The sequence below is a fragment of the Strix aluco genome, chromosome 2 (assembly GCF_031877795.1).
Source record: "Strix aluco isolate bStrAlu1 chromosome 2, bStrAlu1.hap1, whole genome shotgun sequence".
In the NCBI taxonomy this organism is placed as follows: domain Eukaryota; kingdom Metazoa; phylum Chordata; class Aves; order Strigiformes; family Strigidae; genus Strix; species Strix aluco.
The window spans coordinates 69,535,587-69,596,534 of record NC_133932.1 but is presented as its reverse complement, the minus strand read 5'-3'; the positions used below and the strand labels follow the sequence as shown (position 1 = coordinate 69,596,534).

The following is a 60,948-nucleotide window of genomic DNA, read 5'->3' as shown; positions in this document are numbered from 1 at the left end:
AATAGCACATTGGTTTTTACAGTTTTTTTACCTTTTTAACACTAATTCTTAAGAAGCCTACAGGCATTCAACTAGCAGCAAAAAGAATAAATGATTCACTAATACCAAAGTGGATTGAAATGTTGGGAGCAGTAATTGATGTGCACTTTTCTGCTTTGTTTTACTATCCTCAGTCTTCATTATTCAGTCCAGCCTTGATTCTCAGGATGAGCCAGAGAACACAGGATGGGAAAGAAGCTCTTGAAACCAAGCAGCACCTTCTCATCCTTGCAAGACAATATTATAAATTTTAGATCGAGTTCAGTTTGAAAAGTAGTCAGATTATTATTTCCTTTCCCCTACATGTACATACATCTATGTGAAGTAGAAGTTGACTTTAAATATCAGGCTTTTTAAACTGTTTTATATCTGTTTGTTATATCAGCTTCTTTTCCCACCTTATGATCCCCTCTCTGACCATGTATTTGTATAGTAAGCATAGCCTAACAAAAAATGGATGGCAAGAATATAAACACACCAAGCTCTCACTTAAACCAAACAAACCACCCACCTCTTCATCCATAGAACATCTGATCTTTGCACTAGGACAACTGTGTAGATACAGAAGAATTACCACAGGGAATTAGGGAAGCAGCTGTTATGTCCACTCCAAAGTTGAGTGCTATTAAGGAGGAGCGCTGATTTATAAAGGTGGCTAACACTTAAAAAACAATACTAAGTGCAGTCCTTCTAACAAGCACATTAATACCTTCTGCATCCCTCCTCTCCCTCATGTCAGGTATTGTCAGGTTGTTGGTGAAAATCTAGTAAGACATTTGAAGTAATTTAAGTGAGCCTTGTTTTTCAAAACTTATTTTTCTAAAAAAACCCATAGCAAACCAATTTCTTTTCCTCTTCCATTCATCCAGAAGTATCCATCACTGTTACTGTGTTCCCAAGTAAAGACTGCAGCTACCATACCAGATCCATAAAATCTTCTCTTTAATACTACAGTAAACAATCCCCTTGTTTTCTACCCTGCACCTGAGTAGCATTTTCTCAGGTTAGAACATGCATTCAGGGAAAAAGAAAGACACTCTGTTGGGTAAAGGTGAATTTTATTGAAGTGATGGCCACATGAGAAGGCCAAAGACGTATTTCCAACCAAAACACTTATCTATTCAGACTAGCAATTCTGAAGTTACTACAACAAATATATTTTTACCTCTTCATACATTTGGTTTCTCAGCTTGTGGATGGTAACTGCTATTTGCAAGGCTCCTAAAGGAGATATTTTCACAGTACCAGTTATAGCAGAACTAGCAAGTAGTTGACGAATTATTGGTGCACTGGGTGAAGCCAAGGCATAAGCCAAATGAAGCACAGGTAGTTAAGCTGCCCTCAAAGCCACTTAGTACAAACTAAGGAGAGTTTAAGTATTCCTTCACAATTTCAGGATATATTGTCTGTTAGCAAAGCAAAAGGATGGAGGGTGATAGCCAAAGGAAGATTTAAACTTAGAAAATAATCTACCCATGTATACTCTCAGTAATATTTTGGGGAAGGAGGGTCATGAAAGAAAAAAAACTACTCTCCCATGTATCACTTCTAACATGAGTTCTCTTTGGCCATCCCAAACCCCAAATCCAACTGCCCACATCTACACTACAGCCTGACCAGTTCTGGTCTTTGAGTCTTTCAACTGGAGCATGTTTCACCTGCACAGATGAGTCTCCCTCCTGGGTAAAGGGAACATGAAAGGCATATAGTCTGTTTCTAAGTCAGCACAGGCAGTTAAAAATCCAGCCACTCCCATTTTGTTTTTTAATATATACTCCTTAGGCTTGGGCTGAAGGCAGGCTGATAGGAGAGTAAAAATTGGTCCTAAGCTTGTAAACTCTTGGGGCAAGGGCACTGTAAAAAAAACCAAACCAACCAACCAAAAGAACCAGAAAGCAAAGTCAACACAGTGCTCTTCCAAAAAAGAGCACCACAGTATATCAGAAGCAACAGTACTAGTTAAACTTTAAATTGCTTTTTGAAAGCAGATCACAGCTACAATGCTGTACATTACAAATGCAAATATATGACATATAAAAAGTTTTCTATGCTTCCAGTCCACACTCTTCTATGCCATTTACTGCAAGTGTATATTAAACTTTGATATATTTGCTTATAGACACTTTATTGCCACAAAGGTAAGTTCTGCCAATCTTAGCAACAGAACACAGTTTAGTAGCAGTTAATAAAATACTTTTACATTAAGATCTTAATCTTCCATTGTAAAAAAAAAATATAGTAATGCAAGTTGTCCACTACATTCGTTAAGTACAATACTTGAGTTTTACTAAAAACAGTGAGCATGCAACTCAGACTTGAAAGAAGTCAATAAGCAACTGGTATTTAATATGGCCAGTGATATATGTTACTTGCATACATTTATTCACAGCTTACAATGTAAAATAATCTACAGTTCTGAAATATGTGCACTTTAAAAGGAACTTGTCACAGATCTTTAGCGATAGCTGAGCAGACATCGTGCAGAACAGACTACATCAGGTCAGCTGCAAACTGAGTTTGAACTAAGTAAGCAAAGTCATAGCCTTCCACTCATGTGCTTCCATTGTTAAAATCACAGCAGGAGAATGACTTGCACTTATTTTTATGCATATTTCAAATCTCTCCTGTCACTCTCTTTTGGCATTCTTTTGAGTGACATTAACCAAATCCAGCTGTGAATAAGGACTTTGAATTCAACGTCCGAGATCTGGAGCAAATCGTGAATGTTGGAGATGGTAATCATTTCAAAAGCAAATGCAAGAAAGCGTAAACGTAGCCTCGCATTTACCATCTACATTTCCAAGCTACAGACACCTAAAAGACTGGTCCCCACGCTACTACTTATCAGTTCGATGATCTGAAAGTACACAGAGAATGTTTTCACCGGTAGCATGAAGACTCCAGTTAAAACACATATTGGAAGGGGAAAGGGCTTCGTTGATTGTGTACTGAAATATATACATGAAGCAAAAAATTAAACTGAAAGCACACTTACTGAACAGTTTATTCGCAATGTGTGCTGCTTTTCTGCTGTTCTTATGTCCAGATTAATCTCAGCCCTGAATAAGGCAATATTAAAGGAATGAGCATCATTTCCTCAGGGCCTCAACTAAGACAGATAGGAAAGGAAGACTACTATTTAGTATTGACATGTATACGACGGAATGATTCTTTGTAAAACAGTACAGGGAGCATGACGAGTGAAAAGGAGTGAAAAAGATGGAAAGACTCTGGCTGAAAGGTAATCAGGGTTTAAAAACGTGTTCACATTTTAATAACTTACAAATAAATTAGGATGGTGACTGGGAAGGGGAAAGAAGACTGAAGCTAAGGAGAGGTGCTGTGTTGATAATACAAGTAGTAATTCTATGGCAGAGATTTATTTTTCTTGAAGAAAACCAAACATTCTGTTGAATAACCTGGAACAGAAATTATCTTGTCTGTGCAAAAGATTTGTGCAAAGGACGTGTGCTAACACAGAGAAGGGGGGGAAAGGTGTAACATCTTCAATCATTAGAACATTTTAAAAGATGCATCTATCAACACAAGTTCTGTCCTTTTCTCTCGTAAGTTATTGTTAGGAGTCTGACCTACAGACTCAGATTCTTCCTTTAGTGTCCTCAATATGACTAAGTCGGTATGAGTAGTCTTTTCATTTAAGTACAACCATCCCTACAGTAATGAAACATTCCTTCTTGGTCTTAACACAGGCTTCCAACCTCAGGGTAAAAAGCCATAGCTTAAGCCCTTTCTCCCAAAGCTTCAGGTCACTTATGACCTCTGATTCTTGAAGCACTATCCCAAGACTTCCATAGATGCCATTAACCTCTACTAAAGTGCCATGCCCCAGATGTGCCAAGCATTGTATTTCACACAGTTTTAGGCACCCTCTACATTTTGTGGACCGTTGCCTTCATATTTTCAATCCAGCTTTTGCAAAAAAAAAAAAAAAAAAAAAAAGAAAAAATATAACCAAGGCTAAAAATTTAGTCAAGTCAAAGCAGAAAAAGGTATTTCTGTTTCTTAATGGTCTCACATTTTGTAAGCGTCACCAGAAAGGAAATAATTCAATTTTAATTTCTTCAACGTGCAGAGAATAACACTAACCATATAGATTAGCAAGCTGACAAAAATTCATGAAAGAAACTGTAAACAATTTAAAATGCTTTAAGTCTAAAGTCTAGTTATTCCAGTTACTATATTAGATCAAGTTTTTAAATCAATGTCAAAAGAGCCATCACAGGTTTGTCAAATTGTTTCCAAGCAGTCTGCAATTAATTTGTCACTTCTCATTATATTTCTGAGCATCAGCTTTAACATTTACAAGATTAATAGTTCACTGCTCTCAGAGCATAATACAGGACAGTCTTCCAGAGCTACTGAGGGATTCTTTCTTAGAAGAGCCTAAAAAGCTGAAAATAACACACACAAATAAAAACCTGTAGTTCAACGCTACAACACCAACAGATTGTTCTTCTACATGAAGATTTCTCTTTTTTTCAACTGTGGAATGTGTTTAAAGATTCAGTGTTTCTACTGTCTCATCGAAGTCCTGACCAGCTGTGGAGGTACGAAGCCCACCCAGAGGGCCGTGAGGTACTCTCTTCCTCACCTGAAGGAGGAAGAAAAACATACTTCAAACTAAGTTTATTATCTTAGACAATGCATCATTTGGTTACATGACCTTGTCGTGTGTCGTGTCCGTCCCCCCCCCCCCCCCCCCCCCCGAGCCCCACCCTGTTTTTCAAGTGCTGTCCTTGTAAACTTGTTGAGGAGGTAACATTCAATATTCACTCGGGCTGCCATAGTTATATCCATTAATTTTATCACCATGTCCACTTTACTTTGGGTACTTAAGGATGTTTTAAAGAGGCTATTTACCACCCTTCTCCAGAAAAATTCAATCAGTGTTCAGAGTGCCAGAACAACAAGAACAACGTCAAAATGCTATGTCCTTAATTTACATCCCATTTTCCAAATAAAAAGCCTATCATGGAATGCAGTACTTTGCCACTTCCCTTATTCGTGTGATTTTGTTCACAAGTTTTAAGTGATTATATATACACATGGTACTTACTCTTTATATTAATTTAAAAATAAAGTATAGGTCTGTTGCTAATGAAGTACAAGAAGCTACAGGTTGTTATTGAGAAATGACAAACAGTATCTTAAAAAGTGTTTTTAAGGGGACAAACACTCAAGAGTATTCAAAGTGGAGCAAGAACATTATTACACAGTCAGCTCTTGGGATAATTTCTTGCAAAGGCTTAATTCTTTTTCTTTCTTCCCCTAGTTCCTTTATTTCCTAAAAAATATTTTCTTGAAGAGATTTTTAAAGTTAATATATTGAAACTACTATTAGATCTGCAGTACTGCCTTGAGAGGACCACTTAAATTTTTATAACGTCTGCCAAGAAAGTAATTAATTTATATTAATCTCTATTTTAAGGTCTTTTTGACAAAAATCTGTAACTCTACTCAAAACATGAACATATTATGTTTTTGCAACTTATTATCATCTTCCTAAAATATGTACATTTCAGAAGAAGTTATATTTTACCTTAATTTTATTTATATTTTTGGGTATTTGTTCTGTTTTCTGGAAACTGAATAGTAACTTCCCACAACAAAATGGTTTTATTGCTAGCTCACTGGCATTATGCTGCTAAGCTTTGTTTTTCCTCAAAGGTTTACATAAAAGAAAGCACAGAATTTCAGTTGCCTTTATTTCCACTTTTCCTTTTTTTGTGATGATGTTTTGAACACCACTTACCTTGGGCAATTGCAACAAGCTTCCCCTTCTCTTCAGGGCTGAGCTGCAACATGGTGTCTATTACTGGGAGCAGCCTTTCTTTCTCACTTCCTGATTTTAGAAATATGAACTGCAATAGAACATTCTTCAGGTATTCTAGATTAGCCACAGACTTTTCTCTCTCTTGATTTCTTTCCAGTCTTCTTATTTCATTCTTAAGAAGCTGCGGATGGGGAAAAAAATATGCCATATTGTTTGCTTCATATAATGAGCTATTGAACAAAGGTCTTTTGAAGAGCTAAAAAGCAAACTACGCAGCTTACTTCAAAAAGAATAATGTGTGCATAGCAACATATTCTGGACAAAAATGCAACGAAATGGAACATGTGATAATGTCCAGAAATAACTTTTTATGGATGAAAAATAACATTTTTTGATAAAATCTGTGGAGTATTTATAATGATGTATATCACTAACTATTCAGTTTCAGTGATAAAGAGTTGAACAGTTAAATAAGCAACATGGATCAAAGATCTGAAAATATTATCAGTCATTAAGAAACATTTTATAAAAGAAAGTGTAACATGTTTAAAGAATATATTAACTTCAAAATTGTTTTCAAAAAACTCAGGGAGGTACAATCAAATCAAACCAAACTCTGTTAGTACATGTATCTCTAAATATGTATCTTCTTTTAACTTAAAACAGCTAAAAGGGGTTACAGGAAGAGAAACCAGACAATGCTTCCCTTGGGATTTACTGCTTTTATCTAAGTGAAAACAGTAAAGGCACTTTACTAAACATTAAACTTTCAAACTCTCGAGTTGTCTTTTTTTCTGTAGCAGCTTTTACTCCCCTCCCCTGCCCCCACCTGGCCTTGAAACTGTGGGGAAAAAACCCCAAAAAACTGAAGTCAACTCTGGAAGTGCTAATTAGTCCTGTGGAATGAAAGCCCTTCCAAAATTAAGTTTTGCATGACCAGATTTTTATAGACTGGGATTTTCTGAAACGCATTTGGTGTTAAAACATTTGGTCTAATAAATAGACCATAGAAATTAGAACTGTCTCCACATTTCCTGCATGTGTGCTAACCTTTATTTGTTCCATTAGTATTGCATTGGTTGCTTCTGATTCACGAAGTAATTCATTCAAGTGATCAGCACTCTTCGCTGTTGTGTTTAGTTTCTGAACCAGTTCATCCTTGGTGAGTTCTGTTTGCCACTGAGATGGTTCTGCAATTAATTGGAAAAGAAAACTGGTAGAAGGAAAAAGCACTTGCATCTACTTTACACTTATTTATTATTAGGACTTGATTAATGTAGTTTCTTAGAAACAAAATCCACGTAAAGTCAGGCTGCAAAATTAACAGGCATCATTGCTGCTGCATACTTGTTTTGTCATCTATTTTTGTATATATATTAGGAGATTGGCATGTTCTATGTACATCAAAATACATGGTTATAATTTACCCTTGTTTCCTACCCATAGATGGAGATTTTCAACAGTTCTCCACAAAGCATTCAGTAGACTTTTACAACATGATTATATACTAACACGTATTTTTTTTACTTTTTTGGGGACTCTTAGAATATTGTTCAAGCTGGCTTTCATTTTCATAGGAAAAAAACTATGAATAAATTTGTGTTCTAATAAGCCACATTAAGATGAACAGACATTTCATCCTTTCATTAATGAGTTGAATCAGCACTTAATTGTCTCTAGTAGAGAGTAGTCCAGAATACAAAAAGTTCCGTAACTATTCACTGACTTGCTCATCCAGTCTCTTCCCTTTAGAAAGTCACAAATATGACACCTTCAAATCACTAAAACCTGCATCAATGTTTTACTTTTAGTCCTTACTCAAGGACAAAATTACTGAAATTCAGGGTAGTGTAAACTCAGCAGCACTTACAGACACTTGTGTCTTCCACCTAAAAACATGAAAGCAGAACTTCTCAGCTATTTTGAGGGCACAAACTTCTGCAACTTATGTAGGCAAGTGCTTCAAAAAGCCACATGTTCTACCTACCAAGTTTTGCTTCTGGGGAGTTCAGAAGTTGTTCCAAGGATGGTACGTAGGTGCTTGCTGAAGAGACAGACTCTGTGTCTGTTGTTTCCATACCTTCTCCCTCTTCCCTAGCTACAGTGTGCACATCAAGTACAGGAAGGTCAGTGTTTCGCCGTTCTCTCAAGTTCTTCGTTGCTGGATTTGAAACAGTTGGACCTGAAAGATACTTACTGATGTTTGTCATCAGAATTAAATTGGTAGGGCTATTTCATAGGTGTGACTGCCTCAGATAGGAGAGCAGTACATAAAATAGTCTTCAAAAAGCATGGGGAGGAAAGGGGAATAAAAGGGAGAAAGCCAGATACATAACATTTATGATAGAAAATACAGCCTTTCACCCCCAAATGACCATTCCAATGAAAGCCTATTTCTAAAGCCAAACTTGATTGGAAATTTTTATTTCAGTGACTGAAACCTTCATGCAATTCTTCCTGAAGATGTGTGGTAACTATGAGTGTCAAAGGTTTTTAATGCGGAACAGAATTAGCTTTTCTTTCAACCAGTCCTGTGGGAGGTGTAAATTGTTGTGTTTTAATACTGTGTGCATTATCTGCTGCTTCAGTAACATATGGAAAGAGTAACTTCTTAAACTGTTACGGATGCTTGGCAAATGTCCAACTACATCCTAATTAGTAACTTTAGAGATATAAAAATAGCACTTCAGTTTGAACACAGTAAAATCTTAAATTAGAAGAGGGATCAAATACCAAGTATACCAATAGCAGTGTTAAAACAGCTTTCAATACACTTTTCTTTAGCTTTACCCCTCATACTGGAGGCAGGGGTCCAGTATGCTCCAAAATATGAGACAAGCTGATAGGAAGAGCACTGAATATTTATTTACAAAGTAATTTCCCTCCATCTGTCTGACAATGCAGATACTGCAGAAGAGGTAACAGTGATACAGATTCTAGAACAGAACAGAATAGTTGCAGCAGAAAGGGACCTACAATGATCATCTAGTCCAACTCCCTGACCATTTCAGGGCTGAGCAGAAAGTTCAAGCATGTTGTTAAGGGCACTGTCCAAATGCTTTTTAAACACTGACAGGCTTGGGGCATCGATCACCTCTCTAGGAAGCCTGTTCCAGGGTTTGACCACCCCCTCCATAAAGAAATGTTTCCTCATGCCCAATCTGAACCTCCCCTGGTGCAGCTTTGAACCATTCCCATGTGTCCAGACCCTGGATCCCAGGGAGAAGAGCTCAGCACCTCCCTCTCCACTTCCTGTCCTCAGGGAGCTGCAGAGCACAATGAGGTCGCCCCTCAGCCTCCTTTTCTCCAAATTAGACAAACCCAGAGTCCTCAGCCACTCCTCTCCGGACATGTCCTCCAGTCCCTTCACCAGCTTTGTTGCCTTCCTCTGGACACATTCAAGAACTTTAAGATTCTACAGGCACAGCAATGACAAAGACATGCTCCTTACTTGGTATCAGTGGATTGATATGGCATGCTGCAGATTCTCCAGAAAAAGTTTCTGGTGTATTACAGAAGCACACACTATAAGCATTGCTTAGATTCAGACTCAGGTACACAAATTTGTATCTAACCCAAGAAAACCTGGCATTATGACTGAAAGTTACCTCTAGTGCTTGATTCACTCTTCAGTTGGAAGAGCTGAGCTTCTACTCTGGACAGTTGTTGCTGAAGTGTCTCTACTGTCTTCCTGTGCTCTTCTTGCAGGTTTCTGACTTGATCTCTGAAATTGTTCCGGAGAGCTTCATTCTGGGCTGTCAGCTGACTCAAAGTCTGGGCATGCTCTGTTTTCATGACCATGTTCTCAGACTGTATTGTGCAGAGCCTGAAAACACCGTATACACAAACCGTAAGAAACAAATGGCAAAACACTCATTTTTACATTTCAAAATTTTTAGAGTATAAAGTAGTGTTCAATTTTCATGTATATGATTATCTTAGAATGACTGTGCAACTTTTTTCCATTTGAATTCCTCTTCTTACGAGGAAAATCTAAGACTGAAAAAGTTACACTTATTACCTATCATATGAATGCACTGTGTTATATAAACTTGATTTCTATTTTGGAACACAGAATTTAGACATCTTTGGGAAAAAATTGAAGTATTAGAGACACTGTGGTCTAAACATTCTGAAATTCTAAAAGAGCAACATGACTCTTTATAGTGTCATACAGGGCATGTAACTTATACCCCACTTCCTTTAGTATTTATTTATCAACCACTTATGCAGGACTTCTGAAAACCTAAGTTTCTAAGAAGCTAAGTTTAATTTTTTTAAGCTTTAACTTTCAGCACAGAAGAGGGTAGAAGAGTGCAGTTGTTAGCAAGAAAAATGGCAGTAACACATCAATTGTACTGGGTTTGGAGGTACTCCAGAAGCACGACAAAATTGTCACAAGCAATTAAACAAATGCATGTATGGAAAGACTAAGCATAGGACTTGCCCTTATAAGCATACAAACTTAAATATAGCCAGAGTAGCAAAGAGCTTGTCTCTCTGGGTACAAAGGGAACCTACTGTGATATGGGTTGTTTCCAGAAAAATGCAGAAGGACATAATTTAGTTGATTACAATGAATCATCAAGTGGCTATCAGGAATAGATAAAACAGTACAAGGATAGAGACAAGAAGTCAACGGTTCCTAATACTAAGTTCCTAATACTAAGCTGTAATTTCTAACGAATATTTCATGTGAACTTCTTTGTACCCTAAATAGAGAAGACAAGGAAAGACTCTTTTTGAAGAGCTCAAGTATTAGGAAGTCATGTGATTTTTCAAGAAATGATATAGATTAAACAGATTCCTTTCTCTTTGAAAGAAATAGCAAATTAAGATTGTGGCAAGCATAGACTTAAACCCCAGAACTTTCTGTAAGAAAGGCACTTGGTGGACACAGGACTGGATATTTCGTCAGTGAAATAATTCGTTCTGCACTTAACTACCTTATTTTTCTAATAGGAAACATCCATAAAATTTAGTTGAGCAGTCCAACACAAATGTAGTGCTGAGCACTGGACTAAAATAGTCAACGTGCTTAAAAAAAAGTTAATTTTTAAATCTGATAGTTAGCAGGTAGGAAGCATGCAGAAACCTCCAATTCCCTGATCAGCTACTACTTCATTTTCGTTGCTGAAACTTCTGAAGGCTTATGAAAAATAGCAAACGATCATTTTGAAAATTCCTTTAACTTTCTCAACAATCATGCCCTTTTGTTGGGAAGTACAGTTATAGGCCACTACATGCCCAGTCCTTAAAATTCACACAAAATAAAATATCAGTATCTATTCATCAGCAGACCATACTTTTCACGGAGTTCTGCCTCTTTTGCAACAGTCTCTTGCAGCATCTTATTGTGTCTTTCCAGCAGGGTGTCGTGTTCAGACTGCAATGCTTGGAGTTCAGACGCATTCATCTGTGAATTATGCTGAGCATCTTGCAGCTTAACTTTAAGTTGATCTATTGCTATTTCCAACTGTTCTCTACAAGGGGAAAAAAAGAAATAAACAATGTATATTTAAAAGATTTATATTATTTAAGAATCTATATTATATCCACAATATTTTGGATAGCTGATCCAAATTGCTTATTTATTAATTAAAACAATACAGCACCATGACCAAAATAATCTTTGTATCTACTGCAGTCACATTCTATTAGAAAAGTTCTGATCCTGTTTCAATACAAGTACAAATAGGTTTAATCACATCCCATCTGAACTGCTGGGAATGTAACTATTGGGGTAGAAAGTGTTACTGATACCACTTTCTACTTCAAGCTGGTTTGAAGGAACAAGACAGAAGAATAGTATGTGGGATGCAGATGGAAGAAACAATTTCTTCTTAAAAGTGGTGGAGGTTTTTTTTGTTTGTTTAATAAATGCACATCAGTTCAATGAGACCAACACAGGAGACAAATGGTTGGAGCAGATTTCGAGCAAAGGACTAGAAAGCAACATCGATCAATAAACTGTTGGTCAGAAATGAATCAAAATCAAATACACCAGCATCAGACATTCTCCTTTTATGCTTTCTGTATTTATATATGCAGAAATCTCCATTATCTCATGAACTGTAACTGTATATCTCATTAATCCTTAGTTGATACTGTAAATCATTTCTTTGAAAACTATTTATCTGTTTATTGCTTGATTACTTGTCCACTTTGTTTCCAAAGTGACCCTCTTTCATAAGAGCCTAATAACACCAGAACTTCTTAAAATTCTGCAAAAACGGAAAGACAAAGAAATGCAACCCTTGCAGTTTGCTTGCTTCAAAAGAGGTTTTTAAACAAAAAACCCCTAAGAAACCATAAACCAAAAGTCCTCTATCAGAGCACAAGTCTCCCTCTGGTGGATCTGCAGCCGCAACTGCATGTACTGTTTTAAGATCTGGGTCAGAAATGAATCTTGACATCTCACCCATAAATGCCCAGTCTGTCACCAAGGGCAGCTATCAATAACTTATAAAAATAACTTACAGAAACTGATCTACTTTTGCAGTGGGTTCAGACATTTTCTGAAGTGAATCTGAATTTACCTGGTTTATGACTATACGCAAATGATTTTCAGGGAACTTTTGGCAGTGTAACTTTTTTTTTTCCAAGTCTTTCCTCATAACAGCTGGTAAGTCAACAGTATTTTGTAGATCTGCTGGAACTGATGACTGAATTGGCAGCCAGAGCTTTACCTACACTAAACCATTCCTTCCTGAAAAAGTTCGAAGTGAGCTCAGCCGAACAGTTACTGATCTGCTCTTTTCTTCTTAGTTGGAAATGGCACTTTGCTACAACACTTTATGTCAGAGATGACATGTCAAGTCTACACAGAGTATGCTGGCTAATTTCTTCTTATGAGAATCATAAGAATCTTCCTAACACCTTACTCCTCCCTCTGACTGTAACAATGGGTAATCTACACCAATAAAAAAATGTGAAAAGAAACAAATCAAAGTGAAACTGACATAGTACCACTATGGTACAAATTGATGATCTTTCTCCCGTTCAGATAGGCAGAACCACAGTTAGATTACAGAACAGATAAAGTTTACAGAAATAAAAAGCTTTTTTTAAGAGAAACGCCACAACAAAGGAACTGGGGAAGCAAACTGTCTCCCTTCTGATATTTTACTTATTGAAGCAAAGAGTTACAGTCGAAGTCCCCTGTTGGTCAGTGATTAGCACAGGCAAGCTCAGTAACTTGAGTTATCAGTATTTTTCTGTATGCATATAAAAATTTTAGCTTTACCTTTCTTGTTTGGCTCCCTCAGATTCTGTCTGAGAAGCAGATTTATTCTTTTGCTGTTTTAGAACATTATGAACACGGACTTTGTAGCTCTCGAATTCAGATGTAACAGATGCTTGTTCAGCCTATCACATAGAAAAGAAACCCTTAATAAGTTATGCTATTAACTATTGCTCCCTTATTTCCTCTAAAATGAAATTCATCTTACATTGGGGAAAAAAAAAAAAGAACCACTTGTTGCATTTTCTTCTTTGAAATGGATAATTAAGATACTGACTACCATAACAGATCATGTTTCTTTAGACTTTAATTGAATATCATAAAACGTGAAACTTAAAGAGACATATTGATTTTCAACATACCAGTATTACAGAAAAGAAAGAATACTTGCAAATTCAAAAATTGCATTCAACGGAGGTTCACAAATGGGGTTCTATGAAACAGCTTTAAATGAAGGTAAAGGTGAAGGAAAAAAAGGATAGCTCTGTTTTCCTTTTATACTATTCAGGCAACAAAAATCTAATATGCCTTAAAGTTATCCATAATTTTGAAGAGTTAAGTCAGTCTTGTAATGTTAATACACAGCACAAGACATAATATTCTGGTTGATTGTAAGGGTGTTTGGTCTGTCTTCTCTTCTAAATTCAGCTGATACACAAGTTTCTGTGGACATACAGAAAATTACCTCACAACTTAGTAGCTTCATCCTTGACTGTACACTATACAGCAAGAATTATTCCCATCCTTCACGTTGTATATTCCTCTAAGAAAACACAGATACAGGTTTTCATTCTTGGATCTTAGGAGAAGCTCATGGATTCATTAGCCATCCTTGAGATGACTAAAAAGCTCTCATCTCCAAGAGAAGGATTTTGGAAAGTTTCTCTTCAGCTGAACTGGTGAGTGAAATTCCACAGTGCTGACCCCGATTAGCCACTGCCCTAGCTTTTCTGGAATCTGTGAGATTTGTGGGCATTTTTTTAAATTAATCCTTCTCTTTTCTTCCTGTCAAACTATGTGAGCTAGAATATTCCTAAATCCTCAGGTACATGGGCTTAAATGTCAGCATGACTTTTGCCTTCTACCCTACTATCTGCTTTGGTGTCCACCTTTCCTTTAGGCAGATTTTTTCTTTGTTAACAGCCTTGTAATAATATCTATTTTCTAGATGTAGGGCACCTAAAGAGGAAGGCTAATCTTCCAACAGCTTCAAGCCATGCCATCATGAAGATCCCTTACTGGTTCCCTTACCCCCTTACTGGTTTCACAACATCAAGGAGCTAGGCACCATAGATAGGTACAGCAAGTCCCCACTTATGAAGAATGCATTTGTAAAACCACGATCCATCCATATCTACCAGTGCAACTCAGGCAAGCCTCCTGTAGCAGCAGCCACAAAGTGCAGCCATTTCAGTTCACATTTTTTAAAATGTATAAGTTTTTTTGAGAGGCTGTATTCAACTGTTAATTAACTGCAGGATGAACACCTATCATACAAAAGGGACCATAGTGTGGAGCAGTAATCTCCATAAAGATAGCTTGAACATAACAATCCTACTACATTCTGAATCTGTCTGTCTCCAATGCAAACAGTAGATTCCAGGAACATCTAATACAGTGTCATAGGGACAAAAAAACCATAAATAATTAAAAAAAAATAAAACCCGCATCAATAGCGTCAGTTTCACATGTAGCTCAGCTGCCAATTAAGAAGCTGCTCATATAGCAGCATATTAAAAGGTGTTTGCAAATACATTTTTCACAGTTTTGTTGGTTTTGGTTTTTTTTTTTTGTTTTGTTTTTTTTTTTAATTTTTTTTTGCTTGGTTGGTTTTTTTTAAAGTGGTATCTATGTTAACTGGTTTTATATGGAGCAAACTATATTCCTTTTTTGTTTGTTCTTCTCCTCTTTTCTTTAAAGAATTGTCTTTTTCCCGCAGCGTATACTTGCTGATCATCTTAAATAAACTCTGCCTCCTCACTACCACGACAAAGGTTCTCCCTACTGGAAATGTAAGAGTTCCACCACAAGTGATACACGACAACCAGGACAGTGTGGCTTGTCCTCCATACCACCACTCAAATACATTAAGCACTGGGGTAATTCCCAATTCCTGACAGACAAAAAGAGTGTAAGACCTGCAAATACTTTTAGAGAAGCAGAGAGAGTGCAGTAAATATCCCTTCTAAAATCACTGACATTAATTCTTCCACTAGAGTACCTGGGCTGCTCTGCACTCTTCTTGCAAGGTTGCAATTTTCTGCTGGTAAGAACTCAACGTACGCTGGTGTTGCTCTGAAGAAGTTCGCAGGTGTTCCTGAACTTTATGCTTTTCTGATGTTAGTACAGCCACTTGAATCTGAAAAAGTCAGTTGAAAACTTCACTATGACAAAATTTTTTTCTTTCCTCTCCAAGGGGATACTTCCCTCTCCACAGAGAACACAGGATTCTACTACAGTAATTCCTATACAGAACTGGTGCATATAAAATTAAGATCCAATAAAAATAGAAAAAAAAAAATAGACACAGGTTACCATGTACTTAATTAAAAAAAACATATGACGCTGTTTAAAGACAGAATTAAAAATACAATTACAGTGGTGGGGTGACAGTGTTTAAGAAAGCCAACTCCTCTCCCTTCCTTTCCCTGCTACCTTTTGTTACATTCAACTCCTATTCTGCCCAACCAACAAAATTTATACAGATGGACAACACTTAAGATTTTTGCTGACACCGTTGCATTCTTTTGTTTTTAAACTGAGTAACTCCCATTTTTAAAGCAATTATTTTAAAACATATCCCAGTTACAAGCTTCAAACTACAGAGTCTTCTCTTTTTGTGGAAAGGGAAAGGAAAGAGGAACAAGAAAGGGTAAATCCGTTTAAAGAATGTTACAGGGGAAATACTTGGTGAAAGCAGCAAACAGACAAAACTCATTTAAGAAAAAGAACCAGTAACCTACTAGTAGTAAAAATAACACCTTTTCATTCTTCAGCCTATATTCCATCTGCCCAGTCCAAATCACACCCTTATTACTTAAATAAGAAACCTTGTACTAACAAAGAAGTGAAGTTTCTTGCCTTATAGGCTTCCACTTGTTGTTGACTGGCTTCCAGTTCCCCTTTTAATGATGCCTGCAACATTAGGTGGTCATTTTCCTGCATGATAAAATTATCTGGTTATTAAAAAAACCCAAACCTCAGCAACTTAATAATTCAGCTACCAGCCCATTTTTTAAAAGTTACTTTAAAAATGGAATATACAGTCATTAACATCTGGACTTACAGCTTGTTTTGAATCAGCCAGTTCTTTTTTGGTTTTCACCAGAAGTTGTTTTATCTTGGCATTTCTTTCCTCATCCTGTTGCATAGTTGATTGAAGTGACTCTAATGCAGAAAACAGCAGTTATATGCAAAGGAAACTGCCCCTCCTATATTTCCTTAAAACTATCAGAAAATATTTAGGCAAAAATCATAAAGAGCTGCAAACAAGTAGCTTACAGTAAGCTTAGTAACCTATTTCTAAGTATCACAAAGATCTTCAAATAAATGAAATTGTTTTAAGACTTACACTTAAGGATAGGAAGAAATGAAATTTTTTAACCACATGCTAACTAGCAGTAAAGTTTTTATGAGTGTGGTATGTCAGAATGAAAACCCCTGTCAGTCACCGACTTTCAGAACTTATGGTGAACTTAATCAGGTAAGAAATTTATCAGGCAGGCAATTTGGCTTTTATTTGCTGAATACTAAAGTGACTGATAACCTAGTAAAGTTTCCTTTATAGAAAAGTAATTTTGACTACGTAACTGTTCAGTATTCCCTGGAAACCTTATTCTCACTCACTGACTTGAAAACTTGTTTCTGATTTATAATTTTTACCATTACTAACTATACCATAGTGACTCTTGCTGTTTATAGTTTACTCACTTATTTCTTCCTGGAGGGTCTCTTGCTTCTGTTTCTGAATCCCCGTCTCTTGCTCAAGATCTTCTATTCTGCTGTCTTTATCAGTAATCTTCTGATTAAGTTCTTTTACTAGCCTTTCATAATCGGCTATTTCCATATCCATCAGTGTACTCTTTTGAGCGTCCTGCAAGTTACATACAATGAAGTTACAGCTTACAATCTGCCTTGGCTGCTACGAATATAATTTTAAAAAATTGTATTAAAAAACTATATTGCCCATCTAACAGAAACCTTATAACTATCCATATCCACAAGCAATACCCATCCATCAGGTTTCCATATCCTTAGTAAATAATCTGTTTTCAAACAAGAACCAGAAGCTTTGAAAATCCTGTGGCTGCTTTCAACAGTTTTACCAATAGGCATTTTGTGGATACTAGTTTCTATCATCTTCAGTCGTTACAACAAGGGCAGCTTCTGAATAGTGCACCATACAAGTAGTCCAGACATCTGAATTCTATTCCTATTTCTACTGATGACAGACCACATAACCCAAGCTAAAACAAACAAACAAAACAAACCCAAAAGTACACACCAGTTTTCCAAACACAAAACCAGGGGTAAAAACCCTTATGTCTTCCCTTTTGCAAACCCTGGGTTTTAAAATCCTCAGCACGGAGGGAGGCATTCAACACAACAAGATGGGCCAAAAATTTTTAGTAGTCCACTAAGCACTAACATGAACAGCAACTCTACCTTTCTGGCCAGCTCTAGTTCTTGCATAGTTTTCTGCAGATGTTTCTTTTCCTTCTGAAGTTGCATCTGAAGCTCCTCCATTTCTCGAAGAGCACCAGTATGCTCCTGAAATTTAAATATTTCTCAATTATGCAATCCAATTTCAAAATAGATGTCAGCATCTATTTACACTTACACACACACACTTAGGTGATACAAAGATAACTGAATCCTTTTTTACGAAACCACCAGGAACCAAAGAAAAATGCAGAAGATTATGAAGTGTTTTTCACATTCTGTAACAATCCCCAATCTACTCTAAGTGACAGCCTTGCAAAGTTCTTTCCATGAACAGACCAAGCCTTCAAAACGACTGAGTCAAGTAACAAGAAGAGAAAGTATGGAACTTGTTCTATAAAAAACACAGTTTACAAAGGTCCAACAGAAGTCACATCCAGTGAAAGTAATGCTTCAGTCCATTCACCATCTCTACAGAGCACTACCTTTGTTTTCTGTTCTTTCAGAAGCTTTTCGGCTTCTAGTTCTTTGTCAGCCTTTGCCTTGGCTCTTTGCATCTCCAGTATCTGAGCTTCCAGCAGCTTAGCATTACATTGAAGTGTTTCAACACGAGCCAGGAGGTCTTCATTAGCAGAGTGTAACTGATCATGCTGAAATGATCACAGTGGAAAGATTAAAATGAAAGCTGAATTTGCACGTGACTTTGACAGACAAGATATTGTCTGTATTTAAAAAAAAAACAAACACCAATTTCTATCCAACTCCCTTACAAACAGCACTCCTACAGATGAGTCTTGTCCATCTTAATGAATCTTTTAAAACAGATTAAGAAATAGGCTAAAGTCATTAGCACAGTTTGATTATTCTGTTTAGAGTTCATTTGCCCAGCTTTCTGTAAGATGAAGTAACAAGAAATCTGAAAAAAATACCGACATTTATGCTTTTTGCAACAATCACCTTCCTCCCACAATAATACGCAACATTCAAGTACTTATCGCCCCGCTTCAAATACAGCTGCTGCATTTATAAATAAATAATCATACTACTAATTCCTAAAAAAGATTTAACTGCAGCACCACCAAGACTTCAATGAGATCATACCAGTACATAGTAAAAATTCCTCCTGTATCGGGACTATCTTTGCAATGATTTTATGATTTAATTTTGACATCTTCAGTGTTTTATCTCAGTCTCTACTATGCAGATTAAGAATGAAGTACAAGTGAGAGAAGCTGCCAATTACCTGAACAGTGGTTTTATTTACCAAATACTTCATAACAAACTCGAAAAATTAAACACCTGCATAATCAGCAGAATATATGCTACTATTTGTCATTTCTTCCTAAGCTATTCACTACTAGCTTCCGTTTATAAGGAAATAGTGGCCTAGGTGGATCCTCAGTGTAATTATGTATGGGGTTTGGGAATTTAAATCCTAAGTCCCAAACCCACTGCAGTTCGCTTTGCAAAAATGTGTCTCACAGCTGCTTAATTACCATCTTAGGCTCTTCTGCATGCCACTATAGTATTCTAAAGTCTCCTCCTTTGTGAAAGATGCAAAAAACCATAATTAGCATGTTTAAACACTCAGTTAAATAATAAAACCACATTTTGTCTAAGAAACCAAAGAAAAAAATTTAACAGTTAAAGGTTACTGTAATTCATGAGAAGTGCAGGTGTGAAATCAGAGAAATAGTGCAAGTTTGATCCTTTGTTTTTACATCTGGTAGGTGCAGCAGAGTTCCATGTCCAAACCAAGCCAGAGGTGATCACCTGCTCTTTTCTGTGAGTTGACCTGGGGTAAATGAAACCCTTTCTATTGAAAAAGCCAGACATTCTAGATGTATTTACCTTATCTGGGCTATGACAAAGGTATCAGTATGTTGAAAAAAAACCCCAAACCCCTGAATTTCAAGTCACTATCCAAAATGCACTTAGGTTACGAAACTATATATAGTAACAATCGCATGAATAAAACTTACACTTAATAGGTAAAGTTTTTTTTACTGTAATTATCAATAGATCAGACACACATACAGAACTGACCTGCTGGGATGACACCTGTAGCTGTCTGGTGAGGTCATCTATCTGACGTTCAAGATTATTTGCTCTGCCTTTTTCAGAATCCAGCTGTTCTCCTTGTTTATCGTATTCCATCAAAAGATTCTTAACACATACAAACACAAACCATCATTTTTACAATATACATTGCATAAGCACATTCTATACCTCAGGTGCTTACTCATCTTCCTAATAATTCAGCATATGAGTTGTCTTACTGCAACATCAGAAATATCAGAATTAAATTAAAGCTATTGTTCCATTACAGGCTCTGGGAGAAACCCTTTTCAGTTGCTGAAATTCTAGAATAATTCACGTTGGAAGAGACCTCTTGAGGTCTACATTCAACCTTCTGCTTAAAGCAGGGTCAGCAGTGAGATAGGACCAGGTTGCTCAGAGCTTTGTCCAGTCAGGTCTTCCCAAGGACCTGCCTCCAAGGATGGAGATGACACTACACCTCTGGGCAACCTGTTCTAAAGCTCTAACATCCTTAGTAGGGTAAAAATGTTTATCCATATATCTCATTTTAATTTAGGACTACTGCCTCTCATCTTGCCATTAATAACCTGACTCTACTTCCTTGATAATACCTTTGTAGGTACTGAAGGCTGCTATTAGGTCCCTTTGAAGTCTTCTCCAGGCTGAGCAATTTCTCAGCCTTGTACATCGCTTATTCCAGTTCCTTGACCATCCTGGTCACCCTCCACTGAAATCACTTCAGGTTATCAATGTCTTCTCTCATATGTGGGCGGAGAAGGAGCGACAAGACTGGTTGCAATACTCTCAATGATGTTATAGAATTGTTTAGGTTGGAAAAGCCCTTTAAAACCATTGAGTGCAACCGTGAATCTAATACTGGCAACACCACTAAACCATGTCCCTAAGTGCCACATCGACACATCTTTTAGATACCTCCAGGGATGGTGACTCCACCACTTCCATAGGCAGCCTGTTCCAATGCTTGACAACCCTTTTAGTGAAGAAATATTTCCTAATATCCAATCTAAACCTCCCCTGGTGCAACTTGAGGCCTCTTCCTCTTGTCCTATCGCTTGTTACTTGGAAGAAGAGACCAACACCCACCTCGCTACAACCTCCTTTACAGTAGTTTCTGAGAGCAATAATGCCTCCCCTGAGCCTCCTTTTCTCCAGGCTAAACAACCCCAGTTCCCTCAGCTGCTCCTCAGAGGTCTTGTGCTCTAGACCCTTCACCTTCATGGGAATGCTGAGCAAAGAGAGACAATAACTTCCCTTGACCTACTAGCTGTACTCTTGTTCTTGGAGCCCAGGATGCTGCGGCCACCTTTGGTACCAGAACACACTTTTCTCATTCTCAGTATACTGCCTACCAAAACCCTGAAATTCTTTTCAGCAGCCACACAGTCCCCAGTTTGTATCGAGGAGTTCCTCTCTCCCACACAAAGAACTTTGCATCCGTCTTTGTAGAACTCCGAAAGGTTTCTGTCAGCCCATTCCTCACACCAGTCTAGGTCTCTTTGAATGGAAGCCCTACCTTCAAATCTATTGACTGTTCCCAATTAGGAATAATCTGAGAACTTGATCAATGTGAACTCCATCACCTTCTTCAGGTCACTGTTAAACACACCCCTTTGGTACATCATTTGTTAGTGGCATCTAGTATAAGCTATTAATTGCTACTCTCTGAGCCAAACCATGCAACTATTTTTTTTATTTTCTAAGCATTCATTCAGTTGTTTATCCATTTAGATCATAATATCCTAGCACGGATACAAGACTACCGTGAGAGAGCATCAAAAGCTTTTCTAATGTCAAGATAAGTGACATCCACTGTTCTCTCATCCACAACTCCAACTGTTTTATCATGGCAGACAATCAGATTAATCAGACACAATTCACTCTTGGAGAATCAAAGCTGACTGTCCCCAGTCACCTGCTTCTGCTTCATGTGTCCAGAGACATGCTCTGAGAAGACTCAGTCCCAGGGAATTTGTCAGTTTATATCTTTATCACTTAAGGACTTTCTAAACGATCCCCAGTTTAATGTACTTTGAAGATTTCATAAGAATTTATGTTTTGCCTCAGCAACACATTCGTTGATACGTATGATGTTAGATTTAAAGGGTTTAAAAATACCATCCAGTAGAAAGGAAGTGCCTTATTTTCTTCTGACAGTAGCCATGCAGTTCTATTACTATAACCTTACGTTCCATGATTTGGGTACTCAACTGCACTGATATAATTTCTTTTGCCAAACATACTTGTGCAATTAAGTAGCAATGTATATTCAGGCTAGGCTTCAAAAGCAAAGTATTTTCTGACAAAGAATTGTCTTTTGTAAATATAGTACTATTCTTACCTTATAGCTTTCAGCTCCTTGAATGACATCTTTCATTGAAGCAGACAACTGATCTTTTTCTGATCGAACCAACTCCAATTCTTCCCTCAGAGTCTGCATCTTATTATAAAGAAGTATGTGTCATTAAAACAGAACCCCACATACAGAATGTTCTTCATACTAAGCAGCAGTCAGAGTACCTCTTTTCGGCTGGCATCTAATTCTTTCTTTGCTTTCACAGCAACAACCTTGATTTTATTTAGCTTCTCTCCTTTTTCTGCAGATTCTTTTTCCAGCCTTCCTAAAACAAATAAATAAGAAAGTGAAAAATATGCCTCACCTCTCCCCCAAGAAACAAAACGAAATGAAATTCAATTACAGCACAAATACCAGCATGACTTTGAAACAAAACAAAATATAGATCGGGGGAGATGTTCAAATGTTTTATTCAGTTAAGCATTTAAATTTAATTTGAATGCTAGGACATCCAGCTGCACAGAGAGCTTAGGGACAATCTTCCCATTTCAGAGGCTTCCATCACAATTAACATTAAAAGCCGTATTCCTGTCTACTTCTACATACAGTTGTAACAACTCGGAAACATTTTCCTTCTAAAGCGGTAGGATAACTGCAATGAGGCAACAGTAGTTTTGGCAAACTGTTGCTTTCCTCTGCTCTTGGCAGCCTTAGGGATTCTTACTGACACAATTATTTTCCATATTTAAAAAAGCAAGGATGAAATCCACTACACTGTCTATAGCCAAATGTACACAGGAAGAAAAAACCTTAAGAAATATCAAATGATAACTAACTTAAGATTGCTAACAATATTTTAAATCCCTAATGGAAGGAATATTGTAGAAAGTTGCATTGATAACTACTTCCCCACCTTCCCTGGCTTGTAGGAAATACGGGACAGTTTTTCTTTCTCTGCATAACTAACAATCCAAAAACCCCAATCTGTTTACATAAAAGAGAATGGCAAGAAAGATACCAATTTTTTCTTGAAGCTCTGCTGCCGAAGACTGCTGATCAGTTTTCTCAGACAGTGTCTCCATTAAATTCTGTATTATAAACAAAGATATAAGTATTACAAAAATTTCTTTTGTGATATCTGTTCTTCCCCTAACAAGCTACCAGAAGTTTCAGCTACAGCTGGACTGTGTTTACATTCTTACTACCAAGAAAGTCTTTATGTGCAATTTCATATCAGCTTTGTAACTGAAAAGCATACTTATGTTGAAAGAAAAACACTTCAACCTTTTAACAGCTGCTTTCCATCCTGTCCAAGGACAAAAAATGGGAGACGATTAATTCTGCAGCTGTTAGTTTTACATAATCATCAATTCCCAAGACCTTAAGTTAGGAGTAGCTAATGCAGATCAAGCAGTTTTGTTTGAGATAGAGATCACAAAGTTAGATGTGAAAGATTATGAGGTCAGTTAGTCTATCTAGTTAAATGATCACTTTGAGGGGTATTGATAGGAAGAGAGGTTCAAGTACCAAGAAACTTTTGTCAAAATAGCACTGTGACTGGTTTCATTTGGTTCTTTTTTTTACCCTGGGGGGAGGGAGGGGTTTCTGAGGTGCTAGGAAACTCAGAAACATGTGCTTTCTAGAAGGGAAACTCACTTTGAGGCCAAGGAAAAAAAAAAAAAAAAAAAAGAGAGAATTGAAAGTATTTTTTGAACCTTAATTCTGAAGACTTTAGAGGTTTAGTCTGTATACTTCAATAACAAAATATAACCTTTAGAGAACTCAGTTCGTCTTTCACATTTCTAAGTTCAGTTTCCTTTTGTTCCAGAATGAAATTTAAGTTGTCTTGTTTTTCTGATCCTTTTTGCTGTTCTTGTATTTGACTTTCACAAAAAGCAAGTTTTTGAGTGATCTCTTCAATATTAGCTAAAAGATCTTGATTTTCAATCCTTGTTTTTTCACTGGCATTCTTCAGCTCCTGGATATCATGTTGAAGTGCTTCTTTTTCAGACAACACTCCTTCCAGTTCTTCTCTCAAGAGATCCTTTTCTTTTTCAAAATCCTTAATCAGGGATCTATGTTCTGTATATTGAGCTGCATTTTCTTCTTCTAGTCTCTCAACTTCCCGCTGCAAACGAAGAACATTCTCCTCGTTCTGTAGAGCAAGGCACAGCTCTTCCTTCATTCTTGCCAAGTATTCATCTGCAATTTGTAACAAGTTAAGAGAATCATATTGCTCATTTGAATCTGAAACGCTGGACCCCACTTGCTCAAGTAAGTGGTACAGCTGAGTTCTTACAAGGGATCTGTGTGCTTGCTCACTTTCAAGTAATGTTGATACATGGTCTTTTTCTGCAGTCATCATTTTTAGTTTCTTTTCTAAGTTTTCAGACTGCTCTTTCAACACTAACCAACCATCTTTTTCAGATGTAATCTTTTCCAGCTCTTCACTTAATTCGCATTTTTCCTGAATGATTTTCTTATTTTCCTCACGAAGAGTATATGCTTCAGATGAAAGGTTCTCTCTTTCATGCACCAGAGATTCAATCTGGTTTTCCAGTTGCTCTAGCATTTGAGCATTTTCACTCTTTCTAGTTAAAGCTTCATTCAGTCTCTCTGTTAATTCCTCCACCTTCTTCTTCAGGTCGCTACTGTACTGGTTAGCAACACCTACTTCTTGCTGAAGTTCCTGAACTTTGCCTTGTTCTTGCTTACATCTTTCCTGAAGACTTTCTCTCTCTTCACCCAAGCATTTTACTTCATTTAAAATATCCCTGTTTTGATCAGTAAGAGCAATGATTTTCTCTTCCAGTTCTTTCATAGCAGTCTCTTTTTGGTTGATGGTGCTTGTTATTATGTTATTCTCCTCCTGAAGACTAACCATTTTATATTTAAGTTCTTCTATCTCTAGGTGACTGGATGACAATTTTTCTGTTTCTTCCTGGAGGCGATTCACAGTTTCAAGAAGAACATCCTTTTCATTGAAAGCAGCTCGGAGTTTCTGCTGCAGTTCACTGACATCAGAAGCTTGCTGTTGTCTCATTGATTCAAACTCCTGGCTGATCTTTCCAGCAGATTCCCCTAGCTCAGCCTGTAGAGTTTCCATTGTTTCTCTCAGGCTGTTGTAATTGGACACTGCTTCTTCTTTCTCCTGAGTTAGCTTTTCAAGTTGTTCTCCAAGTTCCTGCATTTCAAAAACTAATGCCATCTTTTCTTTTTCAGAACCAGATAATAAAGTTTCATTTAGTTCAGAAATTTCTCTCTTATGTTGCTCTTTCAGAGTTTGAGTCTCTAACTCATGCTCTTTTACAGCAGTTTCACAGTGCTGTCTTGCTGCTTGAAGTTCCAATTTTAGCTTTTCAATTACACAACAGTAATCTTCTTTAGTAAGCTGCAATTCATTTATCTTAAAGTCCAAGTCTTCCCGCTCATGAAAGTACTCATCCTTTATGCGATGAATTTCCTCCTCCAGTTTTAGTTTAACATTACTCATGTAAGTTAACTCATCTTTTAATATACTATGTTGGGACTGGAGCTCTTCTAAACTATGCTCCAGGTGCCTAACCTTTTCTTCCACTTTTGCTTCTATACAAGGTTCTTCTTGTGCATCTACAACATCTATCTTTTTTTCTACATTTTTATTTAAGACTTCTCTCAGCTGCTCCAAGTCATATTCACGCTGGTCAGTACAAGCACACATTTCATCCTTTGCATTTTTCTCTTCTACTAATCTCCTCTCTGCCAAATTGTGCTGTAACTGATTTATCTGATTTTGCTTTTCTTCATTTTCTTTAGATGATATTTCAATATGATGCATCAACTCTGACACCTCTTCCTGATGGGCAATTTTTAATTTTTTAAGCTCTTCATTCAGATTTTTTATTTCATTATGGTAACACTGAGAGTTGCTTTTAATAGTTTCTTGCAGATTTGTCACTTCTCTGTTTTTGTCTTCATTCATAGTTTCCAACTGCTTGCTCAGACACAAAATTTGCTCCTCATAAGTAGATTTAATTCTCTGGACATCATCTTGTAATCTTTTAACTTCTTTTTGACTATCACTATGACATTCAATCTGTTCCACCAGCCCCATTTGTTTCTTCACTTGTTCCTCTAATTCCATTTTCAGCTTTGTTAAGTCCTCATTGTGTTTGCATTGTGCGTTTGCTAATTCACTCTTCAGAGCTTTTATTTCTTTCAGAGAGTCAATACTTGATTGCTCCAGTTGCTTCTGCAATTCTTCTGTCTTAGCCACTGCAGCCTAAACAAACATGCAAGTTATTATATACCAGTAATCTAGCACACAGAATTTCCAAATAAACTGTTTACAATAATGACTTAGAAAATTTAGGAGTCCTTAGTTTTAAAAACTACAGTAATTTTTAAATATCTAACTATATTAGGACAAGTCAATTTATAAGACACCACAGAGAGTACAAAACGATTTGCAGAATGAGAAAGGAAAACTAAGTCTTAAATCATGTTTACCAGCATAATGTCACAAAACGGTCGTGATAAACTTCAGCTTTAGCAACTATGCTGATAATGCATTAAAGACCAAATTACTTTTAGTGCATCAAATTCAAGTATCTGGAATATAACAACGTTCATCAATTGCAAGCGATCCACTCTTCACTTTATTATTAATTTTTTTAATTTATATTACTGACATAATATAGATGCCTTGGCTGACAGGCTCCTTCCTGTGAATATCTGAATGTAAACCTCCTATTTCCCACAGAAAGACAGAGCTGATTGATTGAAGCCATCACGTATGTAGGCTACTAATGCACAGACTGAATCACTTCAGAACAGTTATGGATCTAGTTGGTGCATATAAGAATTTTATATTTATTGTCAGTCCTATAAAAACTATAAATTAGGGGGTACAGAGAAATATGCTTTAACATATGAAGTCTTTAGATTTTTTTTTTTAAAGTAAAACAGAACACAGGCAAGTGAAGATGAAAAAATGGAAGTGAAATACACAACAAAAAACCCTAGAAAACAAAGATAAAACATAATTCTGAAATAGTTTAGTAACGTTCCATTGCGCATATCAGTACCTCTGCTTCTTGCTTTCTTTGAGTATTTTCTTTTTTCAGAGCTATGCACTGCTGCTGACTTTCAGCTTTTTCCAGAAGTACAACATCCAGTCTTTCTGTGAGAGCCTGATTTTAAGGGAAAAAGATCACCGGAAAAAGGGTTTCCTAACAATGGAAGTGTGAACAATTTTTGTAAACCATAAGTACTCACATATTGGTCATGACTTTTTTTGTCAATTAAACACATCAGTCTGATTTGAACAGTTACTTTCAGCCCGAATATGGCAGAGGTGGAATATGCAGACTAAAACAATGACGATGAGTAATAGATCCTGTTCAGAATCGTATTTCCAATCAGTTAATTTTTTATCATAGGTTAGGGAGGAGCTCCCCTTCCATAGAAAAGAAATTTCCATCCAAATTATTAAAAACAATTTTCCAATTGATAAATTCCTCCTCACTACCAATTTTAACTTTCATGCTGTCTATGACCCTTACTTTGAGAAAGACAGATATTCTCGCCACTTAAAAAAAAAATCCAGTTACTTTCCTGAAAGCATTTCTTGTGACATGCAACTTTAATTACGCATTTCTGATCTCATCAAATGACTGTCTCGGAAGTTTTCTAAATGGCTGAGGTCTTTCTGCAGTGGTCACTCTAAAATAAACAAAAGCCTCTCTAACCAGCTGTGCAAGGAAAAGGTCTTGCTGAGAGAATAGTACTATTCCGTGCTATTCCTCACAGAACTGATAGTGTTTTCTTTCTCCACTTCTGAGTGGAGTAAGGATGTAAGGGGAGTAGGAAAAAAGGTTTTAGGAAGTGTCCTGAATTCCTGGAAATTTATTACATTCAATTTGAATAACAGTTTTAAAGCTATTTACTATTTACCAAATTATTTCTGTAGATTTATTTCAGCTAACATTACATAATATATTAGAAACCCATTACATATTCCTACCTGAATAATATCATCAGCTCCTCCAGTAGCGGCTTTAGATCTGAGTTCTTCAATCTCTTTCTCTAGCTCTTAAAGAATATAGAAATTTCACAGCATGAATTGATGCTTCATCACAGTAGAAAATTACTAGTAAATCCAGTAACTAGCAACACTCCTATTCGAATCAGAGATGTCTTTTACTTCATCATTTTTTGTTTGTTACTGAGTGATAGAAAGGGCTAATGGAAAAAGAACAAACATTCAGTACTACTTCTCCAGTCCTGACATTTAGCATGGTTTCCTGAGGAAGCAAAGCTTCCTTGTTTGGGTAGAGGGACAACAGATAGAGATTTTTTTTTTTATGATTGTCTTCCCTTCTGGTTAATGATCAATTTAAGACAGAGAAAAGATACTCAGTTCCTACTGGTTCTCTAAAAATAGGCAGCAGGTAGGAGAACAAGATCTTATGAATAACCCCACTGAGGAAAAGCCTAGTATAGCCCATCCCCATCCTTATCGTTTCGCTGGGCAGCTACCAGCAGTCAGCATAACTGTAACTCCAAACGAGAAGAAGTGACAAGAGTCCAAGCAGTGGGCCACTGGAGGAAAAGGGACAGCAGAGAGGAGAGGGACAGCACATGAGAGCACAGATTTACACAGGATACTTTTGGGTAGTTAACATAAAATTTTGTTTGGTATATTTTATGTCTTGTTAAAGAAGCAAATAATCAAATATAAAGTAGCTAAGTATTTTAAAGAGGCCATTGTACTCTACAACACCAGTAATTATGCAAAAAAAAAAAAAAAAAAAAAAAAAAAATATCTATCAGAGCCATTCCCCCTCTCATCTGCTTCCTGAAAAGCAACAGGTATCCCTGCAAGCAATATGGGGAACAGACGATGACAAGTCCCACTTCAACTCTTGCACAAGCTACATTGTTCCATCATGTCATACTGCCAGACCAAAATTAATTTAATACCTGACAAAAGCAATGCTTCTTCCCTTCCTTGCTGTAAGGACTTTAGTCCTTATCCTCCCACAAAAAAAAACCCGGTGAAACTGTAGATAAAAAAAAAATCTAGGATATTTGCCCAGAATTTAAATTTAAATCTAGCAAAAATATGCAGTGATATCAGGAAAGGTCTGATAGTACCAAGCATTAAGGCAGAAATTGTTCTCTTTCCAGTAAGGTACCTGTACATCTTGACTTCACTTTCTGTATAAGCATTACTTGCTTTTTTGCAAACTTGATGAGATCTTCTCTGGGCAATGTGTCCAGCTGTAAAAAAGGACGTATTAGAGAAACTAACTTCCTCTAACCCAGGGAAAACAGGGTAGTTTAGCATCCGACTTCTAAGAAGTTAAGTTTTAGGGCATGAAACTGTCTTATCACACATTTTCAAGAACAGTAGCAGTTCAAGTTACTGCTGTTCTGCTATCCAAATCTGTTATTTCAAGCGCAATAACAGAAACTACTCCTAATTCTGCACTTTTCTGAAATCATCCTAGAGCACACAACTGGGCAGCATCAGTTAGACAGGAAAACTCAGTTGGGAAGGGTTACAATTCAGTAATATAATTTGAACAATGTTTTGAAAATAGCACTGCTGACCTAACATTGGCACTTTTTAAATTTACTTCCAACATATGCAAAGAAGTCTGTTGTACATCGTGAAACAGACTATTAATCAAAAATGGATGGTACTAATATTTTATCAAATTATAACAAGTGAACATATCAATGAGATTTTTTTCCCCCAGTGTTTCCCAAAACACCTTAGCCTAGTGTTTATAAATCAATTTTCCAAGAAGTCTAGAAGACAGGAAACTGTTTAAAAATATCTTTGTGTCTTCCTATTAGTCACAGCTTGCACGCTAAGCTTACATAACCTTTTCAACTACTGCTACCCAAATAAATCAGATTTGTGAGGACTGATTACCTTTGATTTGCCTGATCCTGGTGTGACAGAAGACGCCACCATCTCTTGCCCAGCATCTTGAACCTACAACAAAACAAAGCACAATCTGTGGATGAACTTCTTGCTGTAAGACTACCAAAGGAACTAACTGAAAGTCTCCAAACGCTGAGAATAACTGAATATAGTGACAGCTCAAGAAAAAAAATAAAAATACATTTGTAGGACTAGTCAGAAGGATAATGGAAAAAAATTTGAGAGATCTATTGTGATTGGTACAATACAATTGCAGAATAGAAAACTCCAGATTTCCAAACAAGTATGATCTGATTCCATTACTGAATTGACATCTAGAGTTGATACGCTACTAAAAAATCATTTTATTTACAAGAAATCACAAAGACATGACTCACTATCTTGTGCTTAAAAGACTCATTAAAAGAAAGGCATGAACAAAAAAAATATAGGAGTAGCAGTTAAATAAAACTTTGGGAACTTTTGAACCACATATACTCCTCAACTTTTTTTTCTTGCTTTCTTAAACACATCACTAAAATTGTTGGCATAACAAATATATTTGAAAAGACTTTGCAAAGCCAGGGCTCTTTTGAACAAAATATAACCCTCCCTCCCCCCCCACGCTTTTTTTTTTTTTTTTCTTTCTTTCCCCCAAACACACTGGTTCACACTAGAAGTGCTGGCCTGACAAACATACTTGAAAAAGCTCTGCAAATTCTGGGCTCCCTATTCCTAACATACACGCATAATTCCTTCTACTGTAAACTTCCACAGATCTAATCTGGGAGACCCTATGTTACTTTACAGTGGTTTATATGAGATACGCTTACTTATACTCGGGAACATGAAGAAACATACATATAACTAAGATGGGGCAAAGGAAAATGGAACAGACACTTCCAATATATTAACGGTAGCATTTCCAAGCTTTAACTTTTACGCTGCTTTTTCCTTCATACTATCATATGTCTGTGTGTGTGTGTATAAAAGTGGAGGAATAGATATATAAATATTTGTAGTCTTATATATCTATGTGTTTGTGCATGTGTATGTATATACACATACCTTCACTTTTATTTTGCTAGTCTCTTTATTCTGACAAAAAAACCCTTACAACAGAAACTAAGGAAAAAACAATTGGGATCTAAACACTACTAGAACAGAGAATCACTAATAATTTGGAGGAAACAGCTGATACAGGTAATACAAAAGGCCATCATTAGAAATATGAGTTCAAGTACAGAACAAGGACAAAGGCAGATACAGTTATCTTTGTATCACATGGGCTAGAGTTTGGTTCTGAGATGGTAAAAGCAAACTTATTAGAAAGTAACGTGCGTGTTAAACATAAATACAGCATTTTTTTAAAAAAGCTATAAAGTTTCACATTTTCTTGGTACACAAAACTTTGTCAACTTTTACATTCTTAATATTTCAGCACTGCAATTAGCAAAACACTGTCACTACAAGCAATATGCTTACACAGTATAATTAAGTACAACAAATTGTATGTAATGTTTAGAAAATGATAGCACACGTCTCTCCATACTACAGTAAGGTCAGATGAAACTACACATTACTTTTACTTTCCTTTAAGCCAATACACAGAGAAGCAGAACCATGTATCACGTAATACAACACATCCAGCTTTGCTGTTCTGGTAACAGAAACCAGAAGCAGCTTGTGTAGAGGGCTTCACCCATTTGAATTAGAAGAACAACCAGGAAGATGAGTTACTAAAAACCCCTAAACTTGTCATTGATCAGGTGCATCCAGGCTGTGAGCCAGCAAACAGTAAGCACACTTCGAAGCACAACACTGAATCCTGCAAGGATTCTCAAGCTTCTATTCCACCATTCTGAAACCAGTGTATGCTTTCAAATACATAATTATTTTCTAATTTAAAGCCTACTTTATCTACACTAAGGTGTTTCCAAGCCAGTTTAGCATGTTTTATACATTTCAATTGCTATCTATGCCTTACTTTTGCAATAGCTAAACACTCTCTGAGAAAGCCTAACCAATGTGTAAATGCAGTATATTAAACTTTGATGTGAGCTGTGGCAGCAATGACCATTACAAAGAACGATTTTCTGAGCAGTGGGCAAAAAGACGTCACCCATCCTAATCGTACCAAGTCACATCAAAACACATTTTGAGCTGTGATTGCTTCAGCAAACAGAGGCATATTTAGAATGTGCACAGCTCTGAAACTACCAGGAGAGTTAATTTCATGTATGAATTTTGAACTCTTCGGTGTTGCCTTTGAATTTGCCTTGGTGGTTATGAAAGCTGCACTAGATACATACACTTCAGTGGTTTTATTTGCTTGTGTTGGTAGGTGTTTCACAGTTGGCATACCTGATAACACATCAGGTCATCCCAGTAGGAAAGGAATGCTTGTTCGCCCGGGGGTCCTTTGCAAGAGTAACCACTCTACACATCCCTGTATGTCACCTGAGTGTCTCCCCCCTGAGTCAGCCCCGGCTGATCTCCCCCAGCCCGTGCAAACACGATGACACCCCCACCTTCCGGCAGACACCAACCTCCGGAGCCCGCACCGGCGCTTTCACGCGGCCGCAGGGCAGGACCAGAGCACCCACTCCCACCCCCGGGGGCCGGTGGGGAAGAGGCGAAGGGGCGCGCAACGGCCCGAGGATACCCCGCTCGCCACGCTGGCCTCCGGCCGGGCAGCAGCCGGCGGCGGGCCCTGAGGCGAGCGGCGCCGCCCGCCCGGCGCGACCGCCCCGCTCGTTGACAGCCGCCTGCCAACGGCCGCCGGCGGCGCGCGGACGGGGCCCCGCACGCGGGGGAGGCGGCGCGCGGCCCGCGCGCACCTCCCCCCGCCGCGCGTGCTGCAGCCCAAGGTCACGCGCCCCCCCCCCCCCCCCGCCGCCGCCGCCGCCGCCGCCGCCGCCGCCGCCAACGGACGCCCCCCCGCCGCGGGCTCCGCGTCCCCTCCTCCCCGGCCCCGCCGTTACCTCCATGGCGGGGCCGGCTGGCCGCAGGGGCGGGGAGATCACGGCACCACAGCCGCTGTCAGCGCCGCTACATCCTCCCCGAGCCACTTCCGCCTCCGTCATCCCCCCTCCCGCACGCCGGTAACGCAACACCGCCCCTCCCCCGAGCCGGCTGAGGGTTCGGCAACGTCCGTCACCTGAGCCCCGCCCCCGGAGCCCGGCCCCGCCCCTGGCACGCGGCGCCGGGGGTTGGCCGGCGGAGCTGCGCGGGCGAGGGGGAGCGGGGCGGGCTGTGGGGACCGGGCGGGCTGTGGGATGGTCCTGCTCGACAAACGCCGCCCGAGGCGGCAAAACCGACCTGAACGGTGGCTTCAGGCAAGAGGTGCGGGTCGCGCTGCCTGCCGCACGCTCTAAGAAAAACGGCCCCGGGGAAGGGGTACGGTTACGGCAGGACTGCACCCCAGCATTTCCCCTTCCTGAAGGGCTGAGGGGTACTCACTGCTGCGAGGGCACCTTAGGGTGAGGGGAGCCTGTTACTAGGCGAGTCTGTATGAGGTGAACTGTGCTCGGGTACTTGAGGATTTAGGATCCTCTTTTTAATAACCCAATGGAAGCACAGAATGATTAAGTTATTTATCAAATGTCGGGTATGAAGGACTGTACCAGAGCAAATAGCAGAAGCCAAGTATTATGGCTTGTAGTTCTGTTTTTTTAATTAAGAGCCATCTTTATGGCCAGTTGGGTGGGTGCTTGAGGGGAGCAATACCTACTTTAAAGTGCACATTTTTTTTATTTCAGTCATGCATGCACTTTGATGGTGCCTGAATTATTTTTGACATTTTGTGATAATTGATTTTTAATGAGAAGTTGCCTGGGAGAAACAATTTAGGCATATTATTCTATTTACAGTTCACTGGATAAATATTGAATATCACTGAATTAATTATGGTGTCACGAGAGATTATCTATTATTTTAATAAAAAGTCAAGTTAGACAAAATGCTGCTCCTGGAAGAATAATTTGCATTTTTCCAAGTCCGCTTATTGTCATTCTTCTTTTAAAATTCAAATGACAAATAGTGACAGAAGGCAGAAAGGTTCTTCACATATACCTCAGAAATTCTTTCCTTGTCTTTCCCCCCTCCCAGTGCATTCACTGTTATATATATTGTATATTGTAATGCATGCAGGTACACAACTGCAGCAGGAGCATATGGTTCCATGCTCTGACAGAGGTTGCTGGCAAGGAACAGATCTCCCTAACCAAACCGCAAGAAGCTCTTTTTCCATTACTTCTATTCTTACACTTTTTAGAAGCCCTGCAGGGTAGATAAACAGATTAAATCTTTCTTTCCCCACCCACTTTGGGGGACTCTGAACTGGGTACCTACCCCTGCACTCCCGTGGTCTAACATGGGGGTTTCACACTGCTTCAAGAAGAGCCTTTCTAGATACAGTCCTTCCAGAACCATCCTGTGGCAAAAGCTTCTGACCCTAAACTATGCCACAGTGCACTGCTTTGTCCTTCCAGGTCAGCCTCCGACTGAAGTTGGATGTTTGGGGAGAACACTGTAGGAAAGCTTACTTTCTCTTCTGGAAAACCCCGGGGAAAACAATGTTTCCTGTGAATTTTTTCCTTCTGTCTATCCTCAGAAAATACAGGTTATGATCCGACTCTTGGATCATCTCATGATTTAGCCCTGAGGAAATTGATTTTGGAGATCGTCCAAGGCAGACACACAAAGGGTTTTCAGATGTGTTTGTACTGAAGACAATGAACTACCAGCTCACTCGTCGTAGGCTTTCTGAAACTGATTCTGGCTAGAGAGCACTCAGCCCCCTCACAGAGCTCCCTGCTCCTGTATTTGACAGAGACGGGCCAGTTCTCCCCACCCCCCTCCATTTTATGCAACAGAATTTGGGTATATTTTACAGTTGAGATTGTCTTGGCAGTCTTTCATTCTGGTCCTGAATTGCAACAGCAATTGCAAAGCATCCTGGTTAGGGAATGGTAGAAGAGTTAAAGAAGTTTCTAGAATAACTAGAAGAAAACAGACTGAGGATTTTGACTGTTGATTGTTTCAGTTTGTTACAATAAAGTACAAGTTGCTCTATATTTTGTGGGGAAAATAGTCTTACATGATTTTCTTAAATAGTTTGTGAATTGTATGTCTTACCTATGCAGAAGGAGCCAGTAAATTGATATATATTGCATGCAGCTAATTTGAGACAAGTGAGAAAAACAAGAATAATTTATGCGCTCCATATATTCTATGATTTTATTATCTTTGTAAAAGATAATTAGTTCATCTTTTTAAATAGCGTTGTTTATGTAAAACAAGATTGCCAAGACTATGAGTTGTGTGGGGGCAGAGCATAACAAACTTTAAATCCTGCTTTTGTTGGGAAGCCAAGTCCCACAGGGCTGTGATTAGCCCTTACATCAAGGCAGGGTACAAATGCTTGTTCACTGTCATTGGAATTATTAGACCTGCAAGAATTTTCTGAAGAGCACAGAATGAGAAAATTACTGTAATTTTGCAACTGAAGAATGTGTTTCCAGCATACAAGAACTGATGCTTTAAATACTTGACGCTGCAGAATCTGCCTTTCCGACAGGTTCTGAAGATCACAAACTCTTTTGCTTGTGAGCCATGCCAGGGTCGTCAGCATTCTTGCTTTGAGATACTTTTATGGCTTTTCTACATGCCACATTAGTATAAAGGAAGGCAGGGTATGAATTTACAGTATGTTAACTATTCTTCTTTGGAAACTTATTCTCCCTGCCCCATGCAAATGAACCGTAAAGTCTTTGGCTGACCATGGCCATTTTGTTGTGTTGGGTTCAGGTTCAGTAGGTTCCCACTGGAGTGGAATGGTAGAGGCTAAAGGTACAGTGAAAAACTTAAGAAAGTGTAAAAGGGGAGGCTAATCTGAATGTTTATATGAGTAATAAGATGCAAGGGCAGTATTGTCATTTGTATTTATCTCAATACTACTTTGTGTGTGAAGGATTTGCTTAAGTATTAAGAAATTGTATACATAGTCCTTAATTCTGGTCTTAAATTGCAATAGGAAACTGAGAGGTAAGAAGTTTGATGTTCTATTAGTCGTCTGCAAAGCCCACCAAGCCTGTTGAAAGATTAACGTGAAACTGAAACAAGGAAACTAACATTTTGTTTGAGCACTTAGGGTTGGGTCTGGCTGTAAAAGACTGTTCCATTGTTAACAGAACATGAAAGCCCTTTTAAACTTCACGCAGAGATAGTAGCAAATGTAGATCAGTGACGGTTATTGGTACAATAACAAGTTACTGTGAATCAAGAGGCCCAATTTGAACAATTTAAAAAAAATAGTTACCTTCATTTTTAGGTGTCTAAACTAAGACTCTGCCTGTATCTATATTGCCTGCACCAGAGCAGGACCCTGCGTGCCTTGCTTTTGACATAAACCCTCTGTCTCCATGGTCATGGTAGATGCCCATAATTCAACTGTGAGCCTTCACACAGTCTTAAAGGCAGTCTGTGCTCATGCTGCTGGTAAATAACAACTGCCCTCGCAGCAGGCTGTGCTGAAGCCCTTCTGCAAAATAATCTGTGAGTAATTTGCCTCTTCAACATTAACCATGGGACACTGCTGCATGACAACATTCCTGGTCCACCTACACAGTGCCTAAGCCTGTGCTTGGTCTGGAGGGCAGGCAGAGCCTTGTTATCCTGCCTAAGCCCGTGGCTTTAGGTCTGGGAGCACAGTTTGGTTGCATCCTGTGAATATGAAGGGCTTAACTTTTTCTCTCTCAGTGTGCCTCTAGGCTCACCTACAGCTTACACTGAGACAGGGCTTGCACCACTCATCGAGGACATGAGGGAAATGGAAGCTTCAGTCCAGGCTTAAAATATAATGGTAACACACCTCTGGAAAATTCCAGAATTAATAATTAACCTTGTTGTAAAGATAAGTCTCTTTGTGGCCATGTTGGCATAAATCATTATAAAAAAAATATGATGTGTATATTACAGGATAGTATATCCATATCCTATATGGATAGGACAAATTAAATAGAAACTACTTCCTGTCTGAAGTCTGTTTCCTAACTGGAGAAACAGTGACTTTCAATCCGAGCATGAAGCAGATCATCAACACTAAAATTAGTGGAAAGAAAAGCAGTGTCCCTCCTTCTTTGAATGCTAGCTAAGAAGACAGAACAGCTCCCTTCTCTGTTTCTTTCTTTAATTTTTTGAAGCTTGGTGCTTCTTCCATTCTGTTTCATAAATGGTTGCATTCCCTGTGTGAAAGTAAAATGGCTCCCCTCGTTGCTATCGACAGTCAAGCTAAAGGATGATCGTGACTACCCTAGAATTAATACAGCAGTTCCCATTGAAAAGTCTGTATTGAAGCAGGAATCTTCAGTCATTTCTGTGGGAGGATTTGTTTTGGTAGTTGTTAATGCAGTGCTACAAAACCGAACCATGTGAATGGTTAGCGTGTATTAATCAACACTGATTTTCAAACATTTGTTAGAGATGAACAGCAAAGTTTCTCAGCTATCAAAACTGCAGGTACACTTTCTTATAAAAGAAGAGACAAGCAGCATTGAAGAAGTTGCTGTGGGACTGCATTAGCTAAACTGATGCAAGTCCTTTTTAAACTGACATAGAAGAAGTTGCTCCTGTGTAAGAAGCTTAGTAAAATCATGCATCTAGGTAACTGTATGAAAATAAAGCATAGGTGTATATTCAGGGCATATGTGTAATAGAGCTTTGTACGGAGCTCTGTCACCATAGTAAACGGAGTCACTTGTTTGCACCAGAAGCTTGACAATAGTTTAAATTTTTTGGAAATAATTTAGCTGAACATGTACAATCTCCTTCCGCAGCTGTTCAAGATCTTACGTAAAAATAGATTAACCCTCTTACCAACTTATGTCAAATGTATACAAACACATCATTTAGAGCTCTTCTGTACATAACAACAACCTAAAGATACGTAAGTTAAAGGCACTCTAGATGTAGGCACCCTCCAGTCATCTACCCAGAGCATACGCACATCTCTACTGACATACTGTCATAATAGACACCAAAGCACGGTAGTCCCAGGCCCACTGGGGCATGCATACAGCCTGTTAACCCCTTTCCCAAACGTTCCTGGTAACTACAGATCCAGTCTTTTTCAGTGGTAACAATTCAGTGTTCATAGTTTTACACTGGTATAATAATTTTGCAAATTATAACTGAATCCACAGGCTGATCTCTCTCAGCTGTGGTGACTTGAGAGGGCATAAAACGCAGAAACATCCCACATTTCTATCCCCCTGCCAGCCATATTTTGTCATAAAAGTTAACATATCTGTCTTTGAATATATATAAGGATAATATCAATAGATTAAGAAAAGCCAGTTTTTATGTAATCACACATCCAGTGTTTGCTTCCCCCATTTTTTTTCTAGGACTGCACTGGTGACCTCTGTTACTTTTTATCTGTTTTTCAGAGCAGCTGAATTGCAGCTGGGTGAAGATTTACCTATGGAAGTGAGAGCAAAGGTGACTTTCCCAATGTGATATGAGGACCCTTATTATATGGTGCCTCTATCCTTGCAGTGGCTGTGCAACTCCCTTTTTGACCAGGCTTCAGCCACTGTCAGCATTTTACACTTCTGATGGATTCAGAGATTTCAAAGGAGGAACAAACAGGTCATCTGTGCAACCTTTTGTACAGCACCGCTCAGAAAATGTCACCAAGCTACTGAGATAAGCATGTTTTCCATTTACTGATGGCTCTTATGACACTGAGGATTAGATTGACAAACTGAGCTGACTCATGTTGTTTCGTGGAGCAATCCAAGAGGATGGAAATATGTCAGAGAGCAGGCAACGCCTTTTCCTCATACTGGCAATGGTAAGATAGCAAATCAAGTTAATCATAAACAAAACTCAAGCGAGTAGCAGAAAGCTCTCCAGGCTGATATTTAACCCTGATGTGATGAACAGCAGCACCTCTGCCAGATGATTTTTTTTCTCAGAGAGTCAATTTACTGAGGCATCCTTTATTTGTGGGCAGGAATCTCTGTTGACTTAAAGCCCTTCAATTGCATATGTTTGCACTAAGGTAGCAAATGCATGTTTCTGTTTTTGGTGTTTCCTGCATTTTGGGGGGAATCTTGGTGGGCCAGGAACTGACAGTATAGCTTCTACTTTTAACAGGAAGCTTTTCATTTGTTTTCAAGCTTGATGCAAGATATTGCTGCCCTTTAGAGAATTGCATTCATTTTAGACATTTGGATTAAATCGGTAGCCTGAAATGGACGGTGCATATTGACAGCTGCTCCTATTACTAAATCCTTGGAACTCTTCACAGGACAAAGAGAAAATACCCCCAGCAAACATTTTCTGTGTTAAAGTAGACTAAAGTAGATTAAAAGACTAAGAAAGTATTTTCCTCCAGCTGCTGTCATCTATGTTGTTTTCCCTCTGACATTCAGAGTACAAACCCAGTTAAGCAAGAACTCTTTGGGGCCTTTTTTGTGTGCCAAGCTCAATGGTGGCACTTTAAAACTAAAAGTGGATTGGTAACAGTTGTCTATAATTAAATGGGCTATGAATCGCTTTAGTTAATTTCCCACAATCTCAAAACATGGCTATAGTGCTGGTACTAATGCTAAAGCAGAACTGGTCTTTATTTGATAATATCAACCAGGCCCTATTGCAACTAAGAGCCCTCAGTGGGATGTTTGTATGTTCAGTTAACAAGAGAAGAGTGAAGAAAAGAAGGAGATAATAACGTGATGTGTCTGATGAACACTCTTACAATAGAGGAGAAGAGGGAGATGGTGTATGTAGCACTGACTCTTGACCTGGTTCATACCCACTTTCAGAATTCTCCAAATATTAACAGAAGATTATGCTATCCATTTCAAAAGTCAACAGTGAGAAAATCTTCTTGTCTTGATGCAGTAGGGACTACTGCCTCCACAGATGAGTTGTAGCTGAATGCTTCTGTGTAGCCCTTAAGTTTTATCAAAGGCAGTAATGGGTGTTCGGTGTTTTTGGAAATGTAGCTTTCATCTCAATGGCATTTATGATGTCCAGCTTGGAACAAGAGAAAAAGAAAATTATTCTACTTTGTGCACTTCTGTTGCTTTGTTTATACTTGACCACCTTTAAGTTTGTTTATTGTTATTTACTGATTAATGTTCATACAATATGTGAGTAACAGATAATGCCCACACCTGTTGCACTCTTTTAACACCTTTTTTCCTACTGGTTCCTAATTTCTGTTAGAGGTTGGTTTGAAAATGCCAACAATATCAACTGCGGTTTTACAAAGACAAAAACTCAAAGCATGCTGAAATATTTTTGTTAATGCTGAAAGTTACTGTGGGAGGGATGAATGAGATGTATCCAGTGGGATTATTTTCTTCAGGGAGACCAACCTAAACTTCCACATAATTTGGGCACTTTCACAATAATGAAAAATCAGTGGTGTGTTAAAGAGAGATGTTGAAATCTTAGAGACACAGGCATTTTGTGAAGGAAAAGCAAAATATGTAAAATGGAAAAGGCTGAAGATCATAGAGAATAATTCCCATTGTTAATAATCACAATTCTGTGCGAAAAACAAGAGAGGTATCAGCCATTTTCTTCTTATAATCTTCATCAAATTTCTTATTCTGTGCCACAGTGAAATAATTCTTCCAGTCCCCGACAACCCCTAGAAACAGCAAAGCAAAAAAAGAAAAAAGATCAATTACCAGGATTTCCTGAAGCCCATTAACCATGACTCACTAGATACTTACACCTCAAGGCTTATTTCAAAACAGAATGACAACCAGGAAGACAGAGTTGATTCCAGTTACAAAGCTCAGTACCTTTTCTCATGAATGGGGAAACGGAGTGATCCATTATTCCCTGAAACTCCTTAGTGTAGTTTGTCATGGGATTTTCTTTCATTATCTCAAATGAAGTGTTATGGAGTATCTTGTTTAGAACTTCCTGACTCATGTCCTTCTCCAGGAACTTCAGGATCTTCTGAATTTCTTGCTTTGGATTCTGCAGAGAGAGTAACATGGGATAAGGTACAGAGCCAGGAAAAGCAAAGAAATCATCGTGTTAAAGTTGCAGTTGTTGTCAGGGTGAGACAATCAGGTTAACTGAAGATTTACTGATACAGTTGGCATTATAATAGAAAACTGTTGATTGTAGGTAGTATCTACTGGACTTCCAGATTTCAGAGCTCTATAAACATACATTCAGCCTTTTACCTCCTTCATATCTTCATAGAAGAGGTAGAGAATACGGTGCTTATCTTTTGCCTTCCACCATCCTTTTACATGATCATACCAGGAACCCCAGAGCACTGAAAAAGGAGTAACATCATCAGCAGCTATAAATGCTCAAACTGCCTTTAGGTATCTGTGACACTCATGTTTCCCTCATAACCAGTGCCTGGGCATTTCCCAGCTGGTTTTGAATCACTGTGGCCATGACTGCTGTCCTCTGTGCTTATCACAGAATTTGTGCTTTTAATCCCTCAAGTGTATGGATGCTCAGAGTGGGATTCACGTGTAACTTTAGAGGGCAACAAATGTGGATGCTTACCTCTGAATGAAAAATCCAGGCTGCCTCTATGGTTGATGGAGAGAAACAGACATTTCCAGAATGATTAATCTGATCAGCTGGACAAGACTGGTCTTAATCAGCCCTGCTTTGAGCAGGGTGTTGGACCAGATGGACACCAAAGGTCCCTTCCAACTTGCATTATTGTGTGATTCTATCTGGTTTAAATATTTGGTATACTATCAGAAGTGCCTGTTTCTCTCCAACAAGTATCCAGATGACTAGTTTGGACAGAGGTAGCTATGTTCTTGATGTCTGCACGGGGACAGATGGCTCCCAAGCTGAGCTGGTCAAACACAAGACACAAGATCTCCTTTAGACATGAGACTCTTATGCTGATCCAAACAGTGGTGTTTCTAGGCCTACATGGTGGCAAAAATATTATGGACATATGAAAGCTTTACTGACCAAAATTGCAGATTGTCATCCAACTGAGCAGGTTTTCTTTCTTGAATATGAGAACCTTTTTTAGAAAGGGAAGAATCAGCTTCTGGCATTGCCTGTCTTTAGCTAGATAACTGGCTTTGTTCACATGCCTGACTTTTATACAGATGAGTTTAGGTAAAAAGATTCCTTTAACACAAATTCACACTGCACATTTCTACACAAAATTAAACCTTGGTTTCTTGTATATCAGGCTGGAGTAAAACCAATTAAACCACTGTTCCTTACCAGCTGGCTTCCAAGCAGGCTTCATTTAACCTCAGAGAGAAGAGGTAAAGCCTGAAAATTGTCACATATGTTTCTGAATGATAATAGAATAAAGAGCAGCTTTTTTTGTCTTTTTTTTTTTTTTTTTTTTTTTTCCAAAATGGGAATGTAAAGTGACTCCTTTAGGTACTAATAAAAACCCATGAATGAAGATAATTTACTACTGCAACACTTTCAGTAGATATCCTTCTGTGGAGTGTCAGCACTGGAATTCAAACCATAACTGAAATAAATAATATTATGTATTTTTTAAATGAACACAATCTCTTTGCAGTTCATCACCTTTTCCAGTCATGAATTTCTCCATGAACTCCTCCCAGGTTCCTGGGTCAGGCAGTCCTTTATTCATTCTGTGGAAATGGTAGTATGACACCAGGTTGTCTTTTGCATTTCTCGCCACATAGATTATCTTTATTGATATGAAAACAGAGAGAAAAATTAACTTACACATGGTTATATAGATATTGATCACCTCCTGGAGTTTTCTCTTGGAGCCTGATGACAGAGGCTTAAGAGAATTTGCTTTGAAGCTGCCGTTTTCTGAAATCCAACTCGGGTAACTTAGTCATGACTTCTTTAGTTTCACACAGGCTTTGCACATTAAAGGGAAAATATCTGGGGAGACCTTTAGGCTTCATAAAGATTCTGGAAACCATATTCAGTCCTGGTTTATGTCACTTTCTTTGCAGGTGAAGTATAATTGAGTCCTACCTCCTCAGACTTACCTTACAGTTTTGTTCCCAGAAGGAGGGAGGCACCAGCTGCACGGGGAGATGAGTTTTTATTGTTCGTGGAGAAGGCATAGCTTCAGCTAACTCCAGGCCTGTGGGATGTTTCATTATGAGATGTGACTTGTTCTCTAAATTGCACTAGCACTTCTTTACTATTCTCATATGTGGGATTTTGACCATGACTTTTCAGCAGTTCACCTTGCAACGATCATTCGTCTCCAGAGCAATTACGTAGCAGTGTAACATATACAACATTGCATAAGCATCTTTGGTGTTTCTAGAGAAATTTTTACCTATGTATTCAAGGAGGAAAGGGGGAACACTAATTCATATCTTGCTTTCTAGGGCCCACATCTAACCCCTGCATTCCAAGGGATAATGATGAATACTAATTTATATTTACCCAACCAAAGTTTTTCCTTCGCAATATTTAGTGATCTCCTTTCACTTTGCAGGTAAGAAATTTTTGGTTCTTTCTAGGATATGAGAAGAATAGACTGGATGACTAGACTTTCTGTATAGCATGTAAAAAGAAACTAGGAGAAAGATGGACAGTAGATTTTGAGTAGCTATGGATATATGGGAATATTTGGGAATATCTGGTGATACATGGAGATGTGTTATCGACCCCTCCCTTTTTAAACATCTATCATGACCTCTATCATTCTTTTTTCCCTATCATTGTCTATCATCCTCTGTCACCGTTTATCATTTTTTGGTCTCTCTCTCTGTCAACAGTCTAGCTTAGAAGAGAAAAAGTAGCACTTCTGCTGCAGTTAGTCCAGCTCTTTAGCTTCCAATGTGAAGAGAGTCTGGCTTAAAGATTTATGTGGAGTGGGAGCCCTTGCTGGGGGAAGACTTGTAGGAAACTGTCTTTGCAAAACAGCCAGGCCTGCTGGTTATCTGAATGCCCCATAGCTCGTTTAGATGACTAGACCCTAGAATTTAACAGCAGTTACTCAAAACAGTAGCAAGACCACTGAAAACATCATCCACCTTTTGGGAATACATCCATGACATAGGTTTCTCTTCCATACAGCCCCTAATCAGAGAGTGGGATTCAGTTGCTCCCATGTTGCCATTTCACGCATATCTGCTGGTTTAGGTACTGAGGAGTATCACACGCAGCTTTCAGATGCCACTCCAAAACAGCATGGTCTTCAGTAGTCCCCGAGTTACATCTGCCAACCTTGCATCAGCTTGAGCAGCACTAGATGTCTATGTTAAAGCAATTGAACTGATCCCTAATACCCAACATGGCGCATAGCTCAAAGCAAGTGGGACCTTTCCCAGGAAACCTGTGGCATCCACCCTGGATGCTTGTTTTGTTTCATTTTGTCTAAAATACAAACATATTTATATAATATTCACCTGAGTAATTCAAGTCTGAAGATCCTTGGATAGACCACTCAAGGAAAGGATGACGTCTGTAAGTAGTGGCGCGTCTACATTTCTCAGCATCTCCATTTTGTTGAATCATATCCACTATCTCCTGTGTCCATGTGGTACCTGAAAATGTCAGTGTTTAGAGGTTTCCCTCAGGGATAGCCAAGAGTTTCTTCTGCTAAGGAACTGAAAGCCGGAAGGGTGGACTCCCTATTAACAGAGGAAGGAACAGCACAGAAGATGATGGACAAAGTGGAAAGAGAGGATAATGGAGGAAAAATGCATAATTTAGAATACAAAGGTAATTCCCAAAGCACAGTTTCAGGGATTCCATTTTAGACAGGCTTCTTCTTGCCAACAGAAACAGTCTCCACCCCCATGCCAGTAATGGAAAACGCTCTGGGATAATCTCACTATTATTTGGAGATTGTATCATTTGTAGAGAGTAATGAAATACCCCTTCCCAATTTTCATGCTTCACAAAAATTCAGGGATTTCAACATTTGTTTCCATCCTGAATTTGAATGAAAAAATGAAATACCTGAACTTTGAGTGAGTAAAAATTTAGTACAGTTTGAAAAAAAGTTGCAGTATTTTCAATGTTCCCATTTGAAATGCTTTAATGAAGGTCAGTACATTTCATCTGCCTGAGCTGCTGCAACATCTTGTAAAAGTTACAGTATTGTATCTCTCATGTGCCTCTTTCCCCTTATAACCATGATCACTGGGTTAACCACATCACCTTCGAGGTACTGTGGCAGGCCGGCTAGAGAACAAGATAAGGGATAACTCGGAAAGCAATGTGGGCAGGAAACTCAACCCTTCTTAAGATGCTTGAATGGTGCAGCTCTGACAGATACAACAATTTCAACTGGACTCCTAACTTTATTTCTTTTCAGTTGACTGAGAGGATTTAATCCAGGCTGGATAAAATAACATGTTTTCACTTTCAGTATACAGGAAATAAATTAAAAGATTCCAGGTTTTACAAAAATAATGTGGTTTTTTTTTTTTGTAATACTGTTTTTTTTTTTCCCCACTGAAAAAAACCCTTTAAAAATCTTGCTAATTCAAGTAATTATTTTTTTATGATCATCAAATGTTCCCGAATCTGTTCCTGAATCCCCTAAACACTAAATATTTTTATTCATCCAGGATTAATATTGATGCTTGTTATTCATTGTTTTTCTGTGTAATAAGTATAAAGGTTGTCTGATCAAGAGGAGAAATAGTAATGAACTAAGTGGCCAATCACTGAATAAAATACCAGATGGCTAATATTAATGGTAGATCTTTTATTGGCTGAAATTATTAAGTGAATTTGGTTATTTCCTTAAAATAATTAACCCATTTCCAGAAATCAGTACTGGTTTACACACCAAGTCATTCCCCAAATACACAGTACATAGTTGTTCAGTCAGTTTCTATTATTTCTTAGTAATGATGACTTTTTACTAGGCTTTGTTAAATCATTACCTATTGGTGGAAAACCTCTGTTGTTGCCATTAATATATAAGTATATAATCTAAATCAAAGGAATTAGACTTTGACCATCTAAACTTCAATAATAATAGATGGCTGTTACTTCTGCCAAAGAAGTCAGAAGTTACTAGTCACAGCTGGCAGAGCTTCACGTCTTTAAAATATGTCTGGTTTGGGATTAAACAGATATTGGTCACAATGAAAAAACATAATTTTTGATTCCAACAAGAAACATTATCCCAAACTTTTCTATTCTGTTTCCTACCCACACCAACCTGCTTTTGCATACGTTGCGATGAGCAGATCATCGGGTCTGGCTTTGAATTTCCACACTTGGTCCCACGTGCTGCGTATTGATTCTGTGAAGGGAATGCCTTCCACTTCAACTATCTCAGCTCGGGGCACTGTCTCTTTCAGACTCAAATCTCCCATTTTATCCAGGGCCATTGCACTGTATGAAGAAAGAAAGGCTTCAAATTAACATGGTTGCTCCAAAAAAGAATCTAAATTTACTCATCCACTCTTGAGGTCTCTTTTATTAACTGAATTCCATGTCCTCTGATTTCTTTGGCTATGATTTGGCCTGTCTGGATCCATATATAGGCTCCTTAAAGCTGGATCTAATTTTCAGAAATGCTTGATATATTGCTGGTGGTGGTTCTCAGCATCTCTAAAAATCACTTTGTTTACTCAGATACAAAAAGAGAAAAAAAGACATTATTCCCATCTTTAAACATTTTATCAATCATATTTATGTAAAATTCTGACTATAAATATGTGGCTTTTGAAAGGCAAGAACAAAGTAATCAGAGGTGTGATTCAAAAGACGGCAGAGCATAACAGCTCTCACTGAAGTCAGCGTACAGGACCCAACCCTTCCTCCTTAATGAAAATAAACAGAAACAGCTGCTAACACCCTTTGGGCCTCATACTTACAAAAATATTTGCAGACCTCTTCTGTGTTTCGTTCCTGGAGCTTTTCACTCTTAGAGCTCTTTCCTGTATATTGAAATTTGTTGGAGATAAATAACCTGAACTAGATAGATCATTAACTAAAATTTGTTAGACTTTAATTATTTAAATCGATCTAGTTACATCTACTGCTTATTGTACAGTTTTACAGTAACTAGTTATTAATTTCTGGATTTCTCTCAAGGAGGCCTCTTCTTAGTCATAACCTTCAGAGCTCCAGAATCTGGTCAGAGGAAAGTCCTGCTTAAAGGGAGGCTACAGAAATCATCTCAATTAAAAATATCAGCCAGAAAAGAGAAAAGACATTTCAATTCCAACAGCAAAATTTACTTTCGTTTCCTTGTTTACTCTCACCTGATTTTACACAGATTCAGTTGAGCAGAGCAAGAGGTTGGTGGCTGGACAGTCACCCAAGAAATTTAAAAAAAGAAGGAAAAAGAAACTTGCCAGAACGTCTGCTTGAACGTCTTCAATTCTTGGCTGTATTGGTGACTGTGCACCCACTTAGATCTTCAGGCAGAAGTAGAATGAAAGCTTGGGTGGAGTTTATATTCCTCCTGTGATTGTGAGGAGAGCAAAGGAGGAGATACAGCAGCAGCCAACAGCTGAACAGTTTTTCTGGCTTGGTTTATGAATTCATTTTTAATCCTGTGAAGGAAAAATACTTTGAATTCTCATCTAGTGAAAAGTGTTCCTGCCCATGGTAGGAGGAGTTGGAACTAGATGATATTTAAGGTCCCTTCCAACACAAACCATTCTGTGATCTATCATCTAAAATGTGATTCTTTACTGGCAACAACATTAAATGTCGATCAGTTGTCAACAGTCTTGGAATAATTTATTTTCTTACTAATATTTAATGTAAATTGCAAAATAGTTCATTATTTGTTAATACCCAAGATCAACAGAACTGAATGAATTAAAAGTTACGTGGTTGCTTTTTCATCATGTACTGCACCATGCTCATTTAATAGATGTCTAAGGGTCTGTTTCATTGCTGGGGCCAGCCGTTTATGTTTTATAGCACTTTCTAGACAGGTTCACATCTTAACTAGCCTGGCATTAAAAGGTTAGGGATCACTGTGTGGAGGTAATGTTTCTTGATAAGATTTAAGTCCCTATCTGTTTTTAAATCTATATGAGATACTGGGAGAGATATTGACATACCCTGGACTAGACACAAACAGCATAGTAACATTGGCTGCTAAAAGTATGCCAATGACACCTTTATATTTGGTTCCCAGCTGTTGCAGTCATGCTGCAATGTTTGGTTGCATCAGGAAAAGCTGTTCTTGGGCAAAATGTAGGTCACTCCAGCTGAACTCAAGCAAGTTTGAATAGATTGTGTTCATAAAGGAAAATTATTTTGAGACAGCACTGCTATCAGGCATTACCTCTGTCTTCTGAAGGCATGCAAGCACTGTGAGTACTCAAGGTCCTTTTTGGTCATCCTTTGGATGGTCTGGCAATGTTTGTATCTAAAAAGGCTTTCTGTTACTTTGATTTTTTGAAGACATTTCATACATACTAATCAAATGAGGATGTGGCCATCGTTGCAGTAATTCTACCCTTGTATGGAAGGCTAGTCAACATGGCCAGTAGTGTCTAGAGTGATTCAGCTGACCAAACATTAGCTGACTTGCTTTGCAGAATCCATGAACTGTACGGATTAGCTCTTCATTGACTGTGTGAGGAGTGTAGTGATCTAGGTTGCAAAGAGTCACTTATATTTTAAGGCACAGGTGGGAATTGCAGATATTCTGCTCTGGAGGTGGGGAGTGAGGTGAGAGTGAGCTGGTGCAGGGCTCTTCTGGGTATCAGTAAGAAAGGCCTGACAACAAACGACTTAAAGATAACTGCTTTAATAAGACAGAATAATAAGAAGAATATAGTTAGTGAGTAAATTTTATGTCCCTTCAGATGCTGAGAACCTTGCATTTGTGCAGCATCAGATAGAGCCCAGGTGGGTTTTTCCCAGGGCATGCTGATCAGGTCCTGTCCACAGAAAGAAGCTCCTCCTTTTTGGTTGTTCAAGCTATAAAATAGTTTTCTCATAAGAAAACAACTCTGTTCATGAAGGACATTCACAGAAGAACTTCTTGTTGCCCTTTTAGACAAAGGCAAGGCCAGGCAGGAGACATGATTACTGGTTCCAAGTGGGAGCTGCCTGCAGGCTCCTGTTACAGGCTGAGTTTATCCTGCAGTGAAGGGATCTGTGCAGCACAAAACAGGCTGCGTGTGCTCAGGTTAGCTGTGATGTGAATTGCCGACTCCTTGTTGTGCAGTGGTCTCTGGGTCAGGATCACCACCTTCCACCTCTTGATCCACATACAGGAAGAGACTTTTCTCACACAACTCACAGCACAGAGGTAGTGAGTCCCTGCTGCGGGGCTGTGAGAGTCAGTGAATTTGTTCAGCGTTCCTTGTACGATTTCAGCAAAAGTTTCTAAAGAATTGGGAAAAAAACCCCAAGAAACTGAGAGGACTGCTCGATTGGCTTTAAGCCAACCACTTGATCTTTTTCTGGCTCTGATACCACGTTTTTCTTCTGAAAGGCTGGCAACGCCAGAACTAACAAACAACAGAGACAAGAAAAGAATATTCTATTAAGATATAATAATTATGTTTCTGGGTTTTTTGAATGTGACCATAACTTTCAAGTTTTGTCATGGGAGGATTTTCCATTTTCCTCTCTGTGTTAAGCCGGTGCTGATTCTCTGTCCTTCTTACACCTGCACCTGGCAGTTCATTTGCTGCTTTGAAATGGTATTCACACCCCTTTCAGTTACATAACCATCCTGATAATGCAGTAATCCCCAAAGCACATCAGCTGGTGTGTCTGAACAAAGAAAAACCCAAGAGCTGCTTATCGAGTGGTTCTCTTTTATTGCAGTTGTGAATCTGAGTAGCCTGTGAACATTACACTGTGCCAGATAGCTGGAGTGAGGTCAAAAAATGCTGCCTGCAGCTTTAAAACTGCTTTCGAAGTAGGCAATGGGTAGTGGATTTCTCCTGTTGTGAAATACGGAGTTAGAGGTGAACTGGTCAGCCCAGGGACTGGGCTGGAATCATGGTTTATTGGGCCACTGCAAAAAAAGACCAGGCACTCTCTGCAAAGTTTCCTCCAGGTTTCCACTGACCTTTTCTTGAGTGCAAACTGCTGGCAGGTGTTTCTTGATGTAACATACACTGGGTTTATTTTATTTTATTTTATTTTATTTTATTTTATTTTATTTTATACTGTATTTTATATTTTATTTTAGCTTGGCTGAAAACATCTAGATCTTTACCTGGAATGGAAAGCTACAGGCCACTCAACAGAGATAATAATGGGAAGAGACTGCTGGGTGCTCACAGCATGGAGACAAGTGACTGTGAATCAGGAATATGTTTATCTATCCTTGGAAGTATCCTTGCTGTATAGCACTGTGTCTTGGGGTTGTTAGTGTTGGGTTTCATAGTCACTAAGCTTAGAGAAATCTGCATCAAATAGCAAAGAAATTACAAAGGGAGAGTAGAGGTACCTTTATCTTACTTTTGTCCTCATCTCACATTCTTAAATCTACACATGTTAAGCCAACAAATTTTCATTTATCACAGTGTGATAATTGTCCATGAGTCTCTCATTTAGTTCTAGCTAAAATTCTCTTTTCAACACACAGCAGTTTGTAACAGCGACAGAGAGGTTCAGGAATACTATTGCACAAGGTAACCCAGTTGCTGAGGTGTCTGCTCAGAGTGCTGACTGCTGGCTTGGGCTGGACTGGACTGCCTCCTCTTCTGGTCTGTGTCAGGATACAGCTTCCCTTTGGCACAGTGTCAACAGAGTTGTTTTGAGGATAATGGCATGTTTGCACTATTTACTTAGTTTTATTCAGGCATAGATTTATTACCATTTCTTCAAATTTTTCCTTGGTGTGGACTGAAAAACAGAAGTGTATGTCCTGGGGACCCTTGGGTATTTGACGGATTCAGGATCCCATTAATACATGCTGCTGCTATGCTTCAGGGCTATCCATACCCACACCATGCTGTTCTTGACATTAATGTGACTAGTTATATGAGCAGAGATATTCAAATGTTACTGACTAGAACATCTGAAGGGAGTTAAGCAAAGCTAAACAGCACTACAGTGGAGTCAAAACTAGAAGAAAGCAGATGAATAGAGTCATAGTTTTCTTCTGTTAGCCCTCCAGAGTCTGGAGTCGGGTCTATATTGGTTTTTGCTGTTCTTCAGGTGAGATCTCCTTTAAAATATCTTCTTTTACTCCTATTAAATTTAGGAGTTTTATGTTGTCTAGCTTGAAAAAAAAAAGCTATTATCTAAGAAATATAATATGTTTTCAATTACTATCTGAAGCTTTTTTTTTCTTAAATCATTAGTGGAGCATTTCTTATTGAAGATAATTCCACAGCGAGATCTGTTTTATTAACTAATGGAAAGTTCTAACATTGCTATATTAGCTCTTTTTACTCTCTGTGCAATGAGTGTTTCAGGGATTGTTTGTATACAGAGAAAGAACATTTGAAAGAATGTGGGTAACTCAAAAACTCACTGAATGAATTACATCAGATTTTAAAAACAACTGACAGAAATGTGCCTTGGATAAGGACTGTGTCTCAGGCTAGTGGACATGAATAATACTCAAACAATTTCAAGGCAGAGGAGGCATTTTTTGTTCTAATTTTTACGTTGGATTTGAATATTTTTGCATTTAAAATTTAATCAAGAATCACAGTAGGACCTTCAAATCATGTTAGAAGAAGTGTGTTTTCTTGTTATTTGTACAGGATCAGACAAAGTGGGAGGAAGGCTACAAATCCTACATCAGTATCAAGGACCTTAATATGGTTTTAAGTCTGCTTTTCATCAGATTTTGCCTATATTTAGCAGTCTATATGATCTAGGGTACTATATCTTATAAATCAAAATCTATATTAAAATCTATAGCTGATACATTTGAGTTAAAGAATTTTTTTCCTTGTTAGTGTTTGTATTACATTTCTCTAAAACTCTAGTCTCCCTCTGCTGGACAAAACACAATCTTTATTCCAAAAGATATTAAAATCTTTTAAATTTAACATTACATTTGAAAGCTACTGAAATCCTTAGATACTAACCTGTATTCCTCATTCAGAAAAATGCATTCTCTGGAGAAACAAAAGAGCACTCTGGACTGGCCAAGGCTTCACTTTCAGGTTTCTTGAATTTTAAAGCTGATTGTCTGCATTTGTCTCTTGATGACTGAATTAAACTGACCTGGCTATCAGTCGGTGAGCAACCTTAGGCAATGAAAGCTTTTGATATTGTGGGATGCATCTAGAGTTAATCACAAATATGTCCTATCATAGACGCCTGGCTTTCACAGCCCATATGTTGTCAAGAACAATCCTGTAGGTATCTGTAAAATAGGAACAGTACTAATGTGATGTACTTGTGATGGTTATTTAATGAATCTCTGGGTTGCAGCCAGATACAGTTGAGATAATCATCACATATATTTATGTAATAGCCAAAAAAATACTAAGGGAAATGTTAAATGTAAACATGGATTGAAAAGTCCTAAGGCAACCCATTTAAGCACAGTACCTAAGTGCAGTCCTTATCAGTAAAGCACTTATGTTCCATTACCATCACACTCTAGAAATTGCTTTGCTTTAAGTATCCTCTCTGCAGCAGTTTCCTGCTAGAGGAAGTGTTGGAGCCCACAGTTTGTATAACTCTGACCATCTCTGCATGTGTTCGTGTCACAATCATATTAATATACAAACTTGTTATTGTGAGTGTGCATAGTCAGGTGATAAAGTTTAATTGGACTCCTGCAGCTTTTTCCAAACACTTTCCTAAGAAAACATGCATATGAAATGCTGCAGTGTCACCCTGTCAGTGGCACTACATGCTTTTGGCATTGTTTCTGGAAATCGCTTTGTAGAAATAAAAGGTCAGGTATTCACTCCGCAGAATAACACGTTCCCGCTTGTAAATGAGATTTGGTTTAGAGCCACAGGGGGAAAACAGAAACTTGTAATAAACAGTCACAGAGCTTGGTGCCCTTTATATATATGAAATGATGGAATTTACTTACAAACATTACTTAACACGTTACTACATGATTCACAGTTGGCTGCAGACTCCACTTTACTAGCAATCTCAGTGTGGACAATGTTAATGCAGGCAGCATTGCTCGATATAGGTGGAATAGAAGCTGTTGATGTTCTCAGGCTTAAACATGGGTGTAGCGAAAGTCTACTGCTAGTTTTAGGTGCCTGACACAGCTGCATCCTTGTTTCTTCCCAAAGGAAGCCCCAGGATTTGTGCTGAATGCTATGGGGGACTGGTGCACCAAGACCCCAGTTCATGATGTGATAAGCAACCAGAGGTGAAGACAGATGTGGCCCAAAAGTAAATGTACCTCAAGAGCCTATGGATCACGGGCGAAGGGTATGTGTCCAAGCTTCGAGGCAGCAGACATGCATGGCTTGATGAGCAAGTGCTAACTGAACACTTATGGTCCTTTTTCTTGAAGCAGTGCTAAGTGGAAAAGTATTTTATTTTCTCCATGCTTTTCTGTCAACCTGTCCTGCAACTGCCAAATTATAGTAGGAAAGAAATGCTTTTTAAAATATGCACTCCAAAAAATAATGTAAGTTGTCCACAGCTCTCTGTTGATTCCTTTGTATCAACAGATGACTGTTGTTCTTAAAGCTGGATTCTAGTTCTCCTAAACAGAATAAGTTGTCATGTATTGCATTTATGGATCCAAATACAAACTTTGTGCTGCAGTAATAGCAGAGGTTCTTTTAGCAACTGTCTTGATGAACTGATGTGAAAATACTTCCATTCTAGCAAAACATCTACTTTGTAGTACAGCTTCTTGTGAACATCTACTTGCATTAAGTGAAGTTATTCAACAGGCTATTTGTGTGATCACTTTATTGAGCGTTTTTTATGGATGTAAGCAAACCTTCATTGAAGGGAACTTTGTGAACTGACATAATTTCATATCTGCCTTCTTTCAACTGGCATTTCTTTCTGAGGCCTCAGTTTGACCATTTATTGAGTGTTTCTACCACGGCAGCAGAACAAAACATCCTGCAAGCCAGGGAGAATGCATTTGCTCTTAAACTCCTGTATACACCTATATATATCTTCTATACTCCTTTACACAGGATGTGATTGAGACAAAATAGCGTCACTGCTTTGGATTCACTACTGTCATATGGATCCCCTGGGGCTACTGGCAACTGCAGCCTCCCCCTGAGGCTATAGGAAATTAGGAAGCTAGATCAGAGCAAAACACAATCATACTTGTGCAATTATTTTTACAATTATTTCCTGAGAAAAAACATGCACTTTTTCATTACAGCTGAAGATTGGAGATTGAAAATTTAATTCTTGGCTCTACTGGTAGTATAGCAGGATGCTCAAGTACTACCCTGTACTACTTCAGGCACTAAAACATCTTGACCTTTCATCTGGAACAATTAAATGGAGTTTTGCTTAAGTGGCACATCTGCTGTTCAAGCTGGGACTTTGTTCCATGAAGACTGACATTCCCAGTTCAGAAGACATTTGCTTATCCAACCAAATTATAACTCCAGTTTCCTTTATACAAACATCTGTTTGGAGACAGGAAAATCTCTCTGGATGTGAAGCTTCAGAAAGCAGCTTCAGAAATTTTCATGCAATGTTGAACTTGTGATCATTAGCCAAATTCTTCTCTGAAATTCTGCAAGCCCAACAATATTCTTCAGCCTAGTGCTGCTTGGTTCTGGGAAATCTGGGAAATCACTATTTCATAACTTAAAGAAAGGAATCTAGATACTACAAACAAGCAAAATTCAAACATATATGCTATAATTTTTTTCAGTACAATAGGTCTGTGTGTCACGATTCTTATTAAGTAGCAGAAAGAACATAGTATGTGAAATACCTGAGCAATAAGAAACTCCTACTAATGAGGCTTATAAAAATTTCTCTCTTGACAGTGGCTGTCTTTATGCATAGTTGTAAAAACACCTTACTCAGTTAAACACAGTGCAGTGAGGGAAACCAAAGCTGTAAAAATTATTAGTAGGTTTTCTTGTGAGTATAAAAATTAAATTATTACCACCAACATTTTAACAGGAACATTCATTAACAGCATAAAATCTGATATTTTCAGAAGTAAAGGAGTCTATGTGTTTCACTTGTCTGTCTGCTCTGATACAGGAAGCCAGCTTTAATTTACAGTGGTGGATCCTTAATGGTAGACATTTTTAAGGTATTTTATGTATTTATTTTGAAAAGTCTGTTCACATATTAAATCACAAAGACATTTTGAGTGCTTGAAAATTCCCAGAGCTTCCATTGAAACAGATTGAAATCTGCACCCCTTCCCAGCCCTATAATAAAAGAGCACTTTAACAGCTGGACGAGTACCAGGATGAGGTTACCTGGTGTTAGCAACAGCTGGTGTCCAGATGCCTCACTGTCCTACCGAGCTTGCCTGTTGTGATTTTAGTGGAACTGATGCAGGTGGGAATATTTAAGTGGGAAGTTTGTCCTCTCCCTTTTAAAATATTCTTTTAGGTTTTTTCATCTTATTGATAAAAATCTACCCAGAGTTTAGTGGATGTGTTTCTCTGCTCATTTGGGCACTCTTTTGGGGACTATGCCATTCACATCAACAGAATGGCACCAGTATATAACCAGGAGGAGAGGAGTCGATCTAGGATTCATAAAGTCTGTTGATGTTGCCAAGTATTTTTCTTCCCATAGGTCAACAGATCTGTTAACCTGTTTCCTTCAGGCCACTGGCATAAAAACAAATAGCAGTGTTCACATTTTCTGAAGAATTAACACCATTCTGAAACAAATGACCCATGTTTCAGTGTTACACAACCAGCTGGGGACTATGCTATTCCTTGTGGCAGCTTTAAATGGGAAGATGCTTCCATGCTTTAAGACATAACTTTTGGGCTTAAAATGTCTGTTACCTTTCCCGCAAGATGCAATGGCAACAAAAGCAAATACTGAGGTGTTGAAGGCTGAATTTATACAGCCTGTGGGTCCATTTCTTCTGTTCTTGTGTAACTTTTGTATAGTGGAAAGATAATTAGAAAAACCTTTTCTGAAAAGCCATTTTGTCAAGTCTGACAACCTGTCTTCTCACATCAGGGTACTACAGATGGGAGACACCTATCAGGGACTAATATGGTTGAGTATCACACAGTTAAAGTTTGTATTAAATGACTGAGATGTGTTGGGCAGAACTTTCTCCATATTTTAGTAACAACTGGTTGCTTTACCAGATGTAATGTCTCCCTTTGTGTGTGTAAAACTGCATATGCATGGTACCAGCAGTCTTAGATGCAGCTGAATTGCCTTGGTGGATGTCTACCTCTCTTCATTGACATCTGGGGCAGCTAAAGAAGATAGACTCCTAATTTAGGTGCTTTTTCAAGCCTACCAAAATGCATTCAGAAGTGTACATTTTAAGTAATCCCACCCACAAGTCCATATATGAGGAATAGTGACCTATATATGAAGAAGCTTATGTATATATAGAAACAAAGAAAATTCTTTAGTCTAAATCTTTGTTGTCCAACCAAATGTTGAATAGAAGATTTGAAAAAACCCTGCATGAATAGCCTCATTTCTAAAGTGCATGGCTAATCCTGCTTCCATAAAAATGTACGGTAATGTATCTATTAATTTAATGGGAGAAGAGATAGATTGTGATGGTGGAGTATTCAATTATTGTAATACAAATGTATTTTAATGTATAAGGCTTAAAAGAAATCTCAGAAGCATCTGAAAATTCTATAGTAAACAGATACTTTTTCCACTCTACTTAACAGTATATCTCATAGAGGACAATCCTCTTGTCCAGAGACTGTAAAGGAGGCACATGACATTGTGGTTCTCTGTGCACTTTGTGTCATACTTTCTGTTCTGGTAGCTCCAGCCTTGTTCCTTGGGATGCTGAGGTACACGATTGTACCTGTCACCTGCAAGCCAGAAGGACAGGATGTTGCTGTCAGTTTTTCCCAACAAGAAAAATAGAGTTTAAAGTCAAAACAGATACGAAGCGAGAACACTATAGGAATAAAAAAATGACCACTCAGGTGTTTGTGCTTTGACCTTAATTGTATGAATGACAAAAGTATGACAGCATGGTTTCTAAGTTATGAGAAATTTCTTACCTTTTAAGAAAGTTCATTCTTTACTCTTCTAATTGTCTTGAAAAGTCACTACTAACTGTTAAATCTCAGTTAAAATCTTTTTGTGTACCTTCAGCACAAAATTAAGAAAATTATGGTCACTTATTCTTTTATCATTTCTGATAGGTATCTTTCCTTAGGTTACTTATGTCTGACCTAAATCTCTTCTGTTGAATTTGGTGGGAGTTCATAAACCCTTTGCAGCTTTCCAAATGGTGAAAAGTTCAGCAAAATATTAATAATCCAAATTCATGGGATTTTTCTTTTTCAACAGGAATGATGTAACACAGAAGGATTCCTAATGGAATTAAAGAATAGAAGATTGCAAATCAAAAGCAATGTCCTTACAACAACCATGGCTGAATTTGAAGGACTGGGTAATTATGACCATTAATATAATACGTTTCATTTTGCATGTTGAGAAAAATGCCTTCTGTCACAATAAATGACACTCCTAATACAGGATGAACACACCTGATATCTGTATGCTTAAAAGACAGCTAGTTTTCAGTTAATGTATGCCGTTCTTCAGTGTTATTAAAGTATTAGCATACTTCTGCACCATATGTAAGGACAGCTTCTAATGCTACCCAATATGAGTAGTTTATTTTTGTTTGCTTTGATGAACACGTTTCTTCTATAGAACATCCAAGAGAGGGACACCTACATAAAAACATGTATGAATTATTTAAGGATAATATCCCAGATTAGGGATTTTTAATGTCAAAGAAATATTCTGGATGCTTTGTCTGCATTCATTCAGGCTTGCTTTTGCATGCATTGAATATGGAAGCTGTCAAAAGTGTTAAAAGTCTGACAGATTTTTTTGAGCTAAGTATTTTATTTTTTGACAGAACAGTTTGGTTTCTGAGTCCTGCATCCTTGCTTCACTGAGCAAAGGATGCTGTTATGTTTGGCTTAGTTCATTTTGAAGTCTCCAGTGGTCATAACCCATAAACCAGAGTGACACAGGGCCATCAATCAACATGTGATAACTCTTGTCTAAGCTTTGAATTCTTGAGGCTATCTTTGCACATGATGTTCAGAGTGCAACTTGTAGAATATCAATCATTTTTATAATGTGATAGTGGAGCTCTGAGATTGGAGTTCCTGCCCATATCTCCAGGTTCTGAACATTTAACTGCTGGGTAACCTACCTGATAGCACTGTTTCTTCAGGCGTGGTGTTTTCATGTGTAAGAATGCCTCTAAACGTTTTTGAGTTGTGCTGTAATGACATGACGTTACCCAATGAGCCATGACCATTCCTGGGTTTTGGTGGCTAAATGGCTGCACTCTGAAGATGATTTTCTTCAGGCTCAGCATTAATTTTTTTCTTTGTACTGTAATACTAACTAGGAGTTACAAGGTGAGTATTGGCATATATGCCAAATTTAAAATCTGGCAAATTAAAATAGTGATATAATCTGCTTGCTATTTATATGTATCTATGCTCCAGGTTTTACATAAGGCTGACCATGTCTCTTGCACTCTTCCCATACAGTTAGCTACACAGATTTTCTAAGTTAATTGAAGGAAAACAGAATCTCTTAGCTCAATAAACCATTAAAAAACCTAACCTAAACAATACAGGTAATACTGTTCTAGTCCAAAAACTGGACCTGGAGTTTGCCAACATGCTGAATTGTGATGTTATCATACCAGAAGGTTTGTGACTTTTACTCAGTTTAGGGAATTCTGCAAATACGTATTTTACAAGAAATTTGTTAAGTACCAAAAGCAGTTAAAAACTCTCCCCCATGACCTTCATATTTTATGATGAAATATAATTGAAATAGGATCCAGGAGAGAAATTAATATGTGGCTGATTTGTAACACTCTGAAATACCATTATTTTTTATTTCATTGATTCTGGAAACTTTAGCATATGGTTGAAGTCAAGCATTTGTGTAAGTGCTTTGTTGTTTTGGGGCCAAAAGTTTGAGGATAAAACTAATTTTTTCCCTTTCCTGCATAGCCCAACTGTGAGTTTTAATTAATCTTTCATTGCAAGTAGCCTGCTGAACATGACCAATAAGCACACCTTTCTATTAAAAAGTATTCCTATTTTTAAACCACAAAGACATACCTCTATATAACTGCAGCTACTCCTTTAGCTTGTCTGTCATCACCTGAATGATTTTTTTATCTGTACTCCTTGTGCTCTCCTAGTCCTGGCCTTTCTGTAAACCTTGTAACAAACTGGAAAATTCTGGGACAAATTTACAGGGATTTCCAGTGACTTGCTAAGGCTGGCACGGCTGTTTGAAGGTGACAGCTTCTGCTGGCTCCAGGGAGTTTTGTGGTTGGTAGTGAAGCTGTGGAGGGGCTGTACAACATCCAGCTATTCTTGGGTTGTAGTGATGAGCTAATCTGGGGCCAACATAAGGGTTACGTGGCTTTAGTTGCATAAACACAGGAGTCGAGTCATCTTGGACAGCCCAATCTGGTCTCCAGCTATGTCTCCAGAAGGGCAGAAATCTACAGGTCATAGCTGTCAGCCATGGGCAAACATCTTGGAAATATGCTAAATTAGCATCTGACTTGCTTGAAGGACTCTGTGTTTGTAACTCAGCCATCCCTTAGTGTGCAAAGACAGTAGATACATCCCAATGCATGTAGGCATGACATGTAAGCTCTGACAACTTAATGCAATTCTGTGTGATAAAGTTATAGATATACAATGTAATAAAAACCCTCCATCATCTTCAAGAGCTGCAGGGAACTGATCTCAGGACTTAGCACCTGAGGCTGCTGGCCCAGAACTGCGTATGCAGGAACTGATTGGTTTCACTTCTCATTTACCAGCTGGCAGCTAACGCTTAGCAAATCTAATGCAGAAAGTAAGGTCAAGAAACACTCATATGAGGAATCTTCTCACGCTTGTCAGAAGTGTGAGCACTCTGTGATACAACCAGTGCAGAAGTGGGTCAGAAATTAAGATTTTTTTCTACATTAACACCCCCTCAAAATTGGAAGCAAATTATCTCCTCTTTAAGTGTCTGGTGTTGGCAGGGCTTCCACCAGCATTGTCACAGGGATGAATACTTGGAATTAGTTGCTGTACAGCAGGGTTGTGTACTATATACTACTTCTTTCATTTTTCAGCATATAAAGGCAACCAGCATTGCCTTATGAAGAAGACTGCCAGCGTGTCTCTAGCATGTACCACATGTCAGCAAGCAGGTAGCTGTGGGTTGGAGAACTCTCAGGGGGACTGTCCGGGAGGACACATTCTGGCTACATCAAATCAAAGAGCTCTAGCTCTTGCCTGACACTGTCTTAATGACCTGGGCATCCACCAGCTCCCTGGTGTCTGCAAGAAGCAAACCCAGCTGCAGGCTTCTGAAAGGACCAGGATTCTGCAATGTATTGCAATGGATATGGGATGCTAAATCCATAAGTGTTTTCTGTTGCTACGTTTATGTTGTGTTTTGATTGTAGACCCACTCAAAATCCAGTGCAGAGGTAGTACAGGAGCTATATATTTATAAGTAAAAGAGAACCAGAGAGTGATTCCTAGCCCAGCAAATACAAGCCTGCACTCAGGGCATGGGTTATACTCAGGGACTACCATGGGGTGAAGCCGAGTCTGCAGTACCCCAGCTTCAGCAACTAAAGGACCTGAACCCGTGCAGTTTGCTTTGGGAACCTGTGAACAGTCAGTGCTCCTCCAGTTAGTGAACCACCATTCTCACTACATGTTCACTTATGATAAAACCTAATTTTGTATTACCTCCCACATCAGCCAGTCACTCATCCAGCTTTCTTAATGTCACACAACAGTGGTAGCAAACCACGGGAGCAATCACGTTCTCCAAGGCTGAAATGAGATATTTTTTTCTCCAGTAAGAAAGACTGGCTGGTCTCCAAAGCTTGT

The 60,948-nt window shown here is 38.4% G+C and overlaps 2 protein-coding genes across 6 annotated transcripts; both read right to left on the bottom strand.

Annotated features, from left to right (window-relative positions):
• Positions 1-1,080: 1,080 nt before the first annotated feature.
• On the bottom strand, positions 1,081-33,093 carry GCC2 (GRIP and coiled-coil domain containing 2). Of its 3 annotated transcripts, XM_074815172.1 has the most exons (23): positions 32,992-33,093; positions 30,017-30,079; positions 29,271-29,355; positions 28,097-28,164; positions 27,159-27,263; positions 23,864-26,353; positions 23,111-23,180; positions 22,317-22,417; positions 22,138-22,236; positions 19,785-19,904; positions 18,224-18,388; positions 17,742-17,846; positions 17,007-17,169; positions 16,363-16,463; positions 16,158-16,235; positions 15,298-15,435; positions 13,080-13,201; positions 11,140-11,316; positions 9,442-9,659; positions 7,821-8,015; positions 6,884-7,023; positions 5,813-6,014; positions 1,081-4,651 (listed from the first exon to the last, which is right to left on the bottom strand). In XM_074815172.1, exons 1-23 carry the CDS (start codon positions 33,091-33,093, stop codon positions 4,581-4,583), a joined length of 5,178 nt encoding a protein of 1,725 aa, XP_074671273.1. In that variant the 3' UTR covers positions 1,081-4,580. The 3 variants fall into 3 exon arrangements, 2 of the variants coding, with proteins under 2 accessions (XP_074671273.1, XP_074671274.1); XM_074815173.1 differs by lacking the exons at positions 1,081-4,651; positions 5,813-6,014; positions 6,884-7,023 and having other exon boundaries at positions 7,842-8,029; XR_012621987.1 differs by lacking the exons at positions 1,081-4,651; positions 5,813-6,014; positions 6,884-7,023 and having other exon boundaries at positions 7,878-8,015; positions 11,135-11,316.
• Positions 33,094-39,613: 6,520 nt separating this feature from the next.
• On the bottom strand, positions 39,614-47,470 carry SULT1C4 (sulfotransferase family 1C member 4). 3 transcript variants are annotated; one of them, XM_074815169.1, is made up of 9 exons: positions 47,311-47,468; positions 46,828-46,890; positions 46,167-46,342; positions 44,395-44,532; positions 43,018-43,115; positions 42,575-42,701; positions 41,227-41,321; positions 40,834-41,014; positions 39,614-40,676 (listed from the first exon to the last, which is right to left on the bottom strand). In XM_074815169.1, exons 3-9 carry the CDS (start codon positions 46,336-46,338, stop codon positions 40,564-40,566), a joined length of 924 nt encoding a protein of 307 aa, XP_074671270.1. In that variant the 5' UTR covers positions 46,339-46,342; positions 46,828-46,890; positions 47,311-47,468; the 3' UTR covers positions 39,614-40,563. The 3 variants fall into 3 exon arrangements, with proteins under 3 accessions (XP_074671270.1, XP_074671271.1, XP_074671272.1); XM_074815170.1 differs by lacking the exon at positions 47,311-47,468 and adding an exon at positions 47,218-47,279; XM_074815171.1 differs by lacking the exon at positions 46,828-46,890 and having other exon boundaries at positions 47,218-47,470.
• Positions 47,471-60,948: the final 13,478 nt, after the last annotated feature.

What these genes read in the sequence shown, in the direction of transcription:
- SULT1C4 (XM_074815171.1), bottom strand. Translation starts at nt 46,338, where the DNA reads ATGGCCCTGGATAAAATGGGAGATTTGAGTCTGAAAGAGACAGTGCCC. An exon ending in TTCAGACTTGAATTACTCAG is followed by an intron (nt 43,116 to 44,394) that starts GTGAATATTATA and finishes AACATCCCACAG; the next exon opens with GCCTGGAGTTAGCTGAAGCT. An exon ending in TCTGGGAACAAAACTGTAAG is followed by an intron (nt 42,702 to 43,017) that starts GTAAGTCTGAGG and finishes ATATCAATAAAG; the next exon opens with ATAATCTATGTGGCGAGAAA.
- GCC2 (XM_074815172.1), bottom strand. Translation starts at nt 33,093, where the DNA reads ATGACGGAGGCGGAAGTGGCTCGGGGAGGATGTAGCGGCGCTGACAGC. An exon ending in AGTGAAGTCAAGATGTACAG is followed by an intron (nt 28,165 to 29,270) that starts GTACCTTACTGG and finishes ATATTCTTTAAG; the next exon opens with AGCTAGAGAAAGAGATTGAA. An exon ending in GAGGCAGAACTCCGTGAAAA is followed by an intron (nt 9,660 to 11,139) that starts GTATGGTCTGCT and finishes CGGTGTTTTCAG; the next exon opens with GCTCTGCACAATACAGTCTG.